The sequence below is a fragment of the Haliotis asinina genome, chromosome 12 (genome assembly GCF_037392515.1).
Source record: "Haliotis asinina isolate JCU_RB_2024 chromosome 12, JCU_Hal_asi_v2, whole genome shotgun sequence".
NCBI lineage: Eukaryota > Metazoa > Mollusca > Gastropoda > Lepetellida > Haliotidae > Haliotis > Haliotis asinina.
The window spans coordinates 18,753,452-18,825,540 of NC_090291.1; the positions used below are offsets into that span (position 1 = coordinate 18,753,452).

Genomic DNA, 72,089 nt, shown 5'->3' on the forward strand with positions numbered 1-72,089 from the left:
CTTTACAATTTAAAAAATCAAAACTGAAAATAATCAATTCTAACCAGGATCTTCACGGGTTGGCACTTCAGTGAAGACATAATATCGTGTTGTGCAGATGTGTCTGACAGTGAACTGTTATTATAACCGTTCATTACATGTATTTAGCATCAGGCATCTTGCACATCCAGTTGTACATTCCATGAATTACTTGTTGGCCAACATCAACAAAACACACAGCTAGAAATGTGGCACATATTTATTACACACAAAAAAACATATAACATTACCAACATGACAAGATATGTAAATATGAAAAACAATTTGAATCCGGAGTAATGAGGGATGGAATGTTTTGTTAATATACTGACTGTACAAATTAAACATAGGTCTCAATACATCGACTTAAACACTAGATTGACCTTTAAAGAAATTAAATGCATCAAGTACACAGTTGTGAAAGTTTAAAAGAATGTTTAATTCTCCTGATTTGATTCTTGTTATTATTTTGGTATATATATATATATATATAACATATATATATATATAACACATCATCCATTTTTTCCCTTAAAAATATGACTGTAGTTAGTGAGTATAGTATACGCCGCTCTCAACAGTAGTCCAGATACATAGCGGCAGTCTGTAGATGATCGAGTCTGAATCAGACAATCCACTGATCAACAACATGAGCATCGATCTACGCAACTGGCATACGATCTCCCCACATTCTGTTGTACAGTGAAAATTGACGTGTGGCAACCAAGTCAGCGAGCTTCACCACTCGATCCCATCGCGTTAGTCGCCTCTTACGACAAGCATTAGTTTCTGAAGATCCATTCCAACCCGGATCTTCACTGGTTTGTTGAAGTAAGTCGGAGAGGCTTACATTTATGAAGTAATTCAAGTCGAATAGCAAAACAATATTTTCAAAGGTAAACATTTGTATCGGCATACAATTATCTTAATATGTAGGTCATATCAGTTGATGAATTTATTATGCATATGATCCCGACGACGCTGCTGTTATGACGCATTCTTGTGATACATCGTGGTCAGATGTGCTCGAGACCTTTTATCGCGCAGTATTAACCAGGAACAGATAAAGTGCGCTTTGATTACAATACCATCCACATTCAGTTTCAGACGTAGTCTAAAATGTGTACACACATTACCGTTATTTCGCTTTTAAATATTAAAGCAATAATGTTGTTTGTAATACCGATTTAAAAAATTCATATGAGTATATCTGGCTAATACGTCCCTTTAAGGATACAACAGAGCGATACAAATGAGTGGCGTAACACGTGATCTTAAAACGTCATAATGAATGCCTGCTAAACAAAGGGGGAAAAGCCGTAATTACCACCTAAAATTAATGCGTACAAACAGACTAAGCAGCCGCTGCAGTTAACGCTCAATGACTACCTTTCATTCAACGGTCGGTTTTTATAGACCAAACAAGAATTCGAATTTTAAATAAATCGAAACTTCCAGTTATCCCCTAAGTTAATACATGCCTATTATGTTAATACATTTTCAGACCGACTGCAAACGTGACGCGTTTTATTCTCAGCTGATGTTCTACCTCATTAAAATTTAAATTCAAAAGCATATCTGAACATCGTCTTTGGGTTGACTTGTACCAATATACTAACAAGTGTGCAGATTTGTGTGTCTAATTTTCTTGTGAATATGTATACGGTCCCAAATATATTACGTACCTTATCTGTTAACGCATATTAGTGTACATTGAACAGCTGTGTGAACATAAACTCCGAGTTTGTATCTGATACTTCTCTCCATCGTGTTTCGGATACAGGTTTGTCGTTTAACGCCACACTCAGCAATATTCAAGCTACATCACTTCAGTCGGCACAGAGTTGAATCTGGGCCAGACAATAGTGTGACGGACATCACGAACGACGAAATAAAATGGCATGTGTCAACCGTCCAGATTTATTTACAGACCGCTGTCACATCGCCATTAGTAATACATGTTCACTACTGATCTTGACCGAGTGTGTATAGTTTTATGCCGCTTTTAGCAAAAGTTCAGCACTATCAAGGAGGGGGTCACCTGAGATGGGTTCAACTTTACCAGGTAGGGAATCGAGCCCGGTCTTCAGTGTAACGAGCTCGAGAGAACACTTTAACCACAAAGGCTAAAGGAGCTTTATTCAACAACTACATACAACCCGTGATGCATTGATGAAGTGTTGAGCTGTGTTACGTTACGTTGATAAATTAATCAGATGTTACTCCAGAAAACAAATGACAAGTAATGGCCACTGGCAACCTGTTACAAAACTTCTAACTTCAAACTTCAACATGATAGCGCCTGATGATGGTCTTTCCATAACCGTTTATACATCACAAACAATAAAATAATCAGACGGCAAATCAGATGGAGATAAATGTTTAACATGATTATGACAAAATGGAATTAATCCAGAGCAAAATCCCGCTGAAAAGTGAAAGCTGACCTGAAAAGATTCTCTGAAAGAAAAGCAAAGGAATAAGATACGTTGCATTTAATGATAGGCGTCCTCGAACCTCGTTCTGACGTGGGCCGTTCAGCCTCTTTCTCAAAACAGTTAGGAAATCTCGCGAGATCAGGATATTCCTCACGCGAGGATATGGGTGATGTGTGCCCTGTGCAATGGCCATGTTCTACCTTATACAATTAAAGAAGTAAGAGAGATACCTGATACTAAACAATTGTAACCACATGATACATGCGTGGGCTGTAACTGGGATACGGAAGCGCTGAATTGGACGTTATTCTCAGTTGAGTTCAACGACTCGTTGAACAATATTTCAGTCATGGTGGGTCTGTTTGATGAGGAGGAAAATATCAGCAGCGACGCAACCTAGAATCTGAGTCAGCTAGCGAGCTTTCCTCTGCACAGCCAATTTGACATTACCCACTGCAAATAAATACCATGCTACTACACGCACTGAAATGCATGTACATTTGTTTTTAAAAATACTGCCTTTCTGAAAAGGTAGAGGGATTGCACCTGTCCTTTATTTGAACCCTTGACTCCAGCGGATTCCTATGAATTTACGTTTCAAGCACACGTAAGGGAGATTAGTCTGGACGACTTCAATTACAGCATTTTAGATTACTGCACGATTTGTGCTCAATAACCTAAGAGAAGAGTGGCAGATTACATTTGAAGACTGAAATAGGGAATTCAACAATACAACAGCGTACAAGTCAGTGAAAATAATGTTATTCTGTCAGTATACAAAGTGTGAGGATGCAACGAAGGCACTCGTGTGTATCACAGGTGCTACAGGGACCACCTAAGGGTACATGATACCTGGTACTGTGGGGTACATGATACTTGGTACTGTGGGGTACATGATACCTGGTACTGTGGGGTACATGATACCTGGTACTGTGGGGTACATGATCCCTGTCTGGGTTAGTGACAAGAGTGGCGTTACGCATTGCTTTCGTTAACATATGGCCGTTGACAGTCTCGGCAGGGTAGATGAAGACTGATTCTAAAGACTGCCTACTTTTTCTACCATGAAATACTAAATTACATGAAATGACAAGATGAAATACACACTTAAGAACGCAGACTGTTCCCTTCTCTCAATTAAGCAAAACTGGATCAAATAAACAAGACCGGGCGGGACAACTTAGAAATAGCCAGCGAGTCCTAACCTGACACACAGAAGGGAGCAAGCTACAAAGACATATTTTATATCATTGGAAAGATCTCGAGGAGATGAACACGAAAAGTTTATAAACAAACTACAATGATTTATGGCTCGTGCACCTGGGGTTGTTTCGGTGTATTCCATGCGTGGCCGCTCTCTGGCTTGCGCAATTATTAACCGCGGTGTCCACTCAAGGACAACCGAACCGGAACGATGACCGCTTATAGAGACAACCTGATAAATCACCAGTTAACAGGTGTGAATACTCGGTGGTCACTTTGGCATAAATCACTGTTTCTACGAGGCAATTACATTTTCGCGGGTATTGTCACTTTGAACGCTCATGCATTGTCGCATAGGTATTGTTTATCATCTCATCTGGTACGCTGATCTTTTCAGGCATGTTGATGAATTCAAATTACATGTCTTACATTGTTATTATTGTATGTATGTAGTATATGTCGGGTTTCGCCTCTATTCGCCTTCAACCCATATCGCATACAAAAACAATGTAGGCTTATTGGGATTGGAAAATGCACTCCAATACTTTTAAATTAATCTTTCATGACGTGAATCCACTAAGATCGGTTGATCACGCTTAGTGCTTATTACTTGGACTAAACATGAAACTACCACTCACGCAGCAGTATCATTACTTATGCTCTCTAATTTTGTTAAATTAAGATAATTCTGGCACTGAAATATAAAAATTCTGCCAGAAATATATGCAGGAAAAAAAATTCTGCCAGAAACTTCTGCAGAAATGCATTTTCAGAGCCAGTTTGTGAGCTTATTAACACGTGGACACACTGGCAGATAAACTTTTCGTGTTCATCTCCTCGAGACCTTTCCAATGATATAAAATATGTCTTTGTAGCTTGCTCCCTTCTGTGTGTCAAGATAGGACTCGCTGGTCATCCCTAAGTTGTCCCGCCCGGCTTTAAACACTTGAGATTACAATATATCCATTAATCACACCTTGTTTTGAAATATTTTTAACTCAAACAGTGAAACAGTCGAAAATAAAGCCGGAGAAACAAAGGGGCTTGCCATCTGCGATATGTAATAATTCAGAGCAACCAATGAGTCATTGACAGTAGTATGAATGATGTTACTGATACGTAATGAGATAATATATGACAAAATATCCTGCCTTCAGTCGGAACAGAAACATATTGCAGGAGTAGACAGATCCGTATGGCTGTCGATGAAAATTTCCGTAACATACTACTCATCAAAGGTTTACACTCATTAGTGTAAATGTAGTCAGTTACTTTGTCAACTAAAATACATTTTGCAAAATATCACATACTGTTTAAAGTTATCGTTTGCGCATGAACTAATGTATCGTAGCGTTGAAAAGATTACTGTCATGAGTTCAATAAATGATGAAACTCCGTGAAACTTGCCGATTTCTGAAAACTTTACACCAAAACGCAGCAGTTCACATGCACAATATTTGCAATAATTACAATATTCAGCAATTTGAGGCATGATCTTCATGCAGTTCATCTGCATAAGGAGGTGTGCAGTTGGTTCGCCCATGTTAGAGGTGACCTTCAGCTTCGATGTGATCGCACGCGCGTGCGTGCGTGTATGTGTGAGTGCCTGTAACATATTGAGAGTGCTTTATGGTAGTCTAAACTTTTGATGAGTAGTATATTATCCCTGTCCTCTTACAAATCAGCTAATAGAATTGCGAATTCAATTAAAGTTGGGTACACCATCCCTCCATTTACAAAGTTGAACAGTCCGATTCATATTTTGAGAGTATAGTTATGCTCTGTTTATCCGCAACACTTACGCCGCATCAGTTGATTAAAAAATGTCGGCTCACTGCAACAGCCTGCATATTCATTTCATTATAGAAATAATACGCTCTGTGCTGTGGCATAAATAGCTCAATATTCAGTAAATACTAAATTACCTGACCTTGTGCCTATATCACGAATATTATGACATCAGAATATAAACGGACTCAGAGGGGCATTTGAATCAAGGTTCAAATGAACGAATGGCACCTTAAAATGATCGTTCACATGTTTAGAGAGACAATCTTAACCGTCTCATCTAACGTGATATCGCGATATCGTGTTCTTAATCACCTAGTACGTTGAAGAAACATAGCAGCGATTGATCGAGTGAGTGAGTGAGTGAGTGAATAAAGTTTCACATCCGTTTTTTAGCATTATTCCAGTAACATCACGGCGAGGGAAACCAGCTTTAGACTTTATACATTGCGATTTCGGGTTTCCCCAGCTGTGATGTTGCGGAAACATTGCTATAAGCGGCGCAAAACAATACTCTTTTCCGAGCTACGAACGTGCCCCGTCATTAGTTAGGATTATTGCTTTGTACATCACCACAGAGTCAAACCTAGCACTCTCTGGATTTAAGGTGCCTTAAATCATCACAAAGAGAAGATGATTTCAAACCTACGCTGGTTAATAACCAAATTATAATCTTTCCATGATGACAAAAGGGGCAGACGATTTTCGATTATTTGAGCGATATTTTGAAGCACACTCCACACGATTTAAGCCTTGAAGCCAAAATCTAGTCACAAGATGGCTCAACTGCTGCCCAAGAGACCTAAAACTCATAAAACATTGCACTTCAAAGACACTGAACTTTGCATCAAAGTCCGCACAAAAAAAACGAGTTTGTCAAGCACTCCACAAATTCGACCGGCATTTTGGATCATAACAATCAAAATTAGGTTCACAATTTGCATCGCGCTTCACAAAGTATAACCATGTTCTACCTTTTAACGATCTCGTCCAACTACCCATATCACCATTGTAGCTGGGTGGAAAATGTGAGATTCGATATCTGAAAAAAGGTTCAAATATTTACCATTTAAGATATACTGAACAGCAAAATACACGCAACTCTGACGTTCTGTCAAGTTTTAAACAGAAGACATAAACATGGACGCTTACCGTTATGAGATTTCATTTTGGTTTTCGAAACTTACGTTTCTTTTGTTGTTCAGTATAGGACTTAAGGCTATGCGGCAACATAGTCATTACCCCACCTCCCTACCAACTTGGAATGAACGCCTTCAGATCGTATGGGTTACACGGCGTTACGTTTGCCTTTGAAAAACAATACACATCTTCCTTCTTGCCTCTGTACCAAGCAGCGATGCGGGCAAGGCCGCTCCTGCTGATGACCAGAACATCACATGTGGACAAAATCAACTGGTCCAGTATCACCTTGGCAAAACCATCACACACACTGGCACCATTCGTTCTTTCAACGTGTACAATATTCCCCTCCATGTCCACTATCGTTTTCGGAAACACCGTCTTCGCGGCTTTCCGCACGTCTTCGGAATCTGACGTCACGAATATCCGGTATTTGGAAGCATCATTGTACGGCTTAAGGAAATCCCACACTGCTTTCACACTCTCGAATGAATTGAATTGCTCCGTGTCTGTTGGGACGGTGGGATTCTTACCCAGACGCACTTGCGCACAGGCCAACTTCACCCCCTTTTCTCTGGGTATCCGGGAGGTGAAGTTGGACAATCTCCGTTCAAGGTTTGGCTTAAGTTTGAATAACTTTTTCAGCGTGTCTGTATACACATCCGCTACTCGCAATTTCCTCATCCATTCCGTTCGGTTGGAGTAACGCGGGTTCTTTATAAGATACTCTACATATTCCATATTACTTGTAAAATACACCACATCCTCTGGAAACTCAGATATGAGATCAAGGGAAGACATTTTCTTTCGCAGGCTGTCCGCATTCTTGTCAATCTCCTTCACGTGTTTCTCGCTCAAGCCGACCAGTTCTTTCGGAGTTATCTCCCATGATTGCAAATTCCCTGCTAGGTGCGTAGACAGAGCACATGGGGTCGTTATCCTAACCCTGAACTTCCGGCCCAACATTTGGGCCAGAACGTAGGCTGAGACGATGCCCTTCTGCCTGTCGGCCCATCCACCGCAAGGGAAGCTGCCATCACACACATAAACAACATACTGGTCAGTGCCGTTTTTCCGCTGGGCTGTCACAAGGCCTATTTCGCCAGTGTAGAACTGTGTGTAGCACAGCAATATGGCTCCAATGAACAGTATCAGCAGCCACAGGGACCTGTACTTCATCTGAAACCATAAAATGCAATATTTACCAAACGTACAACAGAGAGTGAACGCGAGTATGGTTGATGACGCTATTAGCAATATTCCAGCAATATTACGGCGGGGACACAAGTGTGGGTTTTTCACACACTGTACCCCTGTAGGGAATCGAACCTGTATCTTCGCGGACGAGGGAACGCTTTAAGCACGAGACTCTCCAACCATCCCTCATTGTCTGCTGTTGTTGTCAGCGAAAGAATAAGACTGTCAGATTATTTTGATTGTTTCACGGGTGTGCGACAAGGATGTCCACTTAGTCCTTAGTTGTTCTTGACATTTGTCAAAGTGTGATACAGGCCTTTCATGAATAAGGGGTGATCGGCATGGCCCATTTAATTAGTGTGCTATTTTTATCTGCATTTTGGGAGGTATGCGTTATGGGAGTAAATCATCGCAGCAGTCCGGAATTCGCTTAACGCATGCTCTTCACTGCACACACTGTTACTCATCTGTATCTGCAATCAACAGCCAGTGAATATCAGATTTCCGTTATAGCTTTTCGGCCAGTGCTGAATTATAAGTTGTATACTATTTGAAGGTGGGCACGTCGTATCAAAACATATGTTCTCATGTTCATTGAAAGTCCAGATGACAGTTTATTTGTTACAAATAAACACCTATGTCAAAACATTTCATCCAGTATCACAGGGAATATATTGCGCTAATGAGATTTAATTGGACTAAATATGGACAAGACAAACAGCCAGTCTCTGAATGAACATAAATTTACAGAAAATGACAGTTTTGAATTTAAAATCTTAAATATGAGAGTAACCTAGACTTGTCATACATGAAATACCTTTGCATGGGCTGCATCGCGTATCTTTGTTTCAGGGTCTGTATGACATACTAAAAGGCTAAAGATCAAACAGTAAGATACATGCATCTCACCGACCGTTTATAAAACTGTAGATTTAATTTTCGGTACGAAATACAACATAACAACATAGATACAAACATCATCTGAATATATCACGGGTGTTTGCTAGAAGCGTTCCATGAACATATACAGCAATGTGGAGATATGAATCAGGCCAGAAATGTCGCGAATCCCAAACAAAAGTTCACCCTGACTCGTAAACTTATCTTTGACAATGAACTGTTTCATGAATCATCACCCGTGGAAGTCGTTTTGGATAGGAAATCACAATCCACAGGTGATGAGTGAGTGAAAATAGCTTTAGCAATATTCCAGCAATGTCACGTGATAGGGACATGATGGGCATGATACACTGTGCAGGGAGTGGAACCCTGGCGTGACGAATGCTTTAAACACTAGGCAAGGCTACTCTACCGCCCTTATAAGGTACAGGAATGAATCATCCATCGATCGGAAAGTCTTGATCTACTGCGCCATAGTTGGAAAATTGCTGAGAGTGGCGTTAAGCAACAACAGCAGCAAAGGCGGATGCAGCTTTTTGAGAAAAGGATGCACAGTTCATATTTCAACAGTTTTCAAGAGAGCGTCTATGGTCATTGGTCATAGAATAGGCCTTCAGCAACCCATGCTTGCCATAACAGGCAACTATGCTTGTCGTAAGAGGCCACTAACGGGATCGGGTGGTCAGGCTCGCTGACTTGGTTGACACATGTCATCGGTTCCCAGTTGCGCAGATCGATGCTCATGTTGTTGATCGCTGGATTGTCTGGTCCAGACGTGATTAATTACAGACCACCACTATATAGCTGGAATATTGCTAAGTGCAGCGTAAAACTAAACTCACTTACTCACTCACATATACCCAAATCACCACTTATGGACCCACACACACAATACGTAAATGGAACCGAGTATATACATGAAATACACACACAGGACAAAAACAGCAAAATAATACCAAAACAGCTTTGTCTTTGTTAATTCAAAGTTGCATAGTGTCCAGTAATTAACGATAGAAACTAATGCGACAATTTAACATTTCATGCAATACCATATTTAGATGAATCGCCTACTGGGCTAATGTGTGATGATGATCAACAGAGCAATATAAATGTAACAAATGTTATACAATATAAATGTAACAAATGTTATACAACATAAAAATAACAAATGTTATACAATATAAATGTAGCAAATGTTATACAATATAAAAATAACAAATGTTATACAATATAAATGTAACAAATGTTATACTATTAATAACCGGACATGCCAAGACGCAGATCTCAAACATGTCGGACATGACAAGACGCAGATCTTAAACATGTAATTACATCCAATTTCATACACAATTTTACGCGATTTCCAAGGTTATCCGCAATGCAGATCATTAGATCAGTTTTCCCCGGCAAATAAATAAATATAAGACCTGAATGCCTTACTTCCGTCGTTTTCAACGCGTCCTATCAGTCTTCAGACTGACCGGCCATGGGTCGCAAGCCTTGAATAATGTCAAACGACATAGCTGACCCACTGGTTAAAACCAGTGAACGTGCTGAAACACGTCATCAACACACCCTCAGTTTGACAACATTCCCACTTGCGAAAGACCCCGTACCCCTAATAGTGACGCCAGTCCAACAAATGTTCTGCTTGTTGGACTGTTCACGTTGATTGAGATAAAGTGTCTTCGCCATTAGAGGTTGCCTTTTGACTGTGGTTGTTGTGTATGAGTGTGTGCGCGCATACTGACATACACATTTCACACATGATCTTGTTTAAATGGGGGCTAGGGTGGGGAGGTGCAAAACGGTGCCGAATTTATCTATTTGACCCACAAGAGAGTGGCGTTTAAATTACATATAGTCATAATCGTTATCTCGCCCAAATCCAGAAGTCGATATATTCATATTCGAAGTGAATGTACTGTTAGTAATATTCCATAAATACCACGACTGGGGACACTAGAAATGGGTTTCATACACTGTTTCACACAATCGAACCCGTGTCTTCGACGTGAGGTTCGGACGCCTCAAATAGGCTACCTTCGAACTAAGAGTATCCCATTTTTCACACTACGCTAATTATAGTAACACAAGTATTCAGACAGGCATACAGACAGACACTTTATGCGGTAATATATACGGGCTTATGGCCCATTTTATAGTTAATGTTTGAATTAGGTGTATTTATAATGTCACGTGAGCAAAAACTGATCTAGAAATAAATATACGTTTTAATACTGTTGCAACTGCATAGTATTACGTAACAAGAGGATTTGGGGAGTTTCATACATTTACCATTAACATGTTGGGGAGTTTCATAAATTTACCATTAACATGTTGGGGAGTTTCATACATTTACCATTAACATGTTGGGGAGTTTCATAAATTTACCATTAACATGTTGGGGAGTTTCATAAATTTACCATTAACATGTAGGAAGATATTTCTCTATCAGATCTTTATATTTATCACAAACTAACAACATGAGAAATTCATCTTCAATAAAACCCAATTTACAGTTTGAACACTTAATTAGATCAATATCGTCCTGTTTATAAATTCTAGAAAAATTGAACGAACATTGGTTAGCATTCCATGACAGTTCACATGCCATGAACCCATAAATACACCACATTTGGACATCTTCGAACACTTTTCTGGAACTGAGGATAAAATTCAGGTCTTTCCCAGTACCTCAATGGCAGCTATACGCACTTAATTGAAAAGGGTTTAATTCAAGCACTTTAAAATCCAAATACACTACCGTACGCTAGACTCCATATACAGTTCACTACATATAACTAAGTATAACACAGGTATAACTATTGTGTTGTTTGTTTGTTTGTTTGTTTGTTTGTTAGCTTGTTTAACGCCACAGGCAACACTATTCCAGCAGACGACGGTCTGTAATCAAAGATTTTTTTTCAAAATAAACATATATTCACTACACTGATATTTCCAAACAGAAAATGTCACAGCACCATATATATCACCAATTCTCACGAAATGTGCACCATTAAACATAACAAACTTGTGAAAACTTGTGAAATATTTTATTTTGTAAATTAACATGGTGTAAGTACACCATTCTAAAAGTAAACATATGAATATTCAGGACTCAAACTCTGAAAGTAAATTCTGTGCTGTTGGTTATAGCTGACCCCTAATTTTTCTTAGTGTAATTTACGTTACGCACATCGAATGCATTCACATGCCGGTGATTTCTGTATAAAGCAATTACACAGGTCACATTACTGTTCCTTACTACCTGGAGTCAGGATATATGAACAGGACATGTGAATATGTGTTCTGTCATCGGAGATAGGACACAGCTTCATTCAAAACAACAACTTGTGTTCTCAAGAAGTTGTGTGCATGGATAGCATCACTTTCACTTCAGTTAGCCCGAGCCTACATATATCTACCAAACAAACGTTTATATAATGGTAAATCTCAACGCATCAACAAAAACATTGTTTAAAAATCATTTGCGGAATAATGAAAATAACAATTTGTCGACAATTCTGAAAATGTCTTGTAGATTACCACTGTTAGTAACGAAAATTTCAGGTTTCTGAAATACAACGAGACAACAAGAGGAAATGTAATCAAGTAACTAATGAATCATGCTGTAAAGGACATCTAATCAGTTCTGTCAAATATCCCGAAAAAGTCAAATTAACTGTTTTTTGGTATGGTATCGTAAATTACAACACATTTCTGAAACTCTTGGTAATGTCTGCTTCATCATGAGATGTTAGTTTATACGTGCGCCGATAACGACCAATGGCTTGAGGGGGATGGACTGTGCAAAGAATATCCTTAAAGGACACCCAGATTTCATCCAAACGTTGTGGCCACTTGAAATGATTTGATCCTCCAGTTTTCTGCATGAATGATACAAGACAATCACTGTCGTCCGGGTCCACCTCTTAAACCTCTCCAAGATACCAATTTCCTTGATACACAACAGCAATGAAGTCACCACTGTTAGGTACGACTGTGCGAGGGTGATGTGTAGCAGTAGCTTCCTTCTGCTCAGGATCAGTGTGTTCCAGATATGTTGGATGTTCTGATGAAGGCTCTGCTGTATGTTCTACCGGTGGTATCACTAAAGGTTCTGGTGTAATAACACCTGGTCGTGGAGCTGTGGTCTTCAAGATGGAGGAAGGTAACCAGTCAGTGTGGTAATTACCATCCAGACACATAGAACAGTAGCAAGATGTGGGTCTAGCCATAATGTTTCCTTTTGATGTTCCAATGACTGCATGAACCTTCATGGTACCTTTCAACGGGACTGTATCATTAATCAGTTCCTTAAGTTCCTCCCTGACAGCACCGATCTCGTCACTATTAACGAAGACATAGGTGCAGCTTTTGGGGTTCTCAGATCCCCATTTAAAGAAGTCCTCGGCATCCTGGATGACAGACTTCTTCTGTCGAACAGACAACTCCGCCATCCTCTTTGCAGTTCCCCCCACTCCGTCACATGGACCCTTCCCATGCCCTGTTTCAAAGTAGTTCCAGGTTGCAGGTATCCCAAGTAAGTTTTGGTGGTCAGATATTAAGAAGAAGACAGTTTTGTTGCGATACTGGGAGGACGGGCTGTCTGTCCAATAATGGATCCACTGAAGATCGCCAATATCCTTCTTGAGTTTTGGAATTAAACGTTTCAGAAATGAGAAGACAGTTCCTGCATTGTGTCCGATGTCATCTGAAACAAACATGTAGCTCGTGTGTTTCAGTTCCCCTGATGCTGATCTGTAATATACCACAGTTGGATGCAGAGTGATAGAGCAGGCATTCCAGTAAGCACTCTGGATTTCATCAGCGTTATAACAGGTATAATTCTCTGCAAAAATCCATCTGGACAATAACATGTCCCGAACGAAGTTCTTGTTTCAGATCATTTAGTGCTTTGTACTGCTCCTTTATTCTGACTGAATGTTCGAGAAACTCAGCAGTGTTTTTGTGGACAAAGGAACAAAAGTCTGTCTTGCTAAGATGCCTTTCAATCACTTTCATCCTCTTCTTGCCATCACCACAATCAACTTTTTGCCACTGCTCGAAGGCAACATCTCTCTCTTGGATACAGGACAAGAGAGAATTCAAATCAATCTCCTTAACCTTTCTGGCATAATCTTCTGGATTAGGTGGAACATCAACCCCTGCAGTTCTAGCAGCTTTCAGAAGCAGAGCCATGTTTTGATGTTTTTGGCACAGGCATCTGTTTTTTGATGTGTACTTTGTGAGTGAAAAATGTCTGGGACGCAGGCGGCAGAATGTAGCAAAGGACATTTTCCATTCCTGTGATGTGTACTTCAAGAACAAGTTCTTCAGATTGTCTGTCAATACTTTACGTTGTCTAGTTTCATCATCAATTTTCTTTTTGTCTGCCTTCCCTGGCATCTGTCGACTGTTGTCGTCTCTAGACAAAAAGTGTTCAACTGACATCTTTGCCTTTTCATGCAGGACCTGCAAGCGCCGTTTCTTTTGAACAAAGCATGTTTTGGAGCTAATACGAAGAGTTCTTCTGTTCATGCCTACATTCCGACTAAGAGCACGTTTCATTCGGTATTTCTTCACAATTTCGCCTGAGACAATCTGGTTAATCACTTGTTTTCCCTTTATGCCAGTCTCCTGCCTGGCACATTTCAGCACATCACTTACAACGTTGGCCAGGAGTAGTTTTTTCACAATAACTTTAGGCAGTTTTGATGGACTAATGCCGCTGTTCCTTAATTCTCCATCAGTTCTCTTTCTAGGTGTAACATTAGATGAAGATTCAGATGACTTGCTTGCAACTGGATCGATTTGGACAGCTGTCATATTCTTCATCGTCCTCTCGTACCTCTTGCTGACCCTTTTATACTTTCTCATCAAATCTCTATTCGTGGCTGTGAGCTTGTTGATTTGTTTCCTCTGTCTGGCAGATATCCTGCTAATCCTTGTTCTTGTCCTGGTCCTGTCTGGAGAGACAAAGGGTAACCGTACCACTAGTGGATTTGGAGTGGGAACCGTGCAGCTCACTTGATTTTCATCCTCTTCTAACTCTGATCTCACAGTAGAATTATGACCCGCAGTATCTCCTTCCTTTACTTCTCTTTTCTTCTGTCTGTGCTTCTGAACCCACCTCAGGACATCTTGACGTCTCTTTCTTACATCTTTCTGTGATCTTTCCGATATTGGAACATAATATTTTCTCATTCGTTCTCTCTCCTTTCTGTGATAATTCTCCCCTTCTTTCTCTCTCTTTCTCCTTCTGTAGTCTCTCTGAATCTCGGCCCTTGTCTTTCCCATGTTCCCTCTGCAAAGATGTAAGCATTAAGTGAACTTTGTGTCATTGTGTACTCAAAAGGAATAAACAATCGAAAGTGTAAGCTTCGTTACAATGCATGTAATGTTCGTTGTTTAGAAAACGCAAAACAAAACCTGATAGGTTTCGTACATATAAGGCTAAATATCGTCAATGAAAACAGACAATAGCCTGGAGGACGTGTTCCAGCTTAGAAATATGGACTTACATGTCTCTGCAGCTTTTGAATTGGACGGGAATACCTTATTCTGAAATATTTGTAATCTTCGTTACTCATCCTTACTACACTGTGTAGTATAAATAAACGCCTTCTTTGTGCCGCATATATATAAAAACATTAAGTTCATTGCATAAAGGGCTATACGAAACCACAACCAAGGGACTTTCAACAATAATCCTTCAACAGTGTAGATGTAAGTGTGTTTCAAAAGTCCAGTCATCCGTAATCACGTTACCATCAGTGTGCTTGCTGCACTGTCTAATATTTCCAAAAACTACAAATAGGAAAGGACTTTATGTATGAACAAAAAACCTATGATGGTATACAGATATACATTGACAACTTTACATACCTTTTCGTTGGTCGATAGTCAATCAGAGAACACCTTCTGTCATTCAACTTTTTCAAAATCGTATTCTTCACGTAAAAGTGTAATGGCCGCTCTAAACCGCGATTTTCACAAAGGGATGTAACTCCCATTTGCACAAGGAAACATTCCCGTCATGCATACCATCATAAACCAGGATCTTGGATACAAGGTCTGAAATGTGGTAACGAAAATTACATCACGAAAATTACACTTGTAATTTATTTAACTTGTCATTTTCAAATAATGTGTCATTTGACTCCAATCAGGGCATAAGGTATGTGTATATTGGTCATCAATTCCATACATGGGGTGGAGACACCTGCAGACTGTGCGATACTGACAGCAGGCCAGTATCGTAGATTACAGGCTTAAAACAAACCTCTCTTCCAGTAACTATAGGCACAGCGGCAAAGAAAAGCATCTTTAAGGGATGAAATTACAGCCTACATATGAATTTGTTGAGCATTTTGCAAATTCTTTGACCATTATGTATCTTTTACTTTGTACTTTTTACATGTTTAAATTCAAAACAAAAAAATGTATCGAAGATTACAGAAAATTGGGGACAACATGTCAACGCACGCATTTTTTTTCTTGTGGTGAGGTGTTTGAAAGAGGTATATGTCTGTCAATATTACATGCACCGAAGGTCTCCCCTGAAATACAGTGAATATAGTGATCAAGCGATAAGGACTTATTAGACTACCCCCATTGTGCGACATGGGTAAAATGAGTGAAATGAGGTGTTTATAATGATAAGTATTGTGCTAAACACTAAATGTACGTACCCTATGAGTATGAATAAGTGGCTCTACGTGTAACTTTGTGATGAAAGTCATAGTAAAGCCCAAGAAAGCACATATAATTAACTTAAATGTCATCGACACGACATTACACCATTGGTGCACATTTCGTGAGAATTGGTGTATATAGTCCTTTGCAAATGATAAGCCCACACAGTCACGCACTTGTAACCATAATCTAAGTGTCGAGGTTGGTTGGTGATTGTTGGCTTGGTACCGTTAGAGACATCAGGACTGTTAATTGCGGTATGCCGTCAGCTACAGCCAATACATTTAACTACCTGTCTAACTGTGAAGTTTTCCATGAATCCAGATTCAAATTGGGTTCAAATGCATAAATACAGTTCCACAATATTAAAAAATACATTTATACGAAATCAAGAACCTTGCACAATTCATATGTATAATACATATCTTGAGTGTGACTATATATATGTGTGGTGACTTTGCACGCTTACGCGTTTATTTATCTGTTACTGTTCGAATGTTCATACAGATTTTCAAGCAAAATGTCTTTATATCGCAAAAGGAGTTTCAATAACCATTATCACTATTTCCATTCGATATTTGATAACCTATCTAAATTATGTCCACACAGCCACAAGGAAATTTTTACTCCAACCCGACCAGTTTCGAGCGCTGAAATAGACGAAACGTGATTGGTTGACGCTGAGCTAATTAGAATTGATGGTAGACATCTCCAAGTTGACGATGGATTTGGATTTTACGTAGAAAACGACTCTGAGGGTTAAATGAAATCTGATGTTTTTATTTGTATGAAGAATCGAGTCGACAATGACCGAACTGAGGGTCCAGTACTGAATATTGACTCGAGGTCGGGGTGATCACATGAATCGTTGCAGGCTAGCTATTCTCGAAACATTCACAGCCTTACGAACCTCTTAAGCCCATTCTCAACACAATGGCTACGATCAAAGTTACGAATTCTTAGGGCTACGAACGTTTCGAGAATAAGAGCCCAGGCCTACAAATATCAGTGAAAAATAACCGATCGCGACATATTTTATAAAAATCTTTTTCCTGGTTTTGGTTTAACTAAGACCAAGCCATGCTCCAGGGCTGTACTGAATATTAAGCGATTGGCCGTATGTTTCAATATTGTCATTCTATACCTTAAAATGGCAAGTTGGACGCTAGTCCGTTAGGACAATGTGCTGTTTTTATATATACGTTTTGGAAAATATCATTCAAACAATTACTTGTTATCTCAAAGACATGTACAAGTCTAGCTGTGACGCTAAAGTTTATGATAATGCTTCTTCACACGTCTGTAGGTTCAGGAGTTATGTAAATCTCCAGCCCCGTTCTGTAAACGTAAACATGTAGAAGTAATCTAACCAGCACCATGAGGGAAAGAAGATAACAAACCCTGGAAAAGTGATGTTGATTACGTGTACATTACTGATACTATTTACCTGCAGACTTGTGCAAGCCTAGCTTCAAGGTCAAATTCTATGATAACATATCACATGTCTTTATGTGTTATGTGAAGTTCTTCCCTCTTCTGTAAATGCAAACACGTTAAAGTAATGCTACCAGCATCATTAAAAAATGAAGATAACAAACCCTGGACGTGCAATGTTGACTACGTCGATAAATATTGACAAGTTTCATGATCATAAATACTGCAGTATGTACCCCTATAAATATGGTCACAAAACGCATCTTAAAGTGGATTTGAAATACAGACCGACAAATATATACGTTCACTAAAACTCTTTTAAGAAAATATACCACTCGATAAAAGTTGGGGTTATGTACCACACAGCGTATTACCATAGGCATAGATATATCAGTAAATAATCAGTATTCACGGTTTGGTAGGAGAATTGTTTATACCGTGTGTGGCACGTGACGTTGCTAGGATACGTATATTGTGTAGATATTAATAATCTGAGCACAGTCAACACTGGTGTTGTCAAGGTATAATGAATAAGGTTAGGGAGGGAGTTCATTCTTAACCGCTTTTAGCAATTTTCCAGTAATATAACGGCGGGGGACGCACTAGACGCACTTACTAAAACTAGACGCACTCACAATAAGTGACTGACGGAATCAGGTGGTCAAGCCCGCTGGCATGGCTGATTTTACGTCATCATATACAAATTGTATATGACGATGTTCACTCTATTCGGGTAGAGACTTGATTAATTACTGACCGTCGCAGTACAGTTGGAATGTTGTTAGGTGCAGCGTTTAAGAGCAAACAAACAAACAAACAAACAAATCAATTATTCGCGATGTAGACCTACTGTAGCTGACTTCCAGTTTCAGTGAAACTCGTACATGTTGTAACGAGAGCGGGATAAACTCCCTCACTATAATGCGAGTCGTGCATCACTTATTAGATTAAACGCTTGCTGTTTCACTATACATTATCCGGTCGAAGCAGAACGCTCGTGACTGAAATATCCCTGATCCCGGAACCATGTCTAACGTATCCATGCTAGCCTTATCAAGCAACTCAGTTCTGACCATAAAACCTAAAAAGTGAAAGTCATTTATTTCACAAGACAATCACGCCTACTTTCCAATATGGCGGAAGGATTGTGTTATCCAGCTGAAATTTAAAATGCATACAAATACGAGATATATGTGACTCTAATTCGATACTAAATATATCGAATTCGAGATACCTCGTGTGTGTGTACAGTTTTCATTTCATCGAGTTTATCCAGTACTCGTTACAACTTATAATATATATTTATTTAATACTTATTTACTTATAACTCCTGGAAATTTTGTCAGAGTACTGGATTTAATCCTTTTGCTTAGCTGGAGTGAACTAATTAATCGAGCCGAGACTTCTTTTTTACCAACTCTATAATAGAGTGGGCATTTTGCTTTTAAACATAACTTCCGTTTGACCCTAGAGCCGTGATTTAATCACGTTGTTGTTGTTGTTGTTGTTGTTGTTGTTGTTCTTGTTGAACTCCTCTGACAAAATTCCAACAGTCCCTAGTGACACTGCCGCAATGTCTATTGCATTTACTGTTATATAACAGTACGATGACAACAAAACGTTACAACGGTAACACAACGCTATGGAAATGAAACTCCGGTCACGAGTTGGGCGACGTTGGAACAGTAATCCAATACGCACATATATGATAATATGTTAATGTCAATATTGTACTGATTGTATACAAATGGTAGAGTGACAGTTACGGGCTCACCTCATCTCTAAGTCGCAGTGTTATGATCATCCCATGCCTGATGCAGCAACAGACAAATGAAACCGACCCCCCTGTGATCCTGCGCATCACGACAAGTACTACAAAACAACTGTAGCTGATATGACACGCTGAGCCTATTTACACCCAGCCGACTGTGCGAGTCGATATGTCGGCAATGATGATTTTTCAGTTTTGTCGCAACGTGTTAAATGGATGCATGTGGGTGAGTGAATTTAGTTTTATGCTGCTTTTAGCAATATCCAAGCAACACCACGGCTGGGGGACGCCAGAAATCGGCTTCTGAAATCACATACTACTCATGTGGGGAATCGAAGCCGGTATTTGTAGTGATGAGCGAACGCGTTAACCACTAGGCTACCCCGCTCGCCTCCTGGATGCACGTGAAAGCAGACTGGATTAAAAATGTGTAACACTTTATTCTCACTAGCATCATATATTTACGTGTTTTTCCGTCAAACTCTGGGGTTTATACTCTCCTGGGTTAAATGTGCATACACTTCAGTGAAAGAGCAAATAGTTATGTCAGTATTGTAGAATATTTGATCACTTAAAAGTGTGCCAGATTGTGAGCGTGGTTTTACACCGCTTTTAGCAATATTCCTGCAATATCATATGCATATACCTGCAATGTCATGTATGGGGCAGACCAGAAATAGGTTTCACATATTGTGCATATGTGGGGAATAGAACCCGGGTCTTTGGCGTGACGTGCGGACGCTTTAACGACTAGACAACCCCCTGTCTCTGTGTAAGCTTGTGAAGAATTGACTATTCACATCACGACGGCTGTATGCATGACCACAACCTGGCTTTTACCGTCCTATCCAGCAGCTTAACACAATAGTCACAACACATTCTGAAACAAACACCCCGATACAGACAGCTTAACACAATAGTCACAACACATTCTGAAACAAACACCCCGATACTGACAGCTTAACACAAAAGTCCCAATACATTCTGAAACAAACACCCCGATACAGACAGCTTAACACAATAGTCCCAATACATTCTGAAACAAACACCCCGATACAGACAGCTTAACACAATAGTCCCAATACATTCTGAAACAAACAACCCGATACAGACAGCTTACCATAACTATTCGAACAGAGAGCCAGAGACAAATACCTTAATTAATATTGATAGCTTAACACAATCATTTAACTACATCCTGACACAAACACCGTAATAAAGACAGTGCTTGCACATCTTAACACATGCAGCCAGGGTCTAGATTTTCGAAGCTCTCTTAGTGCTAAGATCGATAGTGCCATACATTATCATTAAAATACGACTGTCTCAGCGCTAAAGAGTTTCTCTCCGTCTCAGCAAAGTTTTCTATTCATATCCGATCTTAAATCGTACTGGCAAATGCATACTTTTTAGGTTGAAATTATTCTTGATCCCTTCCGAGCTGTCAGTCAACACGACAGTCGCAAAGCCAGTCGGGAAACAACAAGGTAAAGCACGTAGCAAACAAGCTGGCACGGAATTCCTGGGACGTCATCTCCTCGCGCTACGCCTTTGTCCTAAGTGGAAGGCCCGACTACACACACCAGACAAATGTTCGCTTGTGTCTGTGACCGCACCCCCGCATTTCAACATCAGAAATAGATGTTGATGATATATTTATCAGTGTAAACGATAATTGGGTATTCCAAAGGACGGTCTATATCCTGCGGAGTCAAGGGAGGTAATTGACTATAACTGCAGTTTCCATTTGGCGCATTTGTCATGTGGTTTTATGCTCCTAGTCAGTCTCACATTTAGTGAACTACATTAATTCCCCTTCTGCTTAGCCCTTTCTGCAATGTATGAAAGCGCTCGCTCTTCACGTCGAAGAGCCGAGTTCGATTTCCCACTGGGGTACAATGTCAGAAGCCCATTTCAGGTGCCCCACCGGCCGTGATATTGGAAAATTGGATAGCGTGTACAACTAGAGTCAATCATCATATTTCGTTTTGTGTGGAGTGTGTTGGTGTCGTGGATGAAATTTCATCATGGCAGTCAGGTAGTTTAATTATCATTGCATTATCACGTAGTATTTAATGGCTTCCCAAATGTCTGCCAATGAGTGATTATCGTACTGTATCCAAGCAGACAGGCAGCAAGTGATAAGTGATAGGCATATGATTATTTCGGACTTCATTACAGTGGTGCGGGACACATATGATTTTGTACCACATGTCGCAGTGGTTTCATGAAAGCTTGACAGCCGACTGACTGTTGTTCAGTGTCAGTCAGTTTGTGTCAGGCTGTACCTGCATGGTAGTGGCGTGATGCTCGTGTTGGTGTGGTTCTGTCTTGTATGTTTGGGTCTGAATCATTTTATTTAGATGTTGAGGTTGGTCTTTCTAAATTGAGATGTTCGTGTCAGGATGTTTGAATCGGGCTGTCATTGTTTGTGTCAAGCTGTCTGGATTGGGATGTTTGTGCCAAGTTGCCTGGACTGGGATGTTTGTGTCACGTTGTCTAGACTAGAATGTTTGTGCCAAGCTGTCTGGACTGGGATGTTTGTGCCAAGTTGTCTGAACATCCCAGTTCAGCTTGGCAACGCTTTTATTCATAAGTTTCTGACGCGACAATATAGATCTTAATTATAGATCACATATTGTCTTGACATAGGCGCCGCCACTTTATTTCATGCAAATGAGATAACGGATAATTCAGATCGGTCTGTTGGAAAGACACGAAAGAGGTAACTCGAGCTATGAAATTCCAGTCAATCAAGGATGGAAAATGGTCGTGGTGGTGAAGTTGACTCCGCAGGATGCAGACCGTCCTTTGGAATAACCAATTATCACTTACATTGATACATATTATCATCAACATCTATTTCTGATGTTGAAATGCGGGGATGCGGTCACAGACACAAGCGAACGTTTGTCTAGTGTGTGTAGTCGGGCCTTCCACCTAAGACAAAGGCGTAGCGCGAGGAGATGACGTCCCAGGAATTCCGTGCCGGCTTGTTTGCTACGTGCTTTACCTTGTTGTTTCCCGATTGGCTTTGCGACTGTCGTGTTGACTGACAGCTGAAGGTATCGAAAATAACTTAAGCCACAAAAAGTTTACGTTTGCCAGCACGACTTCAGATCGGATATGAATATAAAACTTTGCTTACACGGAGAAAAACAGTGAAATATTGTATACTGACAAACAGAGATCTTCGGAGCAAATATAGTTGTTCTGATGTGAGTGAGTGAGTGAGTGACTGTATTTTACGCCGCTTTTCACACACAATTCCGGTCATATCTGGACAAGACAGTTGCACATTTATACTTCTAACATTATTTGAGTTTAGTTTTACGCGGGTATTTTTAATATCCCAGCAATATCACGGCTAGGGAGAAATAGACTTCATACACTGTACCAGTGTGGGTTAACGAACCCCGGGGCTTCGGTGAGACCAGTAAGTCTGTACTATATATACAACCTATTCTTCATCGGCTCCGGAATTTGGCGGAAAGGAGCACTACGACCACACCTTCCTTAAAAAAGAACAGAAGTGCCTTCGTAACTCCAAAAAATATATTCAAATCTCCAAAACTATCTCAAGTCAAAACACTGATTACAGACCTGTTTCGTTTCCTGCTGACTGTGTTCTGCCCTACTGCGCAACTTAGTACAATAACCAGTCCAGAAATTACAATAACCAGTCCAGAAATTTGAGTCATTCAACTGGATATATATTATTATAATTATTATCAATTAGTATTATTTGATACATCTAATCACTTGTATATTGTAACACTCCATCTACACACCCGTGAAGGTCCCGGGGGTAGAAGAGGCCTTCAGCAACCCATGCTTGCCATAAAAGGTGACTAAGCTTGTCGTAAGAGGCGACTAACGGGATCGGGTGGTCAGGCTCGCTGACTTGCAATTGGTTTACGCATGTCATCGGTCCCCAATTGCGCAGATCGATGCTCATGCTGTTGATTACTGAATTGTCTGGTCCAGACTCGATTATTTACAGACCGCCACCATATAGCTGAAATATTGTTGAGTGCGGCGTAAAACTAAAGAACTCACCAAACACATCGTTGGGGCGTACTCAGTCGCACAGCGTGCTCTGACAAACGGAAATCTGCACATCTCAAAACGAGGCTCGGCCGCTAGGAATGTTTGGCTGGTCTTTACGGCCTCGATCTCGATATTATATCAAGCAAATTGTACGCTTCACAAAATACACCTAGCAGGTGTTACCAGTGAGCTAGATGAATTGTAAATTGTTATACGAATTCTTGTCTCAGGGACAGTCTGTAACGCCATCGCTAACCACATGCTGCCTATACCTCGACATCAAATATAGAATTACGATTTTGTTTATTAAACATCAAAATTGAGATTAATTTGTAAATACCATTTTTCTTATGAAGCAAGGAATGCGAATTCAGTGTAACCATAGTTGTTTGATGTGTTTCTTTTCACTTTCAGACGAGAAACTTTGGATCGGCTGAACATTAGGTCATTGTCTGAATTGGTTAATGAGACGCATGTTTCGGTGTGAGGGCATTAGTTCACCACTTGACCTATCCATGCGCAACGTTATGATAAGAAATAATGGGCGGTTTACAAGTACCTCAACGGGCACAAGCAGTACCGCAATTTCTATTAATGCCAACTATGTTTCCATGGAAACCCCAAATTTATTTCTTAATACTCCATGACTACCAAAGACACAAATTCACAAAAAGACATATCCTTATGCGATATTTACACGGTCTGCAAGGGACAAAATCACAAAGGCAGTTTCCATCCGAAGTCATGGTCGTTGTTATGGTAACTCGAATATCACTATACCCAGTATGAGGAAAATACTGGACGATTTTCAAGATCTACTCCCAAAACGAAACATGAATCTTCCTCAGATGATGTTTAGAGTGACAGGTAGAAACATTTATGGACTTAAGCCCTAGGGAAGGTTTTGATACCTCGTCTGTGAGTGCAACTTTCACACAACCGCACTGAACATAAAGTCACTTTAAATAGAGACCTTAGGCGTTCCGATCGGACGCACCCATTTCCAACGCTTAAAACGACTTGTACACTAGTGTCAGATATCGAGGTGAGAGATCTCGCATAAATAACAGCTAACATTTGTGAATTTTTTGTTGTTGTCCAGATGACTACAGCTTATCAAGTGGAAGCGAATGAGTTTGGGTTACGGGCCTTTTATCAATGTTCCAACAATGTAACAACGGAGGACATCGCATGGGGAATCGACTCCGGTCTTCGGGGTGACCACATGGCAATCCCAAAGGGCCTTGAAGGTTTGTGCGTATAATCTGATGGTTAACGAAAACGTACCGTTTTATGTAACTGAATGTTGAATTTGATAGATAGATAGATAGATAGATAGATAGATAGATAGATAGATAGATAGATAGATAGATAGATAGATAGATAGATAGATAGATAGATACATTGGGGTTAGAACTGCCAACAATACTCAGGCACAGACGGGACTTCACTTGAGACTGAGGAACTGCTCACTGAATCAAAATCTACTTATTATAGCTTACTGCGACAAAGTCAAATTTTCCTCAGATACATGAAATCGACAGACCAACTCTGATGATATTTGGTAACATTCCTGCAGATTAACAGAGATAATGCAACGTGGTTCGACCTTATATACTGTAATCAATATTTGGTCTTTCCGTAACTTAGTTCTCCAGTATTTGTTTTGTTAATAATTTTAATATATGTTAATTTATATATATATTATTTGTGATGGGGGAACGGAAGGACCACTTGCATTTTGGTGTCAGTTTTCGCTATTTTTTACGAAGGGTTAACATTTGCTGGCATAACAGCTATATAATCAACATGGGTGTGCAGCAAAATTTCAATTTCACACGTCCAACTCGCGCACCTGGCTGTAGCATATATCACCAGCATGTGTTCCCGCTTACCTATATTTTCGCAATAGTCACAAGGAGAAGTTTGCTAAGGAGTCTTCCTGTAACATTTCCTTCTGAACTCTTTCTGAAAACAGTTATATTTGTCAACTTTCAAAAGTGCAGATTTTATACGGCCCCTCAGTTGTGCCTAACTCAGCTGCACGCTGTCCAGATAATTCTTTAAACTGTCTTTCAGACAACAAATTGTTAAGTGCACACTCAGTGCGTTCAATAAATTTATCCAGGTAATATTAAGGCGAATTTCCGGGCATTAAGGAAAATCATTAAGAAACTTTTTTATCCAGACTTTGTCTAATGTGTTCATTACATTCTGCGTTGAAATATATGTTTGATCATGAACACATTTGCAACTAGATTGTGATTCATCGGTATTATTTCGACCCAAACACACCCTCAGGGGATCGATGGCCATTGAATGATGCATGACATTGTTATGAAATTGTGTAAATGCACAGCTGCAATAGTATGGAGGTCCGCGTGAAAAAAAACATATTACTTTCACATATTTATCTTATTCCTATAACGTCAGGGGCGATTCTGAAGGCCAAGTCTACTCTGATAGCCTCATGTCGACTGAAAAGGGTAATAGACAATACAAATACTGATTTTTTTATACAGTACAAAACAAGATTATCTGGTACAAGTCTTGAAAGAGTAAAGGATCGAAAACGAAAGCGAGGTTTTGAAATGTCAAATTCTTTGATGCATATCATATAAACGTATGAAAAAGGTCCGCGGGACACAAAACACATGTAATTTTACAAACTTGACATTTCCAAGAGAATAAGAGTGGTTCTGAAAAGCTTTTTTTCACTAAGCAACTTCGTGTCGACTGAACGAGGAAACAGAAACTAGGTTACTGGTAGAACATTGTGCACTGCTTGAAAGAGTAACGGAATATCGACATCGAAAACGTCAAATCTTTTTCGTGCACATTATATGCACTTATTAAGAAATATAAAATGATCTCGATCATTGTGCTGTTGGATTTACCTTCATATTGAGGCTGTCCGAAGTAACGCCCCCCACGTCCGCAGTAACGGTAAAGGACTGTATAACTGTATCCGGGACTGATTAAGAGGTTTACGTTGTCACCCAAGAATTCACCCATACACATCAGCTTGTATTTCCTAGAGGCCTTTCGTCACGGTCTGTTGGTCTTGTCAACCGGGTTGCATTCTTTCGCGAGCCAGATAACGGGATTTTTTCAATTTTAATGTGCCGCAGAACTTTTCTCTCGGCACTGTATGTTTTGCATCCTAATGCATGTATGGTACACAGCATTTAATTCACCAGTGATGCAACATAGACTTATGTCTACTGACATGAAGACGGGAGGCTTGTATCAGCGGGGAGTCCAGAAGACGTATCGACCTTGAATGTGATGACAGCGTGCACTGAGCGTAGCGACTATTGTGGTCGTCAGCGGACTTAAACAGAGTTGCATCCCTTTGATGAAGTGCGCCTTCCGGCTGAATCTTAATTAACAAATTTGATTTGGTTACAATGGATAGTAGGCAAAAGATAAACATTTCAGACCTGTTTCGTTGTCGTCTTTCAAGATACCACACGCGGTGACGTAATTGTGATGCTATTTTCAGCGATGTTATTACAAATCACTCACTGTCAGAGGTACTTGTATATAGTTCAGCGCCACTTTCCGGTAGAGGCCATCTGTGTTTTTGCAGCATAGGTGTTCCTGTCTACAAGTGGGGGACTTTGTGCATGATTCATCGCGTAAGTACAATAAAATGAGCAAATATACTCATAGAGTTTTTATGGGTGAGAATGGTTTAACGCCGTGATAAGCAATATCACAGCGGGAGCCATAAGAAAACGGCTTCACGCAGTGTACCCATGTGGAGAAGAAAAACCCGCGTCTTCGGGGTGACGAGCGAACGCTTTAACCACTAAGCTACCCTACCACCCCGTGTAGAGCTTAAATGAGTGTTATGCCGCTTTTAGTGCTAGTCTAGCAATGTCGAGGCCCGGGACACCAGAAATGGGCTTATCACAGTGTGGGGAAACAAACCCGGAGTCTGTCTGTCTGTATGTATGTATGTATGTATGTATGTATGTATGTATGTATGTATGTATGTATGTATGTATGTATGTATGTATGTATGTATGTATGTATGTATGTATGTATGTATGTATGTGAGTGGGTATTCATGCTTAACTGCAACATGGTATATCAGTGAGCTAGAACCGTAAACTAGCTTCAGTGGAACATGCAATTATACACGTTGTCATATGTGCGAAATATTCTAGTTAAACTTCATTTCACCTCACCCTAGCGCTACACAAGTTGCACTTAAAACCATCGTCACAAGCTTAAGGATCCGGGTAACGTGAGCCACGACACACATACTTCAAAGTTTACCGGTTTACCATGACTATCCCAGTGTAACGGAGACTATAGAACACGTCACAATTTAATTCTGGACTCACAAAAGTCCAGAAACTCTCAGCACTGTGGCCACTCTCTCACAAGCGATTTCGCAAAATTAAACAGGCAGCTGTTATGTATGTGTGCTAAGGATGAAAAAATTAAAAAAAAATTTTTCGAAAACTCAAAATTTAAACTCGCTCGCCCATGGGCACGCCCATGGGCGAACAGTGGCCAGTGGGTAGGCCCATGGGCAGGCCCATGGGCGAAAGTGTTTATTTCATCCAGAATAAATGTTTTGGAGGTTGTAAATGAATGAAAAAATGTTGATAAGTATCATGACACAAATTTCAGCTTGTTGTGACTTGACTCTGGTAACTGACAGCGATTTTGAAAAATCTCGCCCATGGGTGAAAAACATATTGGCCCATGGACGAGAATAATTAATTTCATTGAAACTACATGTTTTTTTCCAGGCTTTGCAGCTTTTCAATGAATGAACGTGCATTTATTATTGTCTTGACACGAAATTAAGCTTATTTTGACTTAATTCGACTAATTTAAAATGATTTTTCAAAACGCCTCGCCCATGGGCGAAAACCATTTGGCCCATGGGTGAGAATATTTACTTTTACTCAAAATACACCTTTTCCCATGTTTTGGAGGTTGTGAATGGATGAAAGTATGTTCATAAGTATCATGTCACAAAATTCAACTCATTTTGAATTAATTCCGTTAATTTAGAGCTATTTAACAAAATCTCACCCATGGGCGAAAAGCATTTTGGCCCATGGGCGAGAATATTTCCTTTTACCCCAAACACATCTTTTCCAATATTTGGAGGATGTAAATGAATGAAAGTACATTTATGAGTATCATGACAGAAATTCCAACTCATTTTGACTTAATTCCTCTAAATGAGAGCAATTTTGAAAACTCTCGCCCATGGGAGAAAGATATTTTGGCCCATGGGCGAGAATATATGCCTTCACTCAAAATACATCTTTTCCTGTGGTTTGGAGGTTGTAAATAAATGAGGATATATTTATGAGTATCGTGGCACCAAATCCAACTCACTGTGACTTAATTCTGATAATTGAGACCGATTTTCAAAAACATCTCGCCCATGGGCGAAAAACATTGGGCCCATGAGCGAAAATATTTCCTTTCAACTCCAAATACATCTTTTCTATTGTTTTGGAGGATGTAAAGGAATGAAAGTGCCATTATGAGTATCATGACACAAAATTCAACTGATTTTGACTTACTTTTGCGAATTCAGGAAGATTTTTAAAAATATGTCAGAATAATCACTTTTACTCAAAGTACATCTTTTCCGGTGTTTTGGATTTTGTAAATGAATGAGGATATATTTATATGTATCATGGCACAAAATTCAACTCATTTTGATTTAATTCTGCTAATTTGTAACAAGTACAAGAATCTGGATTTCCACTTCAATTTTCATAGCTTTTTTATTGTCTTGGAGGTTGTAAATATATGAATGAAAGTGTGTTTATAATTATCACGACAAAAAAATGAAATCATTCCGGTCTTAATTCGACTAATCTCTCTCGTGGACGAAAATATTTTCGTTTGCTCGTTTTCTTTATTTTGCAAACATATGGCTTAAAAATAGATGAAATTCTAATGACAATTCAGTTTAATTTCGTGAGTTTAGTTTTATGTCGCACTCAGTAATATCCCAGCAATATGGCGGCGGTTTGCAGATAATCGAGTTTTACTTTACTTCCAGCAACATATACAATACACTTAGAATACTAAGTCTTGAGATTCTTTTGAATTTAGGTATTCTATAAATATACCAAAATTCAACCTATATCTATGAAGTTGAAGTTATTTGTGAAAGCCCTAATCAAGAGTGACCAAACTCCAGTGACTATGCTGGGACACATTAATAAACGGTGTTGTGAGATCTTTAAACTGTATTGAAATATGTCTTGCCAATTCCGCTGACATTCACCAAATGTACCTACCTAGTAGTTTTAAGTGTACCTACCCAGTTTAGCATGTTTCGTTTTAATAGTGTGGTCTCCATTTTTAGTAATTCCCGTTTGCCCGCCCCGGCTTTTCTTCGTCCGAGGTTTTATGGGGTATTTTCCTATTTGTCAGACCAGAAATTATCTACAACAGGGGTAGGTCACTCGCTTGTTTTCTTTACCATTTGTACTAATTAGTATGCGCCTCCTCATGCTCCAATGCACACAGTGACCTGATTCGTCTCCATCGCAACTTAGGCTGCGTTTAACAGTACTTCAGCCAGTTTACTGTATCAGTCGAAATCTTACAATGAATGAATGAATGAATGAATGAATGAATGAATGAATGAATGAATGAATGAATGAATGAATGAAGAGCAAGACGTATATGTGAATGAATGAGAAGATATAATAAAAGAAAGAAGTACATATGTGAATGAATGAAAGAATAAATGATACACCACGGTCATCCCTTCCAAAACATGCTAAAGAACGCAAAACTATCGTCTCCCTGGTCAGACGTAACAATTGTCAGACAGGTTAAAACAACAAGCTATCTGGTTGACTGCACAGCTGCCTGTTGACGTAGTATACCCACATCACCTACTTTTCTTGCGTAACCTTCATCTACATCACCACCCTTAATATATTGAGCAGAGAGCACAGAAGGTCCTATAGCTGTAACCACTGAACCGTGGCGTCTCTCTGCTCCCAAGTTCCCAAGTGGGGGTGTCCTTCTCTACCTCTTCCATTAATCTTAAAACATCTAGCAAGCTCAACGCATGCATCTTTTTATTAAAATGTGATGTTATACATAATCATAAGAGTATTTTTATGTATTATTCAGTTGATAAATTATTATTTTACGACATATATATATATATATATATATATATATATATATATATATATATATATATGACACGCTGGACAGGTCTAGGGCATTCTGTGTTAATTTACCATTCCCTATTTCATAATGCTTAAAAAAGACACTCATTAATCTCTCACAGAGTTTTGTCATTCCTTCACTCCGACATGGTTGCTAAATCCCCTATGATCATAGTATATCGACTTTGCCATACCCAATTCACCTAATCCTGAGAAATCAACCAGTCATGACATACCCACATCGCCTAATTACTTTTCCGTACCTATCGAGTAAAAAATACATAAAATGGGAGGACGCCTTGTTAACTAATGGGAGTGAGCCTTGTAGGGAGTACCCTCACTCTCACAAACCCACGTATTGAGGAGAAGCGGCCGTGTTTGTCGAGGATTTTTCTGGCTTTGCTAAATAAATCGTACATAAACATGTAAAATATTTTGCTTTGATTCTGTAACTACGCACATTATGACATTGAGACCATTTTGATTTATCGAGTAAAATACCATTGAATAGTTTTGAGTTTGAATCTTGCCACTTTAGCGCTCTATCTTTTTAAATGGGGCGTGCATACTAATATTTAGGTGTTTTTTAGTATACCATCTATTTGTTTAAATTGACTGATTTACCTGTTTTTGCTTTGTTTGGGTTTTTTATTGCAGGTGGCCCAGCGAGTGAGTCTGCTTTGATACCTGTAAATTTATTCTGACGAGAAACGTAAACAAGAACATATGGAGCCCCTGCATCAATACGTATTAAAGTGTTTGAAACATTATTCTAGACCATTATTTGTACACAACTGATGATATGTACCTGAAAGATCAAGGTTCATAAGAACGTACAGGACACATTTCTCCTACCCCATTTAAGAATGTCCATTTCTGATTGGTTCACGTGGCCTTGCGAGGGAGAATAGATCATTAAGTTTTACCCCGCCACGTGGGAAAAGCCTGCATCCAGTCAGTGAACTGTAAAGCAGTGGTTCGAATCGACTATAGTTAGTACCATGTTAATATAATACATGGTTTCAGCTTGTTTTGGTGCTCTATTTACATAAAGTGATATTTAAACATTCGTTATGGTAAATACGGTGTAGCAATGTGATGAAGAGTATGCGGGTTTTCTTCATCCCATTTCATCCACCGATGAGAATGGTGGTATCCTCTTTTGGTTCACACCCGGATTGTCGATTGTTTTATCAAATACACAACAGGACTGTCGAAAAGCAGTGGAGTGTGACAGTGCTCAACACTGTTCTAATGACACCCGGAGCGTCGACTACCTTGGAGAACTTGTGCCCGAGAATGCCCGAGAATGCCCGAGAATAGCAGAAGACTCGTCTCTACGCTAATTAACGAGCTAAAACACATACACAAAGACTTCGGTGAAAGAATGAGCTGTGGAACCAATTCCTGAATGATAGTCGTCGCACGAACAGTAGTCTAGAAAGTTGGCGTCATCGTGAATCGAGGGTCTGTGAGCAATGTAAACTGCATATTGTGACACAGTGGCCACAATAAAGAATAAAGAAGAACTTGACAGAAGGCTTCAGCGTCTCAACGAGCAGCTCCAAAGACAAGAGATTTCCGTACTGAGCTGTGCTCATCAGACTGTCTGCCTCGCTCATACTGACCACATTACTGTACTTTATAACGTATTTGGTTTTCCTAATGTCCGGAGCGTCGAACGCCATAGTGTTGACACCTGATTACCTCCTTACGTAATACCCGAAACATCGAATTTACAAAAAATTCAATTCAATTTTAGACAGCCCAGGCAAGTCGTTTGTTTAAGGAGTAAGAGGATTAGGAGGCATGGTCGACTAGATTTCTTTGTTTAACTAATCCCACACGGCCTTCACCAATAGAGGGAATGATTTCTGTTCAGTTATGACATTGCTGTTCTCCATATGTCTCTATTTTCTCCACACATCTCCATGTTGTTGTATTTTTGTGTGTTTTGTAACTCTGATTGGGACTGGTGAACAAGCTTTACAGTACCTCACCCTTACAGCATATAATACAAAATATAAATGAAGCATGTGTCGTCATCCATATGAACTATCATATAATAACATATGCATACACATCATTACATCAAATACATCTATCATATAAGTAAACATGAAAAATAGAATTATGGTTTGTTGTGTCTGACTAGCTCTTTGTAGAAACACTGAACATTTGTGAGAAGGTTTTTGACAAGTTAATTAGTTTCCTGTTAAAAAATTAAAAATCAAGCTTTGTATTTTATGATAAAATCGTGGACGGATTCAACTATTTTCTGGTTTTCACAATGAATAATTTCTTTTCCGTTCACCGAAGTCATCATAGACCACAGTGAGAAAAGGTCAATCTTCAACCAGTAAGGAAGACCATGATAGCGTATGGAGTACGTGTGTCTTGGTCATCTCCTCCGTTACCCCCTCTCGAAACCACACCCCACCAGGGCGTGTAGGACTTGTCTCGGTGGATAAAAAGGGACTCCTATAACCCCATATACCCCTAATCACAATGCTATAATTTGTCGTTTGTGTGTATCCAGTTTTGTGTATTCTGTAATATTGTATAGTACTGGTGAAGTGTTAATCAAAGCAATATTTTGCTTGCTAAACGAACCACATTCTTTGAGAATCAAAATATGTTTTAAGCACATTTCCAAAATTGAAATGCAGCATGCACACAATAACTAAATTGGAAGGAATATCGTGCCGGACAAGGTTTTCCAGAGCACCTGCACATAAATGTCAATGTCTTTCAAAAACTAACATGTGCAGGTCTTGCAAAAGGACAAAGCAGGTATGCTTGACGAAGTTCTTGCAAAGGAGGTTTATACACAACACCAAAACCAACCGGTCAGCTCGACGCCTTATAAAACAATCAAATCGAGATTTCCTTTGAATGTGAGATATTTGGCTGCGCGTCTTGCGCAATCAGTCTTTTTCATCCATATACACTCACGAACACCTGTTCATTTCAAAGCTGGTGTCCCCTAATGACCTAATGTGATCCATGGATGAATTTTGTATATGACAAGTAAAATACACTTGAAAGCGGCAGCTGTTTTACTCCAATAAACAAGACCAGCGGACGAGACATGACTTTTTCGGCGCAAATTGTCGTAGGCGCTTTGCGGAAATTACGTAAGTGAACGCGTCATCGTTCCGCTCAGCTTCCATTGTCTTTGCGAGTTATGCTGAGATACTCAACAAACTGAGATAAAAGTCAAAATGATGAAAAAGTGGAAATCAGTGTGTGGATTAGAACGTGAAAATCACTCATGAAGTCTCTGACAAAGTAATATCTGTTCAGGTCATGATCATTTGGAAACAAATACGAAAGTTCTATGGATATACAACTTCTTATAAGGTAAGCAGCATTTCGGCGTAGCTGTTAAACTCGTTATCAAGAAAGGGATATCTTACAGGTAGTCCTGTAAGTTAAACCTTTGTTTTGGGTCGAGGTCAAAATCGTTTGGTGTAGTGACAACGGTGTTGTTTTATGGGATTAGACACGGCTTTTCTATAAAAAAAGTAAAATGTGTGTCCTCAGGAAACGAAATAAGACACGTGTACCAGAATGTAAGTGAATCGATGTTAGTTCAATCAGTGACTTCAGTTAATAAAATGGGCTTTCAGTTCACTCCTTCCATTAGTAATGAGTTATTTAGTTTCTTGGTAAACTTGCTTGCAAGGTGAATGTTGAAAATGACAGTTTTCAGGATCATTTTAACAACTTCAATTATGGCAATCAGTTATGGCTTCAGTAAAGCTGCTATGCTTCACGTTTCGTCCTACCTATTTTACGGGAAGATACCTTTGTGTAAACAGCTATATGTTCATTTTGAGAACTGGTAAAATATATCTCGTGAAAATGAATTTTGAAAGACTGCAGATCAACAGTTCCAGTTGTCTCAACAACATACTTTCTAAAATACTTAGAGACCACAATCACGAAAGCCAAAGTAAATCTGTTCGAGTGTAGCAAAAATAGTGAAAATTTATTTAAAAAATAGAAAAGTAAACGCAAAGTCAATCTTGATTACATTACGTATTCCTCATAGCCCGAAAAATGATTACACATTAATAGTATGGATACGTTAATCTATAGTTTAAACTAATCTCCTCAAGTAATCGGGACTGGATTGGCAAGCATAAACATACATATCAATGCCGCTCCATACCAATAATATAATTACATAACATACATGATAACAACACTTCATATTCCGCTCGTCAAACGTCAGAATAAATTTACAGTTATCAAAGCAGATTAACAGGCCCACTAGCAGTAAAAAACAAAACAAAACAAAAACAAATAGATTAATAAATCCAAATGAATAGATGGAATACTAAAAACCACCAAAATATGCACTCCCCCTTTAAAAAGGTAGAGTGCAAAAGTGGCAAACCGGTAAAATATGCCACGATTCAAACTCAAAACTATACAATCGTATTTTACTCGATAAATCAGAATGGTCTCAATGTCATAATGTGGGTAGTTACAAATCGAAGCAAAATATTGTACATATATGTATCATGAAATGATAATTTATCAACTAAATAACACATAAAAATACTCTTATGATTATGTATAACATCACATTTGAGTAAAAAAATGCATGTGTTGAGCTTGTTAGATGTTTTAAAGATTAATGGAATAGGTAGAAAAGGACACCCCCACTTGGGAACTTGGAAGCAGAGAGACGCCACGGTTCAGTGGTTACAGCTATAGGACCTTCTGTGCTCTCTGCTCAATATATTAAGGGTGGTGATGTAGATGAAGGTTACGCAAGAAAAGTAGGTGATGTGGGTATACTACGTCAACAGGCAGCTGTGCAGTCAACCAGATAGTTTGTTGTTTTAACCTGTCTGACAATTGTTACGTCTGACCAGGGAGACAATAACAAGCTGATGTTAACACATGTGATCTAACGATAGTTTTGCGTTCTTTAGCATGTTTTGGAAGGGATGGCCGTGGTGTATCATTTATTCTTTCATTCATTCACATATGTACTTCTTTCTTTTATTATATCTTCTCATTCATTCACATATACGTCTTGCTCTTCATTCATTCATTCATTCATTCATTCATTCATTCATTGTAAGATTTCGACTGATACAGTAAACTGGCTGAAGTACTGTTAAACGCAGCCTAAGTTGCGATGGAGACGAATCAGGTCACTGTGTGCATTGGAGCATGAGGAGGCGCATACTAATTAGTACAAATGGTAAAGAAAACAAGCGAGTGACCTACCCCTGTTGTAGATAATTTCTGGTCTGACAAATAGGAAAATACCCCATAAAACCTCGGACGAAGAAAAGCCGGGGCGGGCAAACGGGAATTACTAAAAATGGAGACCACACTATTAAAACGAAACATGCTAAACTGGGTAGGTACACTTAAAACTACTAGGTAGGTACATTTGGTGAATGTCAGCGGAATTGGCAAGACATATTTCAATACAGTTTAAAGATCTCACAACACCGTTTATTAATGTGTCCCAGCATAGTCACTGGAGTTTGGTCATTCTTGATTAGGGCTTTCACAAATAACTTCAACTTCATAGATATAGGTTGATTTTTGGTATATTTATAGAATACCTAAATTCAAAAGAATCTCAAGACTTAGTATTCTAAGTGTATTGTATATGTTGCTGGAAGTAAAGTAAAACTCGATTATCTACAAACCGCCGCCATATTGCTGGGATGTTACTGAGTGCGACATAAAACTAAACTCACGAAATTAAACTGAATTGTCATTAGAATTTCATCTATTTTTAAGCCATATGTTTGCAAAATAAAGAAAACGAGCAAACGAAAATATTTTCGTCCACGAGAGAGATTAGTCGAATTAAGACCGGAATGATTTCATTTTTTTGTCGTGATAATTATAAACACACTTTCATTCATATATTTACAACCTCCAAGACAATAAAAAAGCTATGAAAATTGAAGTGGAAATCCAGATTCTTGTACAAATTAGCAGAATTAAGTCAAAATGAGTTGAATTTTGTGCCATGATACATATAAATATATCCTCATTCATTTACAAAATCCAAAACACCGGAAAAGATGTACTTTGAGTAAAAGTGATTATTCTGGCATATTTTTAAAAAATCTTCCTGAATTCGCAAAAGTAAGTCAAAATCAGTTGAATTTTGTGTCATGATACTCATAATGGCACTTTCATTCCTTTACATCCTCCAAAACAATAGAAAAGATGTATTTGGAGTGAAAAGGAAATATTTTCGCTCATGGGCCCAATGTTTTTCGCCCATGGGCGAGATGTTTTTGAAAATCGGTCTCAATTATCAGAATTAAGTCACAGTGAGTTGGATTTGGTGCCACGATACTCATAAATATATCCTCATTTATTTACAACCTCCAAACCACAGGAAAAGATGTATTTTGAGTGAAGGCATATATTCTCGCCCATGGGCCAAAATATCTTTCTCCCATGGGCGAGAGTTTTCAAAATTGCTCTCATTTAGAGGAATTAAGTCAAAATGAGTTGGAATTTCTGTCATGATACTCATAAATGTACTTTCATTCATTTACATCCTCCAAATATTGGAAAAGATGTGTTTGGGGTAAAAGGAAATATTCTCGCCCATGGGCCAAAATGTTTTTCGCCCATGGGTGAGATTTTGTTAAATAGCTCTAAATTAACGGAATTAATTCAAAATGAGTTGAATTTTGTGACATGATACTTATGAACATACTTTCATCCATTCACAACCTCCAAAACATGGGAAAAGGTGTATTTTGAGTAAAAGTAAATATTCTCACCCATGGGCCAAATGGTTTTCGCCCATGGGCGAGGCGTTTTGAAAAATCATTTTAAATTAGTCGAATTAAGTCAAAATAAGCTTAATTTCGTGTCAAGACAATAATAAATACACGTTCATTCATTGAAAAGCTGCAAAGCCTGGAAAAAAACATGTAGTTTCAATGAAATTAATTATTTTCGTCCATGGGCCAATATGTTTTTCACCCATGGGCGAGATTTTTCAAAATCGCTGTCAGTTACCAGAGTCAAGTCACAACAAGCTGAAATTTGTGTCATGATACTTATCAACATTTTTTCATTCATTTACAACCTCCAAAACATTTATTCTGGATGAAATAAACACTTTCGCCCATGGGCCTGCCCATGGGCCTACCCACTGGCCACTGTTCGCCCATGGGCGTGCCCATGGGCGAGCGAGTTTAAATTTTGAGTTTTCGAAAATTTTTTTTTTAATTTTTTCATCCTTAGCACACATACATAACAGCTGCCTGTTTAATTTTGCGAAATCGCTTGTGAGAGAGTGGCCACAGTGCTGAGAGTTTCTGGACTTTTGTGAGTCCAGAATTAAATTGTGACGTGTTATAGATAATTACACTTAAAAACCGGGCATCGTTCCTACATAAGTCTTTGTTTAAGCAGAAAGCACGACAGCAAAAGCATGCATGATCCACTGACCACTACAGTCAGCTTATTCAAACAAAGCCTTAACTCCTGGGAGGCAGTTATCGGTGACAACTGATACAGTCCCCTGGACGAGGTCCTCACAACGACGTTCAGTGAATGAGTTTGAGTGAGTGAGTTTGGTTTTACGCCGGTTTCAGTAATATTTCAGAAACATCACGGCGGGTTTCACACCTTGTGTCCATGTGGGGAATCAAACCCGGGTCTTAGTCGTGACAGGGCAACCCTTTAACCACCATGCGGTATAATAAACAAAGACCTCCACTGTAACTTGAAACGGAGTCCCAGTGAAATCGAGGAATCAGAACCAGAACTTGAGAAAACTCTACCCTTCCTTCATTTCGACCTTATGGTATGGGTGGGGTATCACATGGTTCCGTGATATACTACCGACCACTGAAGGTCCGGGGTAGAATAGAACTTCAACAACCCATGCTTGCCGACTGTGCTTGGCGACTAACGGGATCGTGTGGTCAGGCTGGCTGACTTGATTGACACGACATCGGTTCCCAATTGCGCATATCGGTGCTCATGCTGTTGATCACTGGATTGTCTGGTCCAGAACTGATTTTTTACAGACAGCCGCCATGTAGCTGGAATATTACCGAGTGCAGCGTAAAACTAAACTCACGTGATATACTACCTCATAGTCTCTGATCAGGAGTCCCTGATTCACGTGAGATTATAATGATGATAATAACAATATTAATTTTTGCGCCTAGAATCGAACGCGATCTTGCTCTCTGACGTTCCATTATTACCCAAACGGAACTGTACTTTGAAAGCTGCTTCCTAGCGATAAGCGCGACCGTATAGGTTCATCCGCTTCTCAGGTACCCAATTTAAACAGCTGGGTGGACTAAGTGCAATTTATCAGAAGTGCCTTACCCAGGGACACAAGACAGTATGACACCCAGATCACAAATTCATGGTGTCTCCACAGGGATTCGAACCCGAAATCCTGGGCGTGAGAGGTCAGCATGCTAACCAATACACCACTGTGCTCCACAGATTCTGACGAATCTATAAGGAAATCTATACTCGCTTCATGTAGTCTGCACTGCATGGAGGGGTAGTCAGTAGGTAAAACAATGTGGTTCGCAGACTGCGAGACAGACTTGGGTGTGTGAGAAACCATAGTAAACCCATTGGTGCACATTGCACTGAACACCGCTAGTGCTGGAGTCGGGAATTACGAATGGTTGGATACGGGAACTTGCAACTGAGAGGAAGCCGGATTAAATTGCAAGTCCGCGCTGAGTAAGTAAGCATGAAATAATTACTCTGAAACCAGTATAAAAATTATCATTACTTCCAAGTCAGTGAGTCTGAACATCCCATCCCGTTGGTCGGCTCTAATCCGACGGGATGCTGAAGATCAACTAGCACCTGTCGCTGTGACTAATTCTAACCTGAATGCGATTGTCGGATGTCGAACATCTAGACGAAATATCTGTGTTTGAGTTTACCTATTCAAGTCAAAGGCCACAGGCCCATTGAACTTACATTATTCGCATACAGACATTTTGTTATACATCAATAGATCAATGATAAATAAATTGCCCAAGGTACAACAGCAATAAGCATTGCATGATATCAGCATCAAGGATGTAACGATGGGTACAGTTTAAATGCTACAAAAATACACTTACTTAAATTTAGCAAATTTAACCCATGAGATGGAATATAATTAATTTAAGATTTAAAAAAGACTTTATAATAGGTATTTTTTATAATTTATTTTTACTATTATTGTTATTATTATAAATATATCATTAATAAAATAATTTATTATCATTTTATTTCAATTATTTATCATAATTAAGTTGCACTCACTTAATTTAAAATTTATAGATTTAACCCATGATAAGATTAACACATGCTGCAGCAAAAGGATGTTCATGGTATGCAGGGTGAATATAACTTTCGTAGATTTGAAAACACTTTGGATACAAGTAAAAAATGAAATTCACTTTCAAAACACCTATTCCGCAGAGGCTGCAGTGTGTACATAATCTGCATTTATCATATATTCCGATTCTTCGTCCAAGACGAAATATACTGACAAAACTATATTGAACAGGTCGTGCCGAGTACGTTCATTTCAATCAAATCCTAAGGAAAAACAACGTGGACAGGTTCTACTCATAGCGATGCTGACAGTCGTCATTGCTAAATAGACACATTCGCGGTCACCCTCAAAATTTGCACCCCAATAAGGTGCATGGGGCTTTCAATCACATGCTCAAATTCAGAGACCTTTACCGCAAGCAGACTGGCTATTTCAAGAAAAGAACTTTATAGAATTTTTTTATCACACGTATATTTACTGGGAAAAGGGAGAGTGATTCATGTGAGACGTCCTACCATAATGATATATGCAGATAATGTCGTTAATTTTGGCTTAAAGGATCGTGTAATACATATGATATTGCATTAAAATTTATATAGGAAACGTTATATCATGAACGAGTCTTTATAGTATATTAATCAAATGAAATATCGACATTACTTTCTTATATTCTTACACCGATATTGAAGCAAACAATATTTATACCGTGGTAACAATGTGCTCTCACCTTTTTCCAGGATTCATGTACTATATCAGTAAGCAACGTACTTACCCCTTTGCGCTTGGTGCTGCTGCGTTGATCTGTAATGAGATATGAATATGAAATTTCCATGGCAACAGATCATCGTTATCATCCGAATGCATACTGCTCATAAGTTTCAAGCGCACTTGCACACCTGTTCCCATGTAGTTTGCTAAAAGGTCTTACTATGATAACATGAATGGCGACGGCAACAGCTTTGAGAGATACATGTAGAATCAATTTTAGATCGTGCATGGTGGGAATTTTTAACTAACACACAAATAGCGACTAGTACTAACACACAAATAGCGACTAGTGGCAACTGCAAATTACTGATCTTGAAACAACTCATTTATTCGGGTTTCCGGGGGTGTTCAAAATTATGAATCATATAACATTAGAGTAGGTTTGTCGGTTTCATGAGTTAGTGGATTAATGGGGTTTTGTTGTGATTATATGATTCATCGGTCTCAAAATTGTCTAACTGAATAAAACGGACTGTAAGGTGAAAGGGAGATTCAGTGACACAATGAAAACAAAGGCTACATCGACTTAGTCACGGAGGCGGGCTAGGTGTGAGACGTGTGTGTGTGCGGGGGGAGGGGGACGGGGGTGGGGGACGAGGGAACAGTTCTGCTCTTCTGTTGCCTGTGTACAGTATGCAATTATCCCTCATGGACAGCTACTCTGCCTTGCTCGATTCGTCATGGCAACACTACTATCGCATGATCGTTTCCTCCACCGTCGCTACAGAGAGCTCTCATTTCCTCAACCACTCACTATTTCAGGGTCATAGGTCACTGGTCGAAGGTCACATTTCAATCACTTTCGTCTGGCTACAACCGACCAGCGCTGAAGCCCTCGACGTAGAAGACGGCAATGCAAAATTTGCGTTTCTTACCTTCCTTGTCGTCCGCCATTTGAGGAAAGGGTTCTGTTCGTGGTTTATGAAACATCCATGATTCTTGGCTATCAGTTTACACTCCAGCCCGAGGTATTCCACATCCGCTTCCCCGTGCCTGTCGACCTCATCACAGCAGAGAGAGGAACGCGTGCTCAGGCGAAAATAGTTCCTCGTCGAGGAAGACGTCACTGGCGGTTTATCGATTGCAGAAAGGGCTGGTAAGCTCCATGGAAGCAAGCCGACTCTCGCTTATCAACGGCCATTCCGAATGATTTCTTACACAGCGTTTAGAAAACAATCATGTGAACATTTGTCACGTGTAAAATATATTAGAATATCAAACTAAATTCTAAAACATTTTGTTGCAGAGAAAGAACTCGTTATCTTTATATCACACGAAAGGGTGTTTGAATCGAAGGAATGGCAAGCGAATTATTGGTCGACCGAAAAAGTTCATGAGAAATTATTATTACAGACTGACGTAGAGGTATATGCAAAATCGAAAACACCGAAACCTCTTTCATATGGGCGGTGGAAATCCAAAGCAAAGCATTACATTTTTTTATCATTTGTACCGTTCTAATGAATGTTCGTCAAGTTACAAAGGCGCATACAGCTGGATATATTTAACAGCACCCTGTTCCAGAAAGCCCTTTATTCAGTAATAAGGAATACGAAAACATTTTCACCAGTATACAAGCTTATTTATATGTAAATAATATATACAGGTACAATATATATATTGGAGCAAATTATTACAAAATTACAAAACACTTATGACATGATAAACACACTAGACATACCTTGAATTACAAAGGTGGCTGTGCGGTGACCTAGTGGTTAAAGCGTTCGTAATTCACGCCCGGCCCGGGGTCGAATCCCTATCTGGTACAATGTGTAACGCCCACTTCTTATGTCCTACGCGGTGATATTGCTGGAACATTCCTAGAAGCAGCGTAAAACTAAAAATATTTTAATTACAAAGGACTTATACATACCTTATCAGAGGCAACAATTTTATTCTATTTCAAACGTCTCAAAATCTCGGTTATTCATTCATTTTTGTAGTTTTAATACAGTATGATTAAGATTTACCAGTAAGTTCAACTGCCTTGAAAGGTTCCCAATAATTATATGCAAGCGAATACCATTGCAAAAAATTACACAGAGGTTGAGGTGTGTGAGTTAGTTTAGTTTACGAAGCAATATTCCAGCTATATGGTTGAGGTCTGTAAATAATCGAGTCTGGACCGAACAATCCAGCCATAAACAGCATGGATATTGGGATACAGTGGCACGTGCCAACCGTGTCATCGAGTCTGACCATCCGATCCCGATCTTCGCCTCTTACGACACATCTTGGGTTACAGAAGATCAGTTCTAACCCGGATCTTCGCGGGTCTAGGATGAGTTGAAATACTGATAATTGTGGGGGAACGTTCGTATTTAAGCATGCCTGGATACACACAAAATCCTCTTGTTGTCCCAAACCAATTATTTAAAAAATCCAAATATTCCACTGAACTGCTTTCTTAATTAAATCGAAGTTAAATAAAGGGACATTAATTTGCTCGATGTACGTTGTTGAAGGAATATTGCTCAATGCGGCGTAAAAGCAAGCCCAGTAACTCATCTAAACTAATTGTGTGGACCGTTAGAGCAAAACACTGCAAATAATAGACGACCGTTTGAGCAAAACACTGCAAACAATAGACGACCGTTAGAGCAAAACACAGCAAACAACAGACGACCGTTACAGCAAAACACTGCAAACAATAGACGACCGCTAGACAATGCAAAAACATCTGTACATATTTTTAGAATGATCTGAATAGTTTATCACAATTCTAAGGAAACATTAAAGACCCAGTGTACAACACAATTTTTGTCAACTTAATTTACTAGGAGCTTGGGATGAAATTCTTGGAGGGCACACCGATTTCTTTATTAGGATATTAATGCTGCTCTTTCGTGTTTGCTTCAGTGGATCGAAAACGAGCCGCACAAAACATGCGCATACGGCCCATTTGATTATACTTGAAGCCGATGAATTCCTTACAAACACAAAATGTAATAATAGCAACAAAACTAAACTTTGCACAATCAGATGAAATCGACAAAACCACTCTGATGATTTGTATAATAATTTTGGACACCCGAAAAAAGTTGTTTAAAAAACGGTTTGTGTTCACTTTTCGCTATTTTTCACAGGGTTGGAGTGACTTAATATCTTTTTGCGTTGGCGGTTCAGGAGGTTCGAAAGTCGACCCCCTCACCCCCTTTCAAAATTATTGGATCCGCCCATGTAATTAACAGATATGGTGAAGGTACAGGGTATATATAAAGCACTGACCACAATCCAGACCTATCGCAGCCCTACACTGAAATATAATTTTAAATGAATTTTACAATCGCCCAAAGGGAGAATATGTGGACAAGCAAATGTAACTTGAAACATCAGAGATTTTTCATGTTTGGACTCTGTATTTGCAAATTTCTATAACGTCTGATCAATTATCATTGTTTTCGGGTACATTTTCATATGTCTCAATAAACAAACAAATGCAACATATGTCATATTTGGGATTTCACTTTCTTAGTAAATATGTTGCATTTGACCACTTTCTAAATGGCATCGTGTAATCAAAACAAACAAATGTCCATAGTGCTGAACCATGCCAGTGCCAAAATATCAAATTTTCAAACTCTAAGTAAATCCAGTTTTTATCAGTTTTAATTATGATAGACAAATATACAGAACAACAAAAGTCTAATTTTTAATTGGAACATGAACGATTACTTTAATGAGATTTCAGTTTTTTTCGAAACCTGCGTTAGTATTGATGCTCAGCGTACCTTGTTCTTGTCTCAGGTTGAGCTGCCATTTGGCAGCTGGTAAATTCATATAGGTATGCACGATATGCTGGAATAAAGTAGATTGACAATGCAACAAAGCATTTTAAACCTTTGTTTGTGTACAGGATCAATGCTAAGTCCCATATGTTCAGTCGCATACGATAAAATGTTTGGCTGTAGCTTTTTTGGATCTTTTTAGGTTTCTACTAGATAACACCTTTTTCGTATGATGACCTGTGCGAACCAAATATCCATACATAAGGAAATATCACGTCGAATCAAATGTTTTCCAGCCTCATCATATGCATGATATCACAACTGTCAATTTCATCTTTTTGTCGGGATCACAATTACCAGCTTGCACTTTTCGTTACCTTGTTTCATAATGGGGGCGGTGGGGTAGCCTAGTGGTTAAAGCGTTCGCTCGTCACGTCAAAGACCCGTGTCCGATTCCGCACGTGGTCGTGATATTGCTGGAGTATTGTTCAAAGCGGCGTAAAACTAAACTCACTGACTCAAGACATGTTGACATTCTGCAATGTTGGGATCCTGCGTTATGTTTGTCAAAGTGAGTGAGTGAGTTTAGTTTTACACCGCACTCAGCAATATTCCAGCTATATGGCGGCGGTCTGTAAATAATCGAGTCTGGACCAGACAATCCAGTGATCAACAACATGAGCATCGATCTGCGCAATTGGGAACCGATGACATGTGTCAACCAAGTCAGCGAGCCTGACCACCCGATCCCGTTAGTCGCCTCTTACGACAAGCTGAGTCGCCTTCTGTGGCAAGCATGGGTTGCTGAAGGCCTATTCTACCCCGGGACCTTCACGGGTCATGTTTGTCAAAGCACTACGTCAAATATAAATTACTTATCCTAACCAGTTATTTTACACCCTAGTTATAGCACAATTTACCCCGTCCACAGGTGGAAATATCTTCATGAATGACAGAGGCTTTTAGTGTTTCCACAAACCGTGATAGAATAGTTGCAAATCATCATCAGAAGAAAACAACATTTGCTAGTACCAAAAGTAGCATAAAACTAAACTCATCCACACATGTATCCATTCAAGCACTCACTCACTCACTCATTCACTCACTCACTCACTCAAACAGTTTGGTGAATGAGGAGAGTTATCGTATCCTGGATGTGCAGGAGGTCGACAGCGCTTCACCCCTAGCGGAAAGAGAGGTTTCTCGTGGTTGTAGCATGACCTCATCGCCTCGTCACTGCAACTAAACTGAGAAATGACTTCCGATACGGCAGAGAGAGCGAACATAGTTTTACGCCACACTGTAAATAATGGAGTCTGGACGAGACAATCCAGTGATCAACTGCATGAACATCTCTACGCATTTGGGGCACGATGACATATGTGAACCACGTCGGTGAACCTGGCCCCGATCCCGTTAGTCGCCTCTTACGGCAAGTGTGGGTTACTGCCGATAAATTCAAACCGGGATCTTCACGGGTAAGTTTCTACGCAGTGCATGGTTGACTCGGTGGGGTCGGACACGGCATATTGGCATCCCACTGAACCGACATCACAGACAGGAACGTGGCCTGCCTCCTCGTCAGTTGTGCAGACCTTGACTGGGACCCAGGACCTACTATCCATGAGATACAGTCTAGACTTCACAGATCTTTATGCCCGAGGGTGGCGCAGACGTGGAGAAACATCTCAGCATTCCAATGTGGCGGAACAAGATCGATATGTTGGGGCTTAGTCGCAATTTATGACTGAGATAAGCTGAGCTACAACGAGACAGGTAGGTGCGTCACGGGGGTGACATTTTAGGTGTGTCTAAGAGACTGCATGTTTGTTCAATCGGGCCGGACGTCTTCGTCATGGATGATATTTTACGACCTCATCGTATAAGGGTCGTTGATACTGAGGGAAGAAGACCACTCCTCGTTGACTGGCTTGCTAGTTCACCAGGCTTCAACCAAATCGCCAAATATCCTGTGCTTTCAGTAAACAGACCTAGGCAAAAATTCTTTAAATGGCGGAATGATCAAAATACTTATTGAGACCATGAGGCATCGATGTCAGGCAACAATCAGAGCACGAGGATCACATAAGCTGCTGAGAGCTGGATTTTTCAGTGAGCAATATTCTAACAACATGGCGACGGACAGTAAATAATCCAATCTAGATAAGTGTCAAGATCACAGATGATTTCGTTTATATAATTAGTTTATGGTACTGTAAATAGATGTAGTATGGTATTGTTAGAGTGTGTTATATATTGTTGGGAGTTGTTGTTAGATTATGTTCGGTAATACTATGGGAACAGGGTTATGTTCAGGGAAGCGTGACCAGGTATGGCCAGAGAGCTGGGGTGTTAATTTGTAAACAATAGAGAGGTGTTGAGTAGCTTGGGTATGGGAGGTCAATATAAATAGTGAGGAAGGGTAGTAATCTGGACAGTCAGCCAGAATCACCACTGTGTTCACCTGTATGGGTTCAACTTTTGTATGGGATTGCATCTCACGCTGGCTGGCGTAAGTTTTTATTATCATTATTACTTTTGTATTTATTGATTGAGTAGATGTAGCAAGAAATTGTTTTACTGATGTAGTATTTCTAGATATATGTGCATATTGTAACACTATATAGCCACAAAGCCATTCAAAATTTGAATGTTATCGTTCCACAAAACCTGTTCCACTTTCAAATATGTAAATCGGAGTAAAGTACATGCATAAAGTATAAGACATTGACACATGTCTTACTGAGTAACTGTAGTTACTTATATTGTATTGTAGTGTCCCGGAACTGGCCGGTTATCCTTAAAGTAAGGAGAGGGGTAGTATCTCCGCCTGTAAGGAGACAGACAAGAGTCTTCCCTGTTGTACAAGGAGCATGTATCTCCTAGTAATGTGAGATATGGATGGCACAGCCATCAACCATTACACAGGCCCCTTAAACTCCGTGAGGGAAACCATCGCCTGGGTGTGAGGGATACCACACAAATACCATGACGTCACCAAGTGGAACCACAGTGCACTGACATTCTGATTACATTGTAAAGAGAAAGTGTTCTCTCTGAGTGGCAAATTCCTTTATTGTTATTTAGTTCAATTGTTTAGTTTCTGATTGGGATTATATGTAATCATTATCTATATTAGTGAGGGTATTAGGATTTTAGTGTAGTTAGTAGTAGTAGTAGTATTATTAGAACTTTAGCAATATAAGTGGTAGACAGAACTGTATATGTAGCTAGGTTAGGTAATTAGATTAGTTAGTTGTATTTGCACCTGTAGAATTAGTTTAGTATAGGTATTGGGGTTACTTATATCTTAAGGGGAGGAATAAAGTTTTGCAAAACAAACTATTCTTCTGTTGTGGTTACTTTGGTATGTGACATTTTGGTGGCAGCGGTGGGATAATTAGATTATTTGTCACTATCAAAGGGAACCCTAGTTGTGTTCTGTAGCGCATTTGATGTAGCGTTGTTGATTGTATATCGCTGCAGAATCTTGGTGTCCATAAAGAAGGGTTAGAACATACGGCACCACTTCTGCGTCCTTGAGTGTATGATTTGGAATTCAAGGGTGGAGGGTGTATTGTGGTTATTGGTCAGTTAAGGCCATTGGTTCGTCGTGAACATTTTGAACATTGGGATATATGGGAAATCACCTCCGGTTTTATTCTTGGTAGGATCCCTATTTATTCCAGACAGTTTGACTTTTTGTGTACCCTGCTTTGCCCTCATACAGACAATTATGGACATTGACAAACTTATCAAACTGGGTCAGAGTTTAGGGTATGAGAAAGATGATTTGAGAGTGTTTGTGAAAGAGCAAATGGAGTTGGAGAATGAGAAAGAAAAGGACAGGCTCGAACGGGAGGAAAGAGCTAGGGAGCGGGAGATTAAAAAGTTAGAACTGGAGGAAAGAAAGGAGAAAGAAAGGTTAGAATGGGAACGAGAGAGAGAACGATTAGAATTGGAGAAAGAAAAGTGTAAAATACAGTCAAATGAAAGAATAGAACTAGCCAAGTTAGAAAAGAGTGCGGCAGGAAATCAAGAAGGGCAGGTAGGAGAGAATAGATCGGCAGCCATTCCCAAGATGCCTAAAATGCCTCCATTTGACGACCACAATGACAATATTGATGCATATCTGCAAAGGTTTGAACGTGTAGCTACAGCGCAAGGCTGGGACCCGTCCCATTGGGCAGCTTACCTGTGTACTCTGCTGAAAGGTAAGGCTTTAGAAGTATACTCCCGGTTAAATGCCTTTGAGGCTGAAAATTACAATGCAGTTAAAACTGCATTACTTAAACGCTATGAAATGACTGAGGATGGATTCCATCAGAAATTTAGGACTGCTAAAACTGAAACAGGTGAGATTTTCACACAATTTGTAGTTAGAATTGAGAACTATTTCAACAGATGGATTGAACTAAGTGGTACACAAAAGACGTTCGAAGGTGTGAGAGATTTGCTGCTGCGTGAACAGATTTTGAATGTGACTGGAAGGGATCTGGGTATATTCTTGAGAGAGAGAAAGCCAAAAGACGCGATGGAAATGGCTAGACTAGCAGAGCAATTTATAGAAGCTAGAGGTACGAGTCATGGAAGATACAATAGACCAGTTATTCCAGGTCAAACTGACAAGCAGGTTTCCAAAGGGAAAATAGTCGAGGGTAGCGCATCAGGTAAACATGGTACTTGTTCCAAACAATTTGTTCCTATTAAGGAAAGGACATGTTACAACTGCAATCAAACTGGGCATTTGGCAGCACAGTGCAAGAAACCCAAGTTTAAAGTGGCAAGTATCCAGGTGAGTGAAGACAACACAAACATGTCTCTAATACATCCAGATAACACAAAAGTAGAGCCCTGCATACATGAAGTTCTAGATGGTGATGCAGCAACTTCAGAGGAGGTTACTAAAGCAGATGTAGCCTCAGGGAGTGTGCTTACCAAAGATCACCGCATGCCATTTTATCAAGGAAAGGTAAACGACACTCCAGTAGATGTGCTTAGAGACACGGGATGTAACGGTGTAATAGTGAGGAGGTCAATGGTAAAAGATGCATGTTTGACTTCAGAAACACAATCTTGTAAATTAGCAGATAGCAGGATCTTGACACTTCCGGTAGCATGGATTACTGTAAATACGCCCTTTTACACGGGTATGGTGAGAGCAGCATGTATGGACACACCAATCTGTGACTTAATATTAGGCAATATTCCCGGAGTTAGAGAGCCAGGAGATCCAGACTTGATGTGGGATAAGCAGGACATTAAAACAGTAGGTGCTGTAGAGACAAGGAGCCAGAGAAGAGTACGCCAAGTAGGCATGGAACCCTTGAAGACATTGGAACCTGTTGGGTTGACACTGAGTCGAGGTGAGTTCGTATCCCTACAACATCAGGATTCAAGTCTGAACAAAATAAGAAAATTAGTGGAAGAAGGTAAGATTAGGGAGAACCGACATAGTACTTCCTCTTACTTTGTGGAGAATGATATGCTGTATAGGAAGCATACTTCCAATAAAATGGACAATGGTAAACAAGTTGTACAGGCAGTAGTACCGGTTGGATTGCGCACACAGGTAATGAAGGTATGTCATGAAGCACTGATGGGTGGACATCTTGGAATCAAGAAGACTCTAGATAGGGTAGTCTCACAGTTTTATTGGCCAGGAGTAATTGGTGATGTCAGAAGACATGTTCAGTCTTGTGATATTTGTCAACGTACCATGCCGAAGGGAAAGGTAAGGAAAATACCACTGGGACAAATGCCATTAATTGAAGTGCCATTTGAGAGGGTAGCTGTTGATTTGATTGGTCCATTGTATCCTGTCACAGACAAGGGTAATAGGTATATACTGACGGTGGTTGATTATGCAACACGATACCCAGAAGCAGTAGCTTTACCCAGAGTAGAGACGGAATATGTTGCCGAAGCTCTGTTCGAGATATTCAGTAGGGTTGGTATCCCCAAGGAGATATTAACAGACATGGGAGCCCAGTTCACGTCAGGCGTGATGAAGGAGGTAAGTAGACTATTGTCCATACATCAGCTTACTACTTCCCCTTATCATCCAATGTGCAATGGCCTAGTGGAGAAGTTCAATGGAACCTTGAAGACGATGCTGAAACGGATGTGTGCAGAACGACCAAATGACTGGGACAGGTATGTACCTGCTTTGTTATTTGCTTACCGAGAGGTACCTCAAGAGAGTTTGGGTTTTGCCCCATTTGAACTCTTATATGGACGCACTGTGAGAGGACCAGTACAGATTCTGAGGGAAATCTGGACAAGAGATATACCAAATCCAGAGGTAAGAACCACATATGAGTATGTGCTAGATCTTCAAAACCGTCTTGAGGAGACTATTCACGTAGCACAGCAAGAACTTCAAAAGAAAGCATGTAAATACAAAAAGTTCTTTGATGTGAAGTCCAAGCCAAGAAAAATGAAGGTTGGTGATAAAGTATTAATTCTGTTGCACACTGATTCAAACAAACTGTTGCTGCAGTGGAAAGGGCCATATAAAATACTGGATACCTTTGGCATTGGCAATTACAGAATACAGGTTGGTAACAAGATTAAAACCTATCATGCCAATCTACTGAAAAGGTACATTGAGAGAGAGGAGGTCAAGGACACAGCTGTATGTGACGTCAGCATAGCTCAACTTGTGCATGTCAGTGCTGGTCTGGTGGATGTCAAGGCTGAAGAGGTGAGTATGTTAGACATAGCTTCACCTTCTTTAGTTTCTAAGGAAACGTATCAGGATGTAGACATTTCTGAAGATTTGACAGAGGAGCAACAAAATGAGGTGAAGGAGCTCATAAGTGAATTCAAAGATGTACTGAGTGATTTACCAGGGAAGGTAGATTGTATGGAATATAAGATCAAGCTGACATGTAATGAGCCTATACGATCCAAGCCCTATCCACTTCCTCATCATATGAGAGATGTTGTAGCTAAGGAGATACAGCTAATGTTAGACATGGGGGTGATAGAACCTTCTCAGTCACCATATGCATTCCTCACAAAAAAAAAGCCAGGAATTAGCTTTCACTACGTTAAGAACCCATATGTCAAGTTTTCCTATCTTGAAACTACCCGACTTGAAGAAACCATTCTTGGTAAGAACAGACGCTTCTGACGTTGGAATCGGAGCTGTACTGCTACAAGAACAGGAAGGTGAGCGATTTCCAATATTGTTTGTGAGTCGGAAGTTAGTAGATCGTGAGAGAGCGTATTCTACAATAGAAAAAGAGTGTTTGGCTATTGTGTGGGCAATACAGAAGTTAGAAAGATATCTGTATGGGAGAGAATTTATTTTGGAGACTGACCATCAGCCCTTAATATGGATGACCAAGGCAAAAATGACCAATGGACGAGTGATGAGGTGGGCCCTGACTTTGCAACCCTACAGATTTCTAATTCGTGCAATCAAAGGAAGTGAGAATGTTGGGGCTGATTTCTTGAGCCGGTGTTCACCCTAGTCATACTATGTGTATGGCAGTGTGTAAATAATGTACTCTCTGCATATCCAGATTATTTGTCAGCAGTTATTTCTTATGTATTACTGTGCTATTGTACATTTAGACAATTGTGTTTTATGATATTTATGCATTAAAACAAACTTAAATGTGATCTTGAGTGTAATATATAATTGTACTTGTGTACAATTACTTGAAGTGGGGAGTGATGTCAAGATCACAGATGATTTCGTTTATATAATTAGTTTATGGTACTGTAAATAGATGTAGTATGGTATTGTTAGAGTGTGTTATATATTGTTGGGAGTTGTTGTTAGATTATGTTCGGTAATACTATGGGAACAGGGTTATGTTCAGGGAAGCGTGACCAGGTATGGCCAGAGAGCTGGGGTGTTAATTTGTAAACAATAGAGAGGTGTTGAGTAGCTTGGGTATGGGAGGTCAATATAAATAGTGAGGAAGGGTAGTAATCTGGACAGTCAGCCAGAATCACCACTGTGTTCACCTGTATGGGTTCAACTTTTGTATGGGATTGCATCTCACGCTGGCTGGCGTAAGTTTTTATTATCATTATTACTTTTGTATTTATTGATTGAGTAGATGTAGCAAGAAATTGTTTTACTGATGTAGTATTTCTAGATATATGTGCATATTGTAACACTATATAGCCACAAAGCCATTCAAAATTTGAATGTTATCGTTCCACAAAACCTGTTCCACTTTCAAATATGTAAATCGGAGTAAAGTACATGCATAAAGTATAAGACATTGACACATGTCTTACTGAGTAACTGTAGTTACTTATATTGTATTGTAGTGTCCCGGAACTGGCCGGTTATCCTTAAAGTAAGGAGAGGGGTAGTATCTCCGCCTGTAAGGAGACAGACAAGAGTCTTCCCTGTTGTACAAGGAGCATGTATCTCCTAGTAATGTGAGATGTGGATGGCACAGCCATCAACCATTACACAGGCCCCTTAAACTCCGTGAGGGAAACCATCGCCTGGGTGTGAGGGATACCACACAAATACCATGACGTCACCAAGTGGAACCACAGTGCACTGACATTCTGATTACATTGTAAAGAGAAAGTGTTCTCTCTGAGTGGCAAATTCCTTTATTGTTATTTAGTTCAATTGTTTAGTTTCTGATTGGGATTATATGTAATCATTATCTATATTAGTGAGGGTATTAGGATTTTAGTGTAGTTAGTAGTAGTAGTAGTATTATTAGAACTTTAGCAATATAAGTGGTAGACAGAACTGTATATGTAGCTAGGTTAGGTAATTAGATTAGTTAGTTGTATTTGCACCTGTAGAATTAGTTTAGTATAGGTATTGGGGTTACTTATATCTTAAGGGAAGGAATAAAGTTTTGCAAAACAAACTATTCTTCTGTTGTGGTTACTTTGGTATGTGACAATAAGACAATCCAGTGATCAACAGAAAAGATTACAGCCAAGATTATTTTCACATTCCCCTTTCGGCAGACACTTTTAATTTTACAGGCGATTTGATCATGACAGAATATTGGTCAATATATTGTTTATTGATATTGTGTGGCACATCACCTCTGTTCATTAAATCTGTCCTCAGAAAATGTAGTCTGTGGCTGTTTGACCAGGAGCACACAATTTGATAAACATTATGCATTACCTTTCAAAGTTTTAATCGTTTGCGGTCCTTAAGTAGAAAATAAGGACTCATATTGATCCTTCTTTAATAACGATGTCCATATTCACAATTTGTGAAGGATGCACACAGGCAGTAAATGTTTCTTCTATAAGAGTATCCATGAATGATTCTACGCACATGGTGAGGCTGCATCAGGATCATCAAGTGTGAGTGAGTGAGTGAGTTCAAATCTGACGTCATATTATTTCAGCCATGTCTTGACAACAAGGAATCACACACCGAGAATAAATACACATGTATTCATACTTCTAAAATGGTGTCATCGAAGGACAGCATCACAATTAAAATATCACAGGCTAATTAAAATCAGTTTAAGATCAGTTTAAAATGCTCAGTCAGTTTACAAGGACACAATATAAAATAAGGCTATTGATCGCCAGCAAAAGAAGGTAGATCAGCATGCTTGGTATCATAGCATGGTACCTTTTCGGCAACATTGAAGCAAGTCAAAACACTCATTACACAACAGTCTCGTTTCCTTTTGACTGAGTTCCGTCCTGTTGCGCATCTTAGTGCATTAACCAGTTTTGACTAATTCATATAACTGGATACATGAATATTAATCAGTATGATGTGACACGTCTAAGCACTTGTATATTGCAACAATACGCTCCTTCTAATTCTCGCAAGCACGCCGAAACCTGGAAACCGTGGAAATCTCAAAACGAGATCTGCTGCTGGAAAAGTTTGGCGGTCTGGAATGGAACTGATATCACATCAGTCTCATTGTGGGTTACAGAACAGCACTGAATATGCGCAAAAAGAACACAAAACAGATTTAACCACTGAATCATTTTACGACTCATCAAATAGGATCAGTCAGTGACATCTCAGTATGCTACCTAAACCTCGCTATAATATATAGAAATACGATGTTATTACAGTTTAACATTATAATTCATTTGTATGTGCCATTTCATTCTGAAACAGGAACTTGGGGTCTAGTTTCACTTTCACACTAGAAAAAATCGAAACGGCTGAAAAGCAGATTAATGAGACTCTTGTTTCGGTTTGTATTCACGTGTTACTATGGCGAAGAAAATTAGAGTGAACTTTCCTTTCTAACACTGGGATTGTAACAAATTTCAGAGCTCGAGGTTGTATAGTTGGGCAGGCTCGGTTTTCACACGAGACGGACAATTGCGACCTGTGATAATATTGAGGCGACACCTTTGATGCACCAGGAACTCTCGGGGGCTGTTTTTGATAGTTCCTGACCCTGTCATTGGAGGGTCGCTAATGTCACAGTTACTGACGTGCAGTGCAGTTGATTAAACCGACTGTTTGTTTCGAACCACAAAATATCACGAGGTTCAGTAATTGGACAATTATTGATGAGCTGTTGTCGGTTAATGAAGGGCATTGCTACAGATAGGGGTAGGGTCACAGCCAATTAGTAAAGAAACAGCGCTGTCAATGACGTCAACAGAGAGGAACAGACTAACACCTAAGTCTCTCAATGTGTGACTTTTTTATTGTAAAGAAAATTAACCCATTTCCATTGAAAAGAGTCCCGGAGAAATGGGAGATTCTTGAGGCTGATGAAGTCTAGCTTTGCTATATTAAGGGTTTTAGCTTTGCAGAAGGGACTGGGTGATAGGGAAATTAATAGTGGTTCATGGACTGTGAGAAAGACTAAGATCAACAGTGATGACGTAACAGGCGACTATCGGAGAGACGCCCATTTCTGGGAAGCCAAACACCAGTACGAGCTCCGGTCTCTCTCAGTCTGTCACGCTATTCTGGTCACTGTTAATAAGAACGTGCTTGTGTGCAGAACTAATTAACCACTCCGCTGAAGCCTCGAATGTTACGAGTTCTGAACCAGACAATCCAGTGATCAACAGCGTATTATGCATCGATCTACGCATTTGGGATGCGATGGCATGTGTCAACAAAGTCAGCGAACCTGACTACTCTCACAAGCGTGTGATACTGAAGATCAATTCCAGCCAGGATCTTCACTGGTTCTGCTTCTGAAGTTGAGGGTTTATTCTCAAAAGTGAAATAGGAGCAGACGCAAAACTGCAACAGACTTCTCATGTTTAGCCTGAATGCATCTTCAGACACAAAACTGCAGCAGACTTCTCATGTTAAGCCTGAATGCATCTTCAGACACAAAACTGCAGCAGACTTCTCATGTTAAGCCTGAATGCATCGTCAGCTTCAGACACTGACTTGAAGAAAGTTGTGAACAAATACTTGGCAAGAAAAAAAGAAGCCAAATCTGATAACAAATTTATGACTTAGTATCTCCTACGTAGAACATACTATCTGCCACGTAGTACTTAATATATTCTTTTAAAGGTTCGGATTATGAAGTGTGGTTATTAGATTGAGAAACGTTTGGTTATGCAGGACGTTAGATAGTAGAAATGCACGCCAATGCATATTTATGACACTAACGCATTGTTAATACACAGTGTCAGTGTGTGTGTGTGTGTGTGTGTGTGTGTGTGTGTGTGTGTGTGTGTGTGTGTGTGTGTGTGTGTGTGTGTGTGTGTGTGTGTGTGTTACGTTTGGGTGACGTGACCCGTCATCTAATTGCAGTTATGGGTATTCCCTCTCTCACTCTCTCCCTCTCTCACTCTCTCTTACACACAGATTCACACACGCACACACGCACGTATTCACACAGACAGAGGAGGAGGGAAAAGTTTCTGACATGAAAATGTCGTCCTCCGAAAAGTTTTGCTTGTCTTCATATGAGGCTAGGTTGGATCAGATATAACGCTCGTTTGCGGTTCGTTTTTTCCGTAATTGTTGACAAGTTGACTTGACTCGGGTGGTTGAAAGCGGCGTAAAGCAAACGGAATTTAAAAAGGCAAAGAGATTGTCATTATAGTTGTTTGTATAAGTATTAGGATGTAAGTACGTATAAATTACCACCCACAGACACGTATGACTAATGTGCAACGACCTCTGAAATATCCAGCGCATACAAGAAAAATGTAACGAAGTGCAACATGTAACAGTGAACTAACTGCAACGCGTAACAACAGGGCAAACTGAACACGGGACAGCAAAGTACAACCGTCGGTACAACACATAAAGTAATGTGCAACAATTATACTACCCATCGAAAATCTAGACTCACTTAAAACACCCACTATGTGTTATATATGTATACTTGGTTATATCATAATTCTAAAATACGCCATATTTTCCTCAGTCTTCCATAAATATTTGTGAGTTTATAGAATAAAACTAAACCACCCAGTTTGTATATTTTACTCAAAAAACGAGAATACTGAACACTGTATCTGTTATTTGTGCATTGTGTAAAGCTTTAAGATTACAGGTATAGTCCGTTGCAAGTATATAATCCGTCAGAAAACTGTTAGATAATTTTGGTCATTTCTGCATTATCAAGTCTTTGAAGCTGCTTGGTAATCTCAAGATTCAGATGGACAGCAGGTAGATTAGCAGCATTTGGTATTGCCAGTTGAACGTGCGTCCATATCACAAACTCTGAGAACATCGGTGGTATATAAAACAGCCGATATTCGGCGTGTTCCACTCACGAAATGCACCGAATAAAGACTGACCACTAATGGATACTTCTCTTGGTTACATGTATTTTGAAGGTAAGCCATGTTTGTTTCATTCATTGTATGTTCCGAAATTATACTCATAGTTTCTGTTATCCCTTGTGTTTTCTGTTACTGTTAGTTTATACGATATACTGTCAGTTAAACTATGCTGTATTGGCTAAGTACACCAGTTAAAATTTCAGTTAGGTCCGACCATCAGTCTTAATACGTAAAATAGTTTACACTATAATCTAGTTGCGTCAGGGATGATATAAGTTTAGTAAATCACAGTTACATAAAATCGGGCTCGTGAAAGCAAAGAAATTCTTTTTACACGTCTTGTATATTTTATTGCGTGTTTGCAATCAAATGTATACCAGTGAATGTATTTCTAAATGATTTTGTGTGTGCGTTTAATTCAAATTATTACATGAGATAACTATATTGTACACGCAAACTAGGGAGCGCACATAAACCTTGTTGTTTCATTCTGCTGTCAATATGCTACGGTTTCAGTATTGTGAAGCTCTGATTATGTATACGTTGAACACTTTCAATGACATATGATCTTTAGTATCTCATGATAGTCTAGATGTAAAGATCATATGAATTCAAAGGTCATATGATTCAACTAGCACGCTGACGTGTATATTATCTGTGTATTCTTTTAACTCCCTTTACGTTGTGTTCTGTTGGGAAATATCATTTACGACCTCCACGACAGATCATTATAGTAATTGGTAACGCATGCACTACGTGTCTTACCGAAGCGTTGCCTCATCAGTCTCTACACATATTTCACAGCTACGCTGTCCCCTCTTCTGTGTAATCATTTCAATTGTTTATTGTAAGGTATTTTGTCAGTAAGGGTTATGTAATTGTTAATTCACGTGGTTTTTATATGTGTTATGAAATATTGCTCATATTTTATTATGTGATGACTCATGAAAGGCACCGAATAAAGGCTGGCCACTAATTGAGTCTTCTCTTGATTATTTTGAATATTACGAATTATAGTTATAATAGGCCACATATAAACCCTAAAAAGGTTACTATAAGGTCAAGGTTATTATAGTCACAGTCAACGAAGATGAATTTCTCCACCATCTTGGGGGAAACAGCTGCAAACCTTATGCAGATTAATTGCACGAGGATGATTCATCAAATTGCTGAAAAACATGTGCAAATATGGTACATGTGAAATGCTGCGTTTTGGTGTAAAGTTTTGATAAGAATTTGACAATTTTTCACCGAGTTTAATCATTTGTTGAACGCACGGCAATAATCGTGTCAACGTTACGGATTTATTTTATTATACACCTGTTCATGTGTAAACAGTACCTGTAAACAGTAAGGAATATTTTGCAAAATCTAGTTTAGAACAGTTGATGGGTAGTTCAGATGAACACACGAGTCTAATGGTGAAGGAAACAGTAGACTCAGAAAACAGTGCTGTTTTCAATCAGGCTTCTAGGGTCGCGAGTGTCACCCCTTGAGTATTTGATGCAATGAGTGTAGCGGGAGAATTTCCTAAAAAATCAATTTCTCCACCGATTTCGTTCAAATTTAAAATGTAGATGCGTTATAGCATCATAACACATTATACAACTGCAAAACTCTAGATTTATACTTTTGAAAATTATTGATTATAGATCACAGTTAAGAGTACCACCAGTACCTCAGATAATACTAATAGCGCTATTTCGACACTACATAATATAAAAGTAGGCTACAGATCACCAACAACTGAAGGTAGATCACTATTCTGGGGTCCATGGGGACATAATGTACGTTTGATACCTGCGTGAACCATGCAAAGGAACATATCCAAACCAGAGTTAAATCTAAACCCACTCATTCCAAACCTCAGTTTAGTTTACTATATCCAGCACCCAAGTTCCCTCCCACTACACTGCACCCAACCGTTTTTCCATCTTGTCTGTTTTGTCGTCAGGCAACGACAGGCAAAAATAAACAACTAGTGCTCTGAAAGTTAAAGTCATAATGGGTATTTCATCTACCTGTAAACACATAAGCACACGTATATTGCTTTGTACATATTCTTCTGGGATTTGAAAATATTTCTGATTGCACACAGCGGGTTGTTTACACTGCAATGTTCCGATGATCTAACGGTAAAATGCTTTTTCTGAAAATAGTCAACAGACATGCATTCTGCCATTACTTCAAGGTAGAAACCTGGGTCCGCATCAATAGACACCTTTGTTTACAAGGCAAAGACCATAATAACAGTGTCGCTAATGGCAGTCATTTACTAATGCTCCACAGTGTCAATTTGTCAGAATAGCATCGATATATTCTTCAGATAAATTTAAAATGAACTATCTTTGAAACTGAAGGTATAAAAATCATGGGGCAAAGCATTCTCACTTGTCTTTGACACGAATTACGAAGGAGGACAGTTTACGTTGGAGACGATGCATTTCATGATATTTCTTGGGGTGGTGTTATCAGTCTGTGTTAACAATGTGACAGCTGACACCAAGGACAGTCTAATACGATTGAAATCTGATCTTGAGACCCGTTTCATCCCCGACGTACCTCCCATTAATCGAGAGACCAGTGCCATTGACGTTAACATGACAATTGGTCCAGTGCATGTTCTAGATCTTGTGGACACTACCCAGGTTCTTACAATCAGAGCGTTTGTGACGATGACTTGGAAAGACACTTCACTTGTTTGGAATGCCTCGGAATACAATGACGTTTCAAACTTAGAATTAGATCCGCATAGAATCTGGTCTCCTGATGTGATGCTGTTAAATGCAGCAGTTGGTGATGGTGCCTTATCGACAACTATGCGCACATCAATATACCAGGACGGTTTTGTCGTGTGGCAGAACATAATGACGATGTCTACAATATGCAAAACTGACTTGTCTAGTTATCCCTTCGATAACCAGACGTGTGAATTAACATTCTCACAAGGAATGGGATATCCGGTCAATCTCCATCCATTCTTCAGATCAGACGCTGGTGGTTTAAAGATAAGCAGTAACGGAGAGTGGAGGACTGTTGCTATAAGACCGACAGTGCTTACATTGGACAAAAATAAATCTCAAGCTGCGATCTTTTACATCCACCTATCCAGAAAGTGTCTGTTTCACATTTTGAACCTCATTTTCCCAATGTGCCTTCTCTCCTTCCTCAACAGTTTCGTGTTCCTGCTACCGGCGAACTCTGGAGAAAAGATGGGTTATCTCATGTCTGTCTTTGTGTCGAATGCTCTCTTCCTCAGCCTCATCCACAACACCATGCCATCAACCTCTGATTCTGTTCCCGGCCTCTCCCTCTACCTGACAGCTACCCAAATACAAGGCTTTCTCTCTATTGCTGCTACCATCTTGGTACAGATCATTTACCACCGACATCAAAAAGCTTTGGAGAAAGTCACACATTCACGTACTAACCAAGTCGTGCCTCTTGGTTCAGCTGACAACACAGGATCTAGCACACCAGCATCCCTTCCCAAACACGGTCAACCGTCAAATGGACACTGCATGCTGAAGAAGCAAGCTATTCCACTGGACAGATTTCTGGATGGTGTTTTCTTTATTTGTTCCATCATTTTTTCAGTTACAAGCTTTCTAATTCCTATCCTGACTTAAAGGCTACGCAACTGGGATACTTGAACCAAGTCAACGAGTCTGAAAACCCAATTCAGTTGGTCGCCTCTTCACCGATATTTGGAAGACTAACATGTTATGTCGGAGACTGTTCATTCAAATTTTACTTGTTGTGGGAGTACATATTTTGGGTAAACTGGGTACACTTTACGGGTTCCCGGAAATTAGGGGTAGGAGTAGGGGTTGGGTTGGGTTGGGTTGGGTTAGATTCAGGGGTAGGGGTAGTTGTCGAAGGCAGGAACCCGTAAAGTGCAGTTGTCATATTTTCTGAAAAAGATCGCTTGTAACAAAGTAAATTATTACACTTTCTCTGGAGACTGAGTGGGTTACTAGAATGTATCCTGTAATAAGAAAGGGTAATTCCCAACATATAATTTAATATACATCTGACTACTTTTTGACAGTTTTGACAGTGTGTTCCTGCATATACAAAGTATCAGCTGCATTATCAGAAGTGGTCTTGACACAGTGTTTGAATTTCAAAATCTTCTCAAGGCATGTGAGTTAACTGACCTTACAAACCTAGTTTCCACCATTACCAATCTAGACTGGAAGTCAAATGAGAGGTGGAATGTGACTGGTCTGTAGGAGCGACATTTTATTTGCTCAACTCATCACATACTGCTGTACAATTATGGAGTCACGAAACTATCCGCCAAGTTTGGCCAAAGTGGAAACCGGAATTTTGTCAGGATCCGAACCAGGATTTTTAAAAAGAATGAGTGGAGGTGTGTGTGGACGTACACAAAATTTTAGCCCATAAGTCAGAAATGCTAAATGTTCATTATATGCTATCATGGTAAGCAATGTGCATGTAAGGTACGATGTGAAAAGATTCCGGCCCGGATCCGACTCTGTTTTCAGTTAGCTAACTCTTACCTGCTGATGGCGATTTACAAGCATGTTTCCAGATCCTAGACAAAAATCTACGGGCACAGACTTATTGTTGTTTATTGCTTTAATTGTTACAGATTCGTGCTGAATCTACACACGTTTGCTGTACTTATTAGTTTTGTGGGAATTTGTATGAATGTTTCCATTTTATTTTCCAAATGTGATAAAAATGAACAATGGTTGTTTTCTATCCTGTAAACAAGACAGGAATTTATCATAATCATTGTATATATTGGTTTAAATCTTTTTAAACCATTTATGTCTTAGACGACTTTTCCCAGATCTTTTTGTATTTATTTATTTTATGATTATTTCCTTTTAGGTAATGTTTTAAAAAAGATGTTAGTGTGAAGATGTAAGAACCGAAATTACGTAATTACGTGTGCTTTAAAGGACATGTTGGAACATGCAGTCAAGCTTAATAAAGCTGGTAACTGTCTACCTGGCTTTTCACATTTACACATTAGCCAACACGCCCACATAAGCATGACTGGTAACTGTCTACCTGGCTTTACACATTTACACATTAGCCACCACGCCCACGTAAGTATGACTGGTAACAGTCTACCTGGCTTTACACATTTACACATTAGCCAACACGCCCACGTAAGTATGACTGGTAACTGTCTACCTGGCTTTACACATTTACACATTAGCCACCACGCCCACGTAAGTATGACTGGTAACAGTCTACCTGGCTTTACACATTTACACATTAGCCAACACGCCCACGTAAGTATGACTGGTAATAGTCTACCTGGCTTTACACATTTACACATTAGCCACCACGCCCACGTAAGTATGACTGGTAACAGTCTACCTGGCTTTACACATTTACACATTAGCCAACACGCCGCCGTCGTATAGCTTGCATATTGCTAAATGAATCTCAGTATGTTTTTCGACCTTTGTTTAGTGGCCATATTGAGGGAGACCAAAGTACGGAAATGTAGACTTGCTTTATCTAGAGCCTTAGCACTGCAGGGAGGGCTAGACTGTAGGAAAAATGTGGTTCGGGGACTGTGAGACAGGCTACCTACTTCCATGTGATTGGCGTTACTCTAGTGATAATGTCAGACATATGAACATGCTCCGTATGTACAGTGGTGGTTAGGATCTTGTGTCGTTAATGACAAAAGTGAGCGAGTGCGGGGCCACCAGTTATAGGCTTGACATATTGTACCTACACTGGGAAGTTAACGACAAGACAAGACAGCCGAAGTGTCGAATAGATAATCTAACACTGCTGGTGTTAGATGATTGATCTACAGCTTGGGATTTGGAATGCAGTCAATTACAATTCATCTATGATCTGCAACCCAGACTCCCAGTTCCCACTCACTGGAAACCCCTTTTCGCATTTACAATTCTCCTGCGTGTAGATAGCCGTGCAAGAGTTGTCTCCCTTGTCCGTACAAAATACCATTTGTCGGTTCCCTTACGCGTAAAACAGTGGTGAAAACACTAACTGTGAAGGCTATAGACAGATATGTGGAAGTGGTCTAAGTCGGATATGTTTCTTGAATATCTCACGTATATAGGATGGAAATGATTTTTCTGCTTTATCAACTACTAATAAAACGGTCAATATTGTCCAAGAAAGCGGTGCCATAAAAGGCGATTATGCTTGTCGTAAGAGGCGACTAACGGGATCGGGTGGTCAGGTTCGCTGACTTGGTTGGCACATATCATCGGTTCCCAATGGCGCAGATCGATGCTCATGTTGTTGGTCACTGGATTGTCTGGTCCAGACTCGATTATTTACAGACCGCCGCCATATAGCTGGAATATTGCTGAGTGCGGCGTAAAACTAAACTCACTCACTCCAAGAAAGCGGAAAAGACAACAAATGACAATATTCGGTGTAAAATGTTTGAAGTAGTCTTCATATGTACATTAAATCAGTTTCAGCAGTAACACACGGAAAAATTGTAGCCTTTCAGAATATTTCAATTCCTCGAGTGCTGTACGCCAAGGATGTTTACTCAGTCCATTAATGTTCAGTATATTTGTAAAACAAACATCGTCGATTTTACATAGCCGGACGAAAGAGGTTTTTTGTTGGAGCAGATATTTTAGGGCTCTTTTGTATTATTCTATGCTGATTATTTATGCATAGTTTAGGCTTACAAAGAGAGATTCATATTTTTACCCCACTTTTGCACAATATGGGGCTTAAGGGTTAACTTTACAAAACCAGGGATAACTGTTTATCGCAGTGGCCGTATATTGAAGAGGGCGTACGGACAATTCCCCACCAGGGCAATTCTCCACTAGGACAATTCCCCACATGGCATTTTCCCATCTTGACATTTGTAACCAGTAGAGCAATTCTCCATTACACTCATCACAAATAACGAAAAACATGAGCTGAAATTGTATGTATGTATGTATGTATGTATGTATGTATGTATGTATGTGTGTGTGTGTGTGTGTGTGTGTGTGTGTGTGTGTGTGTGTGTGTGTGTGTGTGTGTGTGTGTATGTATGTATGTATGTATGTATGTCATTCATTGTCAGATGGATTAACTTGAAATTTATTTGAAATGGCGAATCCTTACCACTGAAGAATCCCTAAAAAAGTATGTTTATCTATGTGAAGTTGAAAACAACACACTATTACAGGTATTTGGATATTATCCAGTAGACTACCTTGGTCAAAAACCGTCCAGACCTTTGTTCATAAAGCTAATAAACCCCTTCGTCCAATTTAACAGCTTCATCATGAATTAAAACCATTTCTCCACTGTCTAATGTCAAATGTTTGATACACAAATTAATCTTACTCGTGATATTTACATAACACTGACAGTTGTTTACGCAACTGACTCATTACACAAATTAAAGTTTCACTTGTGGATATATTTTTTGAAAATACTAGCATCATAAACGTTGACACAGCTCTTCCTCCAAGGACACGGAGACTATACCATTGGTTTGACGTCCACTAATGACTGCACATAAAATTGACGGTTGTTGATTCATTTGGGCATAGACAATTAACCAGTACTAGCAGATGATGGGTGTACCAAATAAATAGTTACATTTCACTTACGGGCTACCTTCAACTACCTTTGAACAGCACACAAGCATTTATTGTGTGAGTACCTTTTGTGTCGTAGACGATTGTGACAATGGCACTGCTTTGGCTGTTTTAATGAACATATTTTTTCTCATGATCCGATGGTAAAGTTATGAAAATAGTCAATAGTCGTGGATCCTTTTATCAACTTGTCTTAGAAACATAGAACTGCATCAAAAGATGTCCTTGTTAATTAGGCTAATACCACCAATACAACGGTGTCTGGTTAATATTGGCAATGTCAACCAAGCGGTATGGTATTCATACATCAACAGATAGATATTACGTCATGTACCGTTCAGTCTGAAGGTATAAATGTTGCCTTTGATGAGAATTACCAAATGGGACACCTTATGTCGAAGAAAATGCATTTCATGATAGGTATAGTGTTGTTATCAGCCTGTGATAGCAACGTAATGACAGCAACCATGGAGAGTCTAAAACGACTGAGCTCTGACCTTGACATCTTTTTAAATCCCGACGTACCGCCCATAGATCAACACACAAATGTTGTTGACGTAGATTTGACCATCGGGCCTATGCAAGTGCAAGATCTGGTTGATGCCACTCAAATGCTTACATTCAAAACGTTTGTGGTCATGAGATGGAAGGACACCTCACTTGCTTGGAATACCCCTGACTACCCCAACGTTTCAAACATACAAATAGCTCCAAACAGAATTTGGTCTCCAGATGTAATGCTGTTAAATGCAGCAGTTGGTGATGGTCCTCTATCGACAACCATGCCTATAGTTGTTTACCAAGATGGAACTTTGGTTTGGCAGAACATAATGACGATGTCTACTACATGCAAGACTGATCTGTCTCGGTATCCCTTCGATAACCAGACGTGTGAATTAAAATTCTCCCAAGGAACAGGATATGCTGTGATTCTCCATCCATCCGTCAGTTCAGATACTTACAGTCTACAGATCGACGCTAACGGAGAATGGGAAGCTGTCGCTATAACAACGTCGATGATTAACGGTAAATCTCTCCAAGCTGCGATCTTTTACATCCACCTATCTAGAAAGTATCTGTTTCACATTTTGAACCTCATTTTCCCAATGTGCCTTCTCTCCTTCCTCAACAGTTTCGTGTTCCTGCTACCGGCGAGCTCTGGAGAAAAGATGGGTTATCTCATGTCTGTCTTTGTGTCGAATGCTCTCTTCCTCAGCCTCATCCACAACACCATGCCATCAACCTCGGATTCTATTCCTGGTCTTTCTCTCTACCTCACAGGTATCCAAATACAAGGCTTTCTCTCTATTGCTGCTACCATCTTGGTACAGAACATGTACCACCGACATCAGAAAGCTTTGGAGAAAGGTGCACAATCACGTTTAAACCAAGTGGTACCAACTGACAGTGCAGAATCTAGCACACCAGCCTCCCTTTCCAAACATGGAGACAGTCACTCTACAAATGGATGCTGCATGGTGAGGAAATATGACGTACCAATAGACAGACTTCTCGATGGTATTTTCTTTATTTCTTCTATTATTTTGTCAGTAGCAAGCTTTCTGTTTCTCGTCAGGGGTTAGAGGCTACGCAACGATACGGTCGTTAACCAAGTCAGTGAGTCTGATAACCCGATCCAGTGCGTAGCCTTTTCAGCGAGATTTGCAAGACTAACGTTTTATGTCGGATGTAGTTTGCAATGGGAACATATATTTCCTAAATGTCAATTGTTATTGTCTGACGTTCGCTGGCGCCGTTGTGGGTTACTAGAATCTATACTTTAATGTGAAAGTGTAATCTCAAGCATATCGTTTGTCACATCTGAGGACTTTCTGACGTTATGTGTTTATGTGTATACATATTATCAGTTGTGTTCTCAGAAGGACTGATCTGACTGACCAATAATCATTCGGAATCCCAGACTTAATTGGGAAATTATAGCTTATGGCCTGAAGCCCACTTACAGATAGATCTAGCCTTTGGTATTTGAGGGAAGATTGAAGTTTAGACATTTACTCTCTAGGATACACTGTGAACAATTCAGACACTCGACAAAAAGTTGTGTTGAACATCTTGAAACAAACTTTGCATTTCGAAAATCCTCCCAAGGCATGGGAATGAAGTAACTAGACAAATCCAGTCTTCACTATTACCAAACCAGTCTAGAAGTCAAAAGAGAGGTGGAATGTGACTGGTCAGTACGATCGACATTTTATTGGCTCAACTCATAGTACACGCTGCCGGTAGAATGACGCGGCCACTAAACTTCCTGCCTAGTCTGGCAAAAGTGGAAACTGGAGTTTTATCAGGATCCGAACCAGGATTTTGAAAGGACTGCGTGGGAGTGTTGGGGGCGTACACCCAAATCTTACTTCCAAAATCAGAAACGCTACATGCGTATTGTAATCATGTTATTATGGCAGTCAATGTGCATGTAAGGTACGATGTTAAAGACCCCAACCCCCAAGACCAGATGTGACACTGGTATAAGTTATTTAACTCTTTTGCCTAGAGAGGATGCGTTACCAATTGACAGCGAATTACACGCAAGTGGTCAAGTCGTAGACAAAATCTACTGCCACATATTCTAGAACGGATGTATCATACTTATAGACTATTATAGATAATTACATATTCTAGGAGGTTTGTTTTGTAATCACAGAATATGTTTCATCACTTCATTCGCTATGTTGTACGTGGTATTTAATACACTTTCCTTTTACTTAAGACCATTGTTTCAATAATCATGTGATCAACGCATTGCTTTCTTGTTAAGATATTTTCTTACTTAATCTACCCACTTTTGCTGCGATCCCTAGCTTCAATTTTAAAGGGGCGGTGGGTAGCATAGTGGTTAAAGCGTTCGCTCGTCACGCTGAAGACCCGGGTTCGATTCCCAACATGGGTCAATATGTGAAACGCATTTTCTTGTGTCCCCCGCCGTGATATTGCTAAAAGCGGAGCAAAACTAAACTCACTCACTCACCCATTTTTAAAATGTGACAAAGTGAACAATGGTTGTTTTCTATCCTGCAAACAAAACAGAAAATAAGGTGATTCATTTTATATTTTGGTTTAAATGTTTCAAAACCATTTATGTCTTTGACGGCTTTTCACGAATGGTAGTTGTTGAGGAATTTTATTAGAACACCATTAGTACGAAGCTGGAAAAAGCAGTTATTAAAGTCAGTGGAAGTCGATGTATGTGTCTATTTACTCTAGTACGTATTCGCTTTAGCACGTATGCATACACTAATAGTCGTATTCTTTTCAGTTTCGTAATAACAGTCGTCGGAAATTACAACTAGCTAAGACCACCTTATTATCTTATAATTATCAATTATCTCCAAACTGTGCGAATCAGTCACCACCGTGTTTATTCAATAGCCAGGCCATGGCATTTCACAATAACCCAGTTTCTGTTATGTTTGTGAAGTTCAAAACATTTTACCTTCCTAATTGTATGTTGTTGAAGTATTAAAAGAATAGTGCATTCCATTTGGTTTATATGTAAGTATATAGTTTTGGCACGAGTGCTTAATAAAACATATGTCACTGTGAAATTCATATCAGTGTCGTATATTTCCCTCTGCAAACCTTTCAGAGTCGTAAACACGCCCATGTAAGCACATCTGGTCACGTGACAGTCACATTACCCGACCCTTTACATAATACATTCATGACAATGCTGACTAATCAGATGTGTAGTCGTTGAGTCTGGGCCAAAACACTGCAAACTCTGTACAGTTCTCTGTACTCTGTAATGATTACGATGTTAGGATGACGCATGCATAACATGTGGAACCAAACATACTTCATACACCACGCTATATTTGCCGATATCCGAGAAGATACGCGCTAAAATTGGTTTTCAGTAACTCAGGGTTGTTGTGAGAGCCGATTTTACGGGATCGGATGGTCAGGCTCGATGTCTTGGTTGACATATCATCGGTTCCCAACTGCGGAGATGGATGCTCATGCTGTTGATCATTCTATTGATTGGTCCAGAAACAATTATTTACTGACCGTCGCTCATTCTCTTCCCTCAGTGGTTACTTGTCACGTCTTCCTACGTAACGTCTGTTCTAATACGACCCTTTTATGGTGCGAGTGTTCAAGACTCGTGATTGGAGGCAATCAGATTTAGTAGTGCAATCAGCGACCTTGTTTCAAAAGTGATCGTTCGCAAGATCTCGGTAATTTCCGGATGCATCGTGAAAACTAGAACCTCTTCCCGAGCGCGATACTCAAATGTTTCTTCTAGACAGAACTCAGTCATGTCATTTTCGTTTCTCCACATTGCTTGCATTTGTCAAGTTGAATCTAAGTCGATGTAACACGTGTTCTGGTTGGACAGAAAAAAGGGAGCTAAATCTGCTGCCATATTTGCCGCTAGGGGATTTTATGAGAACCCCGAAATATGGCCGTATTAGAACAGAGGTTCGTAGGAAGATATGACAAGTAACCTCTGTGGGAAGAGAATGGCCGTCGCTATGTAGTTGGAATATTACTCAGTACGGCGTAAAACAAATGTCACTCACTATAGTGTCTGACCTTTGTATACTGGCCTAGTTGTTGGTGAATCTCATTACCATGTTGTTAATGACTTGTATATGGGGTTACTTTGGTGTGGTATGTTAGACACGTGAACATACTCCCTGTGTAGTATGGTAGTGATGATCTTGTGTCGTTAATGACAAGACAATCGAAAGGCACTTTTGCGCTAAATGCCGTATTTGTTAATGAGCGGCTTTACATCCGGTGCTTATTAGGGACCTGGCGCTTATTAGTGGAAATACAGTAATTGCTTATCGCTGAGTACGTGAGTGAGTGGACATGGCTGAAAGTGCTTTGAACAGGTCTGTTGTATCAGGAAGGGGTGTATTTTTTAAGGTTTTACGTAAAAAACCGTTCGAAGAAAACCCACCTCGAAGATGAAAGCCGTCTTCAATCTCGAACAATTAATATTCGTCTTTGAAGACCTGTACAAAACCATCATTTTCGTGAAACCTTTATATTTTACTTAGGAGGACACCCTGGACTATTGAACTGAAGATTAAAATACGTATTATTCCCGAAATTGGGGCCTTGCAAATACCATTTTGAATCCTTAAATATCTAATGTTGAGTTCCGATGGAGTTTGGTGCAATGTGGTTTTTGAAGCAAAATCTCGCGGTCGCATGACGATGTGCGTGATTGTAACGAGATAATATGTCCTGTATTATCAGCAGTGAATGCGTTTTGTTTAGAACCGGATTGAACAGTGATATCAGTTATATCACTCCCTGGCATGTTTATGTGGTTTATTGTAGGCAGATTGTAACGCGGTTACCCCCGTGCTGACAAATCAGAGGCCATAATCCATCCAAAACTGGGATTGGTGAAGGATCATGGCATTGTACGACTCTGGGACACATCTATTATCATCCAACTACAGTTTTGGACCACTGGGCGAACTGACTTTTGCCGTGTTTATGAAATGAATCAGTGCCCAGTCAAGTGCATCCCATTACCATTCAGTAGATACCAGTAAGAGAAAGGGATACAACACTTTAAAGGGAATAAGCCATTTTCCAGTTTCTCGAAATAAGTTCATTTAGAGAGATGTCCCTTTGCAAAACCACTTGACCTCGGGCAAACTGTCAAAACAAGCGGCTGTCACATTTTGTAACATGTTTGACCGTGCAATGACCGCTCATGACGTGCACACCGAAAGAAACTAGAAATGCCTTACCACTACTGTTGCTATGGGTGGTGCAAGTTTGATAACAGGTACAAGGATCGCCTTGAAATGGAAAACGTATTTTTCACTCCTGAAGAGTCAACCTGAGAAATGTTTCAGCTAGACGAGGGCCTTCGGTCTGGAGGGATTTGATGTCAGAAGCACTTGTTTCAAATGGCTTCTTGCGACACCTTACATCTCGGTCCATAGAACAAACACTGACCATGACGAGTTAGTTATGGCACCAGGAACCAATTTCTAGAAACAAACTTAAGTCGGAGTTTTTACTCAAAGCTTAGAAAAGACAGGAACATGCATTTCTTGAATCAATGGAAATCGGTATCAACGCCAACCTAGCAGACTATCTGAGATTGGTGGACACATTTCTTTAGTTGTTTGGACTTTTTTAGAAACATGCAGCTGAGTTAAAAATTCAGCCGTTTCAAATTGTCAGACTCAGTTTGAGATCTGACTGAAAACTTAAGTTTGTTTCGAGAAATCGGGGACCTTATTACACCCGGGGCTCATCCTGGAGGTTGCAGAAATGTGAATCTGAGTGAGTGAGTGAGTGAGTGAGTGAGTGAGTGAGTGAGTGAGTGAGTGAGTGAGTGAGTGAGTGAGTGAGTGAGTGAGTGAGTGAGTGAGTGAGTGAGTGAGTGTGTGAGTGGAATTTAAAGTCACATGAGCAGTATTTCAGCTATATCGTGACAATGAAAATTCCATGTTAAAGTAAACTTCATCAGTATAAATATCCGTCTATGAAGGACAGTACAATAGCTATACTATCACAGATGATCGCTTACAGCAAGCATGTAATCATAAAGAAGATATCACCACAGAGAGCGATATAGAAACTAATCGCCAGTCACTGAAGCTTGATCACCATGCTGGGCCCATGGGGACTTACACTACCTACGCTACATGCATGGACCGCAGATTCATTTACACCTTTTTCCACAGTCAACTTGACGCAAAGGTTACACGCTCACTGTTTAGCTATAGCTCTGGTTTAGTGTGGATCACGCATGAAGTTGGTGGTAAAACATGTTTCTCAGTACCTTTGTACTCAGACTTAAAGACTCTAATCGAGAAAATTGATACTCTAAAAGTTGGTTGGTGAGATTTGGTGCCCTTAAATAGGCTGAATTAATAGTATTCCTGAATAGCACAAGATAATGTTGAAGTCCGTAGTTGCATCGACAAGCTTCCGTTCCCATAAAAAGTTGTGTTATCACCACACCACAGTGTTTCCTGTCACAAATGTTCTCTTGTCTGCTCCTGGTTGGGTCATGCACAGACAAACTGTAGCGCAAGTGGGGTTGCGCAGCGTAGAGAATATGACCAGTCTGCTTCGCTCGCATATATGAAGACTGGTAATTTTCTCTACGCTGCGCAACCCCACTTGCGCTACAGTTTGCCTGTGGGTCATGCAAAGAAACACT

At 39.7% G+C, this 72,089-nt stretch overlaps 1 protein-coding gene across 3 annotated transcripts; it reads right to left on the reverse strand.

The window, feature by feature from the left end:
* Positions 1 to 220: 220 nt before the first annotated feature.
* LOC137258293 (uncharacterized) lies at positions 221 to 41,912 on the reverse strand. 3 transcript variants are annotated; one of them, XM_067795924.1, is made up of 3 exons: positions 41,784 to 41,912; positions 40,913 to 40,941; positions 221 to 7,766 (listed from the first exon to the last, which is right to left on the reverse strand). In XM_067795924.1, exons 1-3 carry the CDS (start codon positions 41,836 to 41,838, stop codon positions 6,699 to 6,701), a joined length of 1,152 nt encoding a protein of 383 aa, XP_067652025.1. In that variant the 5' UTR covers positions 41,839 to 41,912; the 3' UTR covers positions 221 to 6,698. The 3 variants fall into 3 exon arrangements, with proteins under 3 accessions (XP_067652025.1, XP_067652027.1, XP_067652026.1); XM_067795926.1 differs by lacking the exons at positions 40,913 to 40,941; positions 41,784 to 41,912 and adding an exon at positions 26,538 to 26,780; XM_067795925.1 differs by lacking the exons at positions 40,913 to 40,941; positions 41,784 to 41,912 and adding an exon at positions 19,594 to 19,669.
* Between the last annotated feature and the right edge of the window lie 30,177 nt (positions 41,913 to 72,089).

Coding starts and splice junctions, on each gene's coding strand:
- LOC137258293 (XM_067795924.1), bottom strand. CDS start 41,838: ATGTTTCATAAACCACGAACAGAACCCTTTCCTCAAATGGCGGACGAC. Junction 40,942..41,783: donor AATGGCGGACGACAAGGAAG/GTAAGAAACGCA, acceptor ATCTCATTACAG/ATCAACGCAGCAGCACCAAG. Junction 7,767..40,912: donor GCAGCACCAAGCGCAAAGGG/GTAAGTACGTTG, acceptor TTATGGTTTCAG/ATGAAGTACAGGTCCCTGTG.